This window comes from Cupressus sempervirens, chromosome 9 (genome assembly GCF_028749045.1).
Source record: "Cupressus sempervirens isolate cs-2001-9-10 chromosome 9, ASM2874904v1, whole genome shotgun sequence".
Taxonomy (NCBI): Eukaryota; Viridiplantae; Streptophyta; class Pinopsida; order Cupressales; family Cupressaceae; genus Cupressus; species Cupressus sempervirens.
In genome coordinates, this window is record NC_143126.1 from 641,231,598 (window position 1) to 641,303,686 (window position 72,089).

A 72,089-nucleotide genomic window follows, 5' to 3' on the forward strand; every position below is an offset into this window, starting at 1 on the left:
GGAAATTTTTAATTGGGAAATGTGTCAAAAAGTAATTTTTGGTAAACAGACAGACATAAGAAAGTATGCAGATGGATTCATCATTACTTGAGAAATGGCATACTTCAAGGATTTTGAAGACACAATGTGATGGTACAATCCATTTAGGCTTACCAATCATGGGATCAAAGTTATAATGTGTTGAATAGGGGTATGGATCAATCTGGATACCTTAGTCATAACAAAACAATGTAAACTAGTTTTTTAATCATGTTAGCAAATTGATCAAATTGATTCATCATGATCTCAAAATTGAAACATATGAAGTGTCTAACCCTGGAACACAATGCAAAAATAATTTCTTCATTTGAATCAACTATGTCAAAGATATAATTGGTTGAACAAGGCTTCCTAGAATTGTGAACAACTACACAAATGCACGAAACAGTAAATGACCAACTTTGACGGGTTTGAAACCTAGTCAAATTGATTTGAAATAGGCTAACAATTGGAACACATGTTCTTTGATATGCATACTAAACATCCCCAAAGTAGCGGGTCATGACACATTCCTGGGTAAAAAATATTCAAAGACAAACTGGGCTACTGTATGCATTTTGACACCTGGGTAGAATTGCAAATTTTGACACTAGCTCAAAATGGGACTTCACCAAATGATTCGGGATGACAAAATAACATTGTGGATCACATGAATCTGTCAAATGAAAGGTCTCAAGCTACTCAAACATCAAACACCATCTAGGCCTCAAACTAACAACTGGCTACATATGCATAAAAAGCATCCATAGGGCATTGATTCTTCAAAATTTTCAATATGTGACTAAAAATTGACCATGCAATTTTTAGTCCCAACAGAAGGAAACAAAAAAACATGCAAACTACTTTTTTGCAAAGAAAATCTCATGTGTGGATGCATAGAGTTTACATGTTTCCACAACTTGGACATTAAAGTATGGAAACAATATCTACAATCATAAGATGAAAATTTAGTTTCATGATTATAACGCCCTACTGAAAAGACAAGTATTTATATACAAATTAAAAAGGAGATATCAAAATAAGTGTAGAAATCAACATGGAACATGGGATTAGTAGCACCATATGGAAAATGATGCCTTAGTCTGTACATGCATCTACACATCACATTCAAACCCACATTCACATATATATATATATAGGCGATGGGAAATAGTCAGGCATTTCTTCCTGTAGCATGGAGAAGCTAATATACATATCCAAGAAATAAAACATAGGAACACAAAATCCAACTTGTAGAGGTCAGACATATGGAAATAAAGAAAAAACCAATATGAGACTTGCATCTCAAAACATCTACAGTTGTCATATTTTAAAATAGAAAAAGCTGATAGGAACAAGATGTCATTCGTTCCAGTAGCAAAACTGAAAAAAACATAATGTAGAGGGACATGCTAGTGGCGATAAGAATAGGTCACCCATCCTATGGAAAAATAATCAAAGAATACAAGCCATGTCTTGCATAATGAAGCTGCAACATCATATTGGAAATGATGCCCTAGTTCATGTAATAAATCCATGGGCTATAAACATTAAAAAACCTCCATGATTATCATATTCAAAAAATGCAGCAAGAAAATAATGAAGAACATCCATGGAAATGAAAACAATGGGCAACCAAGTGTAGATTGATCCATAAGAGAAATAAAACATGAAACCCTGCATTTTTTAAGAAGTTTAATCAAATGGAGAGGAAAAAATTAGAGGCATACCTTTATGCATTCAAGGTTTTGTTATTTCCAAAACCAATTCTATAAGAGAACTAGTTCATCTCACTATCACAATGGAAACTTTCCCTCCTTGTTTCCGTCCAAGTTTGAGTTCAAGCTAGGACATCTTTTCTCTTCATATTCCTTTATTTTAATATTAATGTATGAAAATTCATTAATATATTCATAAAAAGGGGTGGCATTTTAATATGCATAGTGAGAAATGTTTTATTTTTCTTAGTGTTAGAAAGGGGGAATGTTTATGTGTACTGGGGGTATTTTTAATAAATCAAAGTCCAAGGTGTTTATAAGGGGATTTTGATTTAATAATGTTTTCATTTGATTACAAATGTAAATATTTGAATGGGTGTTTTTTTTAGAAATCATCCCATTTAGATATATTTTCAAAATGCAAACATTATGGAAATGGTGGGATCTATTTTTGCCAAAATTATGGGTAGGAGGAATTGCATAAAAGGGAAAGTTAGATACACCTACTAGCTAATTTTTTATAAGATGTCAAATTTAGTTTGCAATATGATTCATGAGGATGACAGTTTGTAGTCTTTAGCTGATTTGATGGAAATTATTGATTAGCATCCAATTTTGGGATAATGCAGATTTTGGGTTTGGACCTATTTATACCCCATTCTTGGGAATTATTCGAGTTAGTTCTTTCTTTCTATCTCATTGCAAGAGGCATTGTTCTTTTTCCTTGCAAATACATTCTTGTTTGTAGCTCAAGTCATAGTTTGTGATGTACTTAGCCTTTGCTCCTTCTGAATAATATATTAGTGATCCTCTTTGTCCCTATATCTAATTTTTCATTTGTCTTCTAAGTGTTGTTAGCTTTAAATTAGTGTGATATTTACAAATCCTTGGCTTAAAAGTTAAGTTTTTATGAGGCATATGAGAGATTTTTTCATAAAAATAAATGTAATTTGTGTGTAATCTTAGTTTAAAAGTTGTGAACAAGTTTCCTTCTTGTGTAACCCACACCTTTTTACATTTCATGCACTTAATCTTTGTAGGGTTTTTCTGTGATAAAGATGTTACATTTATTTCAAGTTATGGGTTTCATTCAAAGTTGTATCACCTCACAATTTTGGTGAATTGCCTTCATTTCCAATTTAAGTTTATGTTATGTTTACTCTCTTTCCCATTTTCCTACAAAATTCAAGTTAAGTTTTAAGAGGTGATTCAAGGAAAACCAACCCTTTATACCTAAGGTTGATCCTTAACATGGCATACCCACAGGCCAAGGATCATCCCATCTTTCACTAGATTTCTCAAAGTTAAGCTTCAACACAAGGATGCAATATAAGTGACAACAACTACCTGGACAATGATTACATAGAGGTTCCTAGACCTTTGATAGTTGAACGAAATGAAAGAAAAGTAGGAGCATAACCATATGATGATTGAACTTGCAACAACCCTAAGTTATACTAAATTTGATGATGTGAAGGATTGCACTACTAAAAAGTAAATATGGGAAAAGTTGGAATAAATCCATGGTGGAGACAAAAATGTGTTGAGAGCTAAGGCATAAAGATTGAGCAGAAAATTTGATGACATGTGAATGAAAGAATGTGAGACTTTTGCATAGCATTATGGTTAAATCAAGGAAGTTGTGAATGCTATTAAAGGAGTTAGAGACATTATTTATGATGAGACTATAATAAGTAAGGTTGTGAGGAATTTACTTTCCATCTATGCAATTAGAGTATCTTTAATTCAAGAACTGAGATGTACACTTGGTAATAATCCAACCTTGGATAGTCTAATTGGTAGACTTATTGCATTTGAGTTGTCAAATTTTGATAGTTATTCACATTCTAGTGTTGAATCTAATTTTAAAGCTCAATTAACCCTTGGTGGATCTATGAAATAGAAGAAGAGAAAGTATGTAGTAAGCAACAATGAATTAGATAATGATCTTGATTAGTTTGAAGCATTAATAGCCAGAAGACTGCTAAGAGGAAAAGAAAAATACAAAGGTAAACTTCTAAAAAAAATGAATTGTAACAAATTTGGTAATATTGCAGTAAGGTGTCTTGAAAATGATGACAAGGAGGAAAAGAAATACTTCAAGTATAGAGAAAGGAGAGACCACAGAGATAGCTGAGGTAACAAAGACTATAAGGACATAGGTAATAAATATTGATATATTGCTGAAGATGATGGTTCTTATAGTTATTCTGAAAATCATGATGAAGTTATTTATGTGGCTATGAAAGATGATTCTAGTGAAGATGAAGAAACTACATTGATCTCACATGTGAGTAGGAATGATAGATGGATTATTGATATTGGTTTCTCACAACATATAACTAGTGACAAAAGTAAGTTTGAGAAGCTCGAACTTTATAATGGAAGTATTTTTAAGTTTGGAAAATATACACCATGCTATGTGAAAGGTAAAATATCAATTATATCGAATGATACGATGAGCTTTTACAATGCACATTTGGTTAATGGTTTGAAATATAACTTGTTAAGTGTCACACAATTGATTAGTTTAGGCTATTGAGTTGATTTCTAAAACAAGAAGGCAAAGATCTATGATGCCACTAGTGAACTAATTGGAAGTGGAGAGAAAACAAGAGGTAATTTGTTCTATCTAGACCTATCTAAAGACACTTTTCTATTTTTTCAATATGAAGATATTTGGCTATGGAATAAGAGGCTATGTCATATGAACTTTGACAATTTGGTATGGATTAGTAAGGTGAAAATGGTAAGTGTTGTTATCTCTAACCATTGTTATTTATTAGTGTTAACCAGTTATTCATTTATAAGGAAAGATTAGATGGTCATCACTGCAACCAAGCTACTCTACATAGGTCGAGCTATGTACATAAGCTAGTATGTACTGAGCATTTGTATAAGAGCTAAATAAATGTATGGTCACAAAGTAATTTTTTGTACTTTTCAAGATAATTAGCAACCAAGAAAGTCATCAATGATCAAGTGAATTCCTAGTATGCAAGTACCAAGAAATATAGTAGGTTCTAAGTGCAATATATGTTGAGCATCAGAAGGTTAACAAAAGACAAGAAACAACAATGTAAAGCATTAGAGATAGTAAAGACCGAGCAATGTAGAGTTTACATAAAATTGATAAATAGATCAAAGTTTGAGGTAAAATATTTATCAAGATGACTTTGAAGGATTATTTAAGTTTTGAAGATATTGTTATAGAACATTTATATGACATGGATGACATATTCCTATGTTTTCAACAATCAAGATAAAGAGGCAAAATATGGAATTATCTAGAAAAATCTTTATGAAAATCTTCAAATAGCAATGATCTTAACCTAGATCATATACATGACAAGAGATAAGAAGAAGAGAAGAGTATATGTGTGAACATGAAGCATTGTACTATGAAGGATTGAGAATACTCAAAATCATTCAAGCGCTCCCTTATCATCTAATAGAGAAATTGACCTATTCATAAGAAGTGAAGTGAAAGTGAAAGAAAAGTGTTATTAGATCAGAGGAGAGGATTAGATAGTAAGAAGAAGACTCAAAATCATCTTGTAGAGAAAATTGAGAGTTAGGTACTAATCAATTTTAATAGACTTGAATCAAGGTAAATCTCTTAACAGATTGGTCTTAACAAATCTCTATAAATCTCCTAAAAGAGTAATTACTTAGTTGTAAGTGTTAAACCCTCTAACAAGGTAAGACCTAATAGTATCTTAAGTCTTTAGTAAGGAAAAATTCTCACAAGGTAGATCATATTTTATGGTCAAACATTGTAACCTTAACTAGTTAACTTTATTACTACATTAGTAAAGATATGTGGGTGTCATCCCCACCCTAGTTTTACCTTCACCTTGGAGGGTTTCTAGGTAAAAAAAATTGTGTTGTGTATTTTTACTTTCATGCATGTGATTGAACTAATTTACATGTTACACCAAGTTTACATTAGAATTTTTACATGCACAAGTTATTGATAGATGTCAATGAATATGATAAAAGTTTAGAAAGTATTAAAGATTCTAATTCACCCACCTCTTAGTATCTAGCTTACACCTCCATAAATCAATAATTGGTATCAAAGAGCTAGTTCTCTGAAAGAAACTTAAAGGCTTGGAGATTATATCTTAGAGATAGAGGCTTCCAAACTAGACAAGACCATTGACAATCAGGTGATTCACATCCAACTCACATTGCAGAAACTTGAGAAGGAAAGAAAAGATATGAAGGATTCCCTAAAAAGGAGAAATGAACCATCTAGATAAAGCAATACTCTTATGAAGAAGTTGAGGGTAAAGGACTATTTGAACCAATCAATCCAAATGACAAAGCATTTCCTGATCTACTTGATAGGAACAAACTCCTAAGTGAAGAAATAAGAGCACTCAAAATAAATCTAATCAATGAGACTATGTGAAGTGACTCAGCAAAAAAAGAAACTTGAAGAAGACATGACTATGGCTAAAGAAAACAAAATGGTAATGGCTACCAAACTTGAAAGAAGATAGGACTATGGCTAAAGGAAATAAAAGGGGAATGGCTACCCAACTTGAAGAAATGATATCAGATGTGCAGAAGCTCACAAGTACTCAAATGGATATGATGAATCAACTAATGCTTGCAAATTAGAAACTGAATCATAAGGATATGGAAATTCCAAATGTCAATTCACACAATGACATACTATAGAATGAATAGAATAATGAGAAGGAATATATGGAGAAATTCAACAAACCAAAGGAAGCAATGCAATATTTTGAAGAACTTATGAAGTTGTGAAGTTGTTCTAATGGGTTAGGAAATTCTTACACTGAGAAAGGAGAATCATCTAGGAATAAAGAAATGAGAAATGTAAAGGCAAAGTAAAAACTAACATTCTATCACTATGGAAAACTCGGTCATAGTGCAAATATCTATCAAAGCAAATATGGTATGCAAAATTCTAAACATAAGTTTACTAGTTACTATTCTTATTGCAAGAAACAAGGACATCAAATACATGGGTGTAGGTCAAGACTAAGGAATACAACTACTACACCTAGATTTGAAGGATACTACTATAATTGTCAAAAATAGGGACATAGAGAATTTGAATGCATATCAAAGACAAAAGCCTACTAGCCAAATCAGAGAAAGAAGAATTATGCACCTAACAATGCATGTTCCAAATGTCACAAGTTTGGACATCAAAGCAAGGGGTTACAACAGATTTAGATTATAAGTTTTACATACACAAGTTGTTGATAGGTGTGAATGAATTGGTGAAAATTTAGAAAGTGTTCAAGATCATGATTCATCTAACCCCTCTCAGTATCTTGTTTGTCCTATTTACTCCTCCATAAACCAACAACTTTTTCTCTAGTTACAAGGTTGGAAGGAGTGAGAACTTTTCTTGCATATACTACTTACAAAGGATTCAAAGTGTACAAAATGGATGTCAAATCTGCATTTCTAAAAGGAATCTTGGATGAACAAGTCAAAATCAAACAATATGAAGTATTTGTTGATCCTAGTAAGAATAATATGGTTTGTAAGTTACACAAATTTTTATATGGGTTGAAACAAGCCCCTAGAGCATGGTATGAAAGGTTACACAATTACTTGGTGAAAATTGGTTTTGCAAGAACTAATGACAATAGAAATATGTATCTGAAAAGTGAGTATGAAAGTGTGATATGGGTAGAAGCAAGGAGTTGGGTCTCAATTCTATGGAAATTCGTGGATTGAGATTGTACTCTTTTAGAAACAAGTGCCCATTTTTTAAAAATGGGTACCTGTTTTAGGCCCGAGCACTTGATCCAAAATTTAAAAAATGGGCACCCGTTTTTTTTAAAATCAGGTACCCATTTTTATTTTCAAAAAATAGGTACCCTCTTTTGAAAACACAAAAAATTTATATTTAAAAAATGGGTACCCATTTCTAAAAATTTAAAATTTTGTTTTTTGGGGGAGGGGGGATTTTGTATGCAGATTTGGCTTTTTCAAAACGAGTACCCATTTTTTGAATTTAAATAACGGGTACCCATTTCTTACAATATTGGGTAGGATTTTTTTCTCCTACCTCAAATTTTGGTTCGGGATAGGCTTGGTGAGACCAAGCCTATGCCTTGACCTCTCAAGATTTGGCTAAGGCATTGAACTAACAAATTTATGCCTTGGCATAATTTTTAGAGGGTCTTCCCAATCAAATTTTTTTATGAAACAAAAAAACATTAGAGCTCTCATTGTTTGATTCCAAAAATATAAATTTTATAGGGCTATGATTTTATTCACTATTTTTGCATTATTTTTAAATGAAAGGTGGTACCTAAATATAATATAGTGAAGTTCACTAAAACTTTAATAACTTTTTTATTTTATAATTTTTCTTCAATTAATTTATATTTCATCAATCTACATACAATTATTTTGAGGTTAAAAAAAAGAATTTTCAAAAAAAGTGAAATTTTGATCAAATTATGGTGTCCATACACGAGAGGTTTTAAAATTTACCTTTATCGCCAATTAAAAATTAATAATAATTTAAAAAATTCAATAAAAAATTAAGGAAAAATATTTTCATCAATCTTAGGTGTATTAGGTAGCTTTTTTTAAAAGGATTTATGAAAATTTATTTATTTGTGTCAAATTATGGTGTTTGTACACGAGTGTGGTATGGTCCTAAAACAACCATTTTGAAAAAGTGGCTTTTAAAGATCCATGCCAAAAAAATATATATATCATATGGGTATACAAATAAATTACATATGCAAAAACTAGATTCCGAACACAAAATTTTTTATTTCTAAATTTATTTTATGGTCAATCTCTAAATGCCTCAAATTTTGACATCAATTGACTAGAAATTTCAAAAATAGGAAAAATACTTCCACTTTTTGCCCAAAAGTGAGACCTAACTTCTTGCACTTACCCATATTGCTAGCTGAAATATTTGTTGATGATATCATATTTAGAGGAAAAGATTCATTATGCAACTCTTTTTCTAATGAGATGAAGAAAAAATTTGAGATGTCAATGTTTGGAGAGATAGAATTCTTTGTTGGATTGCAAGTTTATCGAATGAAGATGAGAATTTACATTACTCAATTAAATTTTATCAAGGATATATTGAAGAATTTTGCAATTGAAGACTAAAGACCCATTGGAACACCTATGGTGACTAGACATAAATTGTCAAAAAAATGATGATCATGCTGAAGTGAATCAAACATTATATAGATAAATGATTGGAAAATTATAATATGTTATCCATTGCAGAGTCAAAATTGCATTAGTATTTGGTATTGTAGCTATATTTTCTACTAATCCTAGAGAAAATCTTATGATGGCAGTGAAGAGAATCTTGAGATATCTAAAAGGAACAAAAGACTATTGATTATGGTACAAGAAGATTGACAAGTTTGAACTTAAAGTTTACATAGATGCAAGCTGGGAAGGCAACATTGATGAAAAAAAGAGTACAAGTGGAGGAGCTTAATTTCTTGGAAGAAGAATTATTTCATGGACAAGAAAGAAGTAGAATTATATTTCTTAATCTACAACAGACCCTAAATATGTTTCTATAGTAGTCAATTATTCAAACATAGTTTGGATAAAAAAAAATGTTGAAAGGAATGAAGGAATAGATCATTGAACCTATAATGATATATTGTGATAACCCAAGTACTATAAAAGTATCAAAGATTTCAATGATGCACACAAAGACTAAACATATTGAGATTAAGTATCATTACTTGATACAGTTAGTGCAAGACAAAGAAGTGATATTGGAATATTTGAACACAAAAGAACTAATAGCTAACATATTCATAAAGGCACTACCTAAAGATTCTTTTGAGTAGTTAAGAGGTAAGTGAGGGGTCATTCCCCCACCTAAAGAACTCTAAGAAGATATTCACTATTGCATCAAATATTGTGATCAAAATATCTTAAATATTGATGCAAGAAGCCACACATTAGGAACTTCTAAAGATCATGAAAGGATGAAATAAAGAATGAGAAGATGTGACTACAAGGATTCAAGGTAAAGAGAAGTTGTGTCTTTGGAATTTTTGTCAAACATGAAGAATATATTGCTAATTTACCAAACCATAGAAAGAGGGAGAGTGTATCAGATGAAAGTTAATATCAAGAGAAAGAAGGAGAAGATATGCTTGAGTTGGTATCATAAGTTTAGGAAGAGTATGTGCTAAGATCAACATGGGAGAATTGTTGTGAATAAGATAAAAGATGGAGCATCCAGATATTATTGATTTGAGAATAAAAATAAAATTAAGAAATTAAAGAACACAAAAATAGAGGGAGTTGTCAATACAATATCAGAGGACACATTAAAAAATTTGGATTGCATGGTAACTTGAGGTATTTCCATCAATGCCAAAGAAGGAGATTGTTGGAAACTACGATTGGAATAATTGTTATGTTTCCATTCACATCAAACCTACTAGTAAGACATTTACTAATAGTGTACAATGTCATATCATTTGATTGAGGAAGAGAATTTGAAAAGAGAAGATAGCAAGGAGAGCTAGTAATCTATTGTTGAGTACAGATAAGTTAAGTATCATGGAATTAAAATGGGCACTTGATAAGTTAGTCATTGACAACATAATATGTTGTTTAATAATTATACTAAGTGAAGAAGACAATTGGATGAATCTTAGAGTTGGACCAAGTCAAAAGGTCATGATTGATTGAGTACCTATTTTACTAGGTCAATGAAGCAAATGAAGAAGAACATTAAGGAACTTAGAAGAAATTGAGAACATAGAAGAAGTTGAATGCTAATTATGGCCGTGAAAGTTAATGAAGGAAATGTTAGTCACTACTGAGTGTTAGTATTGACCGAGCAGGATAGTGATTATTGAGCTACACTATCGTGATCGAGCAAAAAAAAAATGATTTTCAATTGATAGAAAAAATTACAGTTTATGAACTAATCTAGTTTGAGGCCAACACAGTTGATTTTCTAGATTAGTCAAAGTGTATGGATGATAAGGATTAATGAATTGGTGTATTTAATGAAAAAAATGAGTTTGTTATGTGATCAAAGGAAAGGATTTAATCAGAAGTTTCTAGAAGTATTGAGAAAGGAGAGGAAGAACAAAATGATTGGAGGATTTGATGAATTTGACCTAACCCTAAGATCTACGATGATGTTTAAGTAGAAAAAGATCAAAGCTACCTATTTAAGGAGGTACATAAGGATTTTTTTTGAAAGTTAGTCATTGTAGATTGGTGAATCTTAAGAATAACCTATGAAGAACAAAGTATCTAAAGAAAAGTGAGTAGATTTGTGAATTATGATTGCTTGAAGGGATGTCAAGAAGATCAATAATGGAGATGATAATGAAGGTCATTTAGTGAACAAACAAATAAGTGAATGGAGATCTGAATTTGAAAAGTAAGTTTTGTTTTATAGATCAAACCTATTGTTTCATTCTAACCATTGTACTAGATCATTTAATCAAGGTTGATCTAACCATCATTTTGTAAGTTCTTTAATTGAGGTGACATTCTAATGGAATAATCCAAATTCCTCTAACAAGGTAGCTTCTACCAAGGTGAATAAGTCCTTTAGCATGATCATACCTAAAAATGTATTTTCTAACATTTAACAGGGTTGTCTCTTAACTATGCTCACTTTAGAAGAGTGAAAATTTTTAGGATTAAACAAAGACATAAATAACAATTACATGCAAATATAACCAATATCAAAAAATAATAAATCACATAGAAGAGAATACAATAGACCAAGATTTAATGTGGTTCACCAAATCTTTGGGCTACATCCACCAAACAATGAATCCAATATTATTACAATCCAATAATTACAACCTGATTACAATTTGTAATCCATTACAGCTCAATACTACCACAAGAAGCAATTTTCGCATCACACCTTATGGAAAAATGCCTAATGCTAAGCCCTTTTATACAAGTATTTTTGTTTCTTTAGGGTTATATTTAATTACAATATTTCAGCCCAAAATTACCAATAAAATATTAATGATAAAATAGGCCCTAAACCCCAAAGAAGTATGGAGTATGTATAGTATTTCTCTGATCAACCACCACAAACTAACAAAAAATTGGTAGCATGTTACTAGTGTTTTTTCCCAATTTGGGTTTCCATGTTAAATCTCGGTGTCATTTACTTGTGTGAATGTTATCTTATGCATGTTATTTTTACAGTTGTTTACTTTACTAATAGTCGACACATATAGGAAACATAGTGTTGAATTATCACATAAAAAGTTGATTTTTTGATGATATGTTATAATGACCAAGTGGGTTTATAAGTTTGTTTGATTTGTTTGAAGTTAGTAAAAATTAAATTGGTTAGAAGGATAATTGACTCATTCCACTTCTCTATTATTCTAAATCATTCTAACAATTGATGATACTTCCTTTGTGAGAGTAGCCACTTTTTGAGAAGAGTTATTGAGAACCCTTACGTATTGCTTAAGTGTGTCTTTTGACAATTGGTGAGTTTTTCAGATTGTATTGGAGATTATTGAAAATAGAGAATTGGCATAATGAAATATTTTTCATTGATGTCAAAGGAGGAGAGCTATCCATGAAAAATATTATTTATTTATAGGGTAGAGTAGCATAAATGGGTGAGTGTATATCATTATTACAGATTGATGCATAAGAGAGTTTTGTATGGTTGGGTAAGTAGATGAGTAAGAAATATATTTGGTATTTTTGGTACTTTGATATTTTTCATCATATGCTTCCATCAATACCAAAGGGGGATATTGTTTGCATGAATCCCTAAGGAATATTGATGAAGAGATTGTTAGTATGAACAAAGAGATGATTGAGTTCTTATGTGTTGTATTCATGACTTGGTTCGTTATTGATGTCAACACATTAGCTTTCTAGATGGTACAAATAGAGTTATAGAGATAATTTGGTTCAATGCATTTCTTGGATGTTGAATTATATTCAGTAGGGTAAGCAGAGTATTCTTGGATATGTTTTCATAACATAATTGTGTGTGTGTGTGTGTGTGTGTGTGTGTGTGTGTGTGTGTGTGTGTGTGTAGAAGGAGTTGTGAGGATTTGAGTGAGTTACAATAATTTTTCAAAAGACTAGTTGCAGGACAATCTACAAGAAACTATATAGTAATATTAGTGTTGTATATTTTTGGTGAGGTTTTAGAAGCTTGTTGAATGGGATGGGACTTTGGTTAGAGACATGTTTTTGGTTGTGTTCGAGGTAGAAGAATTAGGGGATCATTGTAAGGAGGTTGTTGAAGTGTAACATGTCCTATGTTCATTGTTAGACTAACTATGTTATGAAATTGATGTAATATGTATTGTAGCATGTTGAACTTAAATGTAATATCTTATGGTGGTCCTATGTTACTCATTGTAAATTGGTATAGCCTCAAGACCAACTCAATTAGTTGTTTGAGGACATAGTATAAAGGAAAGATATTTTCCTTGGTTGTAAGTGTGATTGTAAGTCATGTGTGTTGTAATTTATAATCACTATTGCATTTGAGATTTGTATGTGAAATTGATGAGATCAAAGACCAAGATGATGTTGAGGATATGTTGAGAAATTCAAAGTCCAACTATACTGGTAAGATGTGTTGTTGTTCTAGACATTTTATTTCTTGGATATATCAATCTTAATAGTTTAGTGAGAACAGTTCCAAAGCAATTTGTATAGTGGGTTTATTTGACTTCTTATAAGCACCTAATAGAGTTAAAATATTTTCACAAAGATTCAAAGTCTCCTAATAGTAAATCATATGTATTGATTGTATTTAAATTGAATCCTAATAGGGTCACACTCTTATCACACAAAATTTTTATATTAGTACATTGTCTTATGGGCATCATTCCCACTGGGGTTTTCCCTTTGATCAAGGGTTTCCCTAGTTAACATATCTTGTGTCAATTTGCATAATTATTATCTTTTAGTTGTTTTATCTATTGAATATATAATTCATAATTGATTTAAAATTTTTAAGGAGAATATATAAGTCACCCACCCTCTCTATTATATTAGTGAACTTTACTTTCTAGCAAACTATTGAATATAATTTTTTGGACTGGTCATGGTTTTCTCTAATAAAATGGCCTTATATTGAAACCTCACCATGGGATTTTCACAACCATTTGAGGTTTGATAGTATGGTCAATGTATAGTGTTTTCCCTTTTTTGGAAGTCATCATATGCCTTTTTCTATTTTTAATCTCTTTCCCTAAGCGAGCTTTGCAATAGCCTAAATAGGAAAAAAGAGAAAAATTACATTGAAACTTGTAGGAGTAGATTATTTTGACCAATCTAATGATGTGGTGATATGAAATTGGTTCAAATGAAGCCTTGGAAAAGTGTTGAGGAGATTTTGAATCCTTTTATTGGCTTTTCAGTTGAAACTTGCAAGTAAGTTTATTTCCTTTGTAAACCATTACAATAGGGTTTGGGCTTTGTATTGATAGTTTGAGACTTGAAACCACCAAAATATTGAAATACTTACAAAATGGTGTTTATAATGGAAGTTAGTTTGTGGGGTTGTTTGGAATTTTTTTGGAACTAGATCTCAAAAATCCAATTGAGACCTAAAAGGCCCAGTAAGCCTAGAAACAAGGAGTTTTGAAATTGGTAAGAAACCAATGCAAAATTCCAACAACAATAAGGATATGGTGATTGAAAAAAATGGTTAAGAATTCCTAGGCTCCTGCATGGTGATTGTGAAAGAGATAGGAGGTTGGTGATTTAGCTTCCCTTGTGAGCTCAAGATAGTAGTTAATGCACATTAAATTGATATTAAATCTCTATAAGAGTAGGAGGTAAGTGAATTGAAATATCCTAAGGAGTTAGGATTTGTGGTAAAGAGAATCCCTAAGGGGTCCTAGAAGTGGAGCTAAGAGTAGCTCATTGGAGAGCCTCCCTATCAAAAAAATTTGTTCTTGTCTTGCTTAATCCTTCTAATATTTTCAAATAGTTATTGTCTTAAGATATCACAATTTAGGTCAAATTATTCTCTTTCAAAAACCTTCTTATATACAATTTGTATGATTCTATTTGAGACTGAATTATGTCTTGTGTTGTGATGGATCTTGTATCTAAGGATCTTAGCTAAAATCCTCACATATTGATGGCTAATGTTTAATAATGTAATGGCTCTCTTATCCAATTTAGTTTTAATGTTGATTTCAACTTCCCATTTTTTTAAATTTTGATAGGTACATGTACTATACCAACATTATCTAGTCTATTCACTAGATGAATTAACATAGTGATCATATTGGCTTTCTTTCCCAACTAAAATAACTTGTTATGAATCCTAGTCAATACTACCCTAATCTACTCTAGCTCCTCAAATTCTTCACAATTCACATACTAGAAGATGTTTAGGTTACCAAAACATGCAATTTTAGGTTTGAGGGACTTGTCATCATTATATATCTTTTATAGGTCTTTCCTTATGTCCTCATCCCCGCAAGACTTGAATTTGCAATGTATATAGGCTCTAATATCCTAAATATACAGGACACCTTTTTAGGTTTGTGAAAATGCACTAGTAGGGTCATCATCTACAGATACAAAAGGTTGTTTCTTGAATTGATGCCTAAGCCTATCCATAAAATTGCATTGTTGAGGAAACTATCCATCTCCAATAACTCAAAAAATAACTATAATTCATAACTTTAAATTATTTTTTTGCAAAGCATAAATACCTCATTATAATCATATTTAAGGCTTTCTATTGTTAAGTAGTATGGATTGTCTCTACAAATGTAATTATATTGCCATTGGTATAGATATGTTCCAAATTTAGAGTTGGATCTCACATAAGTATGAGAGAAGGAGACATGTCTCTTGAAGAGACATGTCTCCAAGGTTTAAACATCATTAGTTAGTATAAAATAATATAAATAACCATATGTATAATATATAAATTATTATATATAATTTAATATAATATAATTGTAATATATATATATATATATATATATATATATATATATATATATATATATATATAAAGGAATATTTATATTATCATCAATAATTAAACACATGATCATATCAATCTAACTGTAACTATAAACTTAACAGTCCCTCTTAGTTAGGAAGGATGAATACAGAAAATATTATGTTCTTTAGTATATGAAGAGATATCATCTCACTATGATATTCCTAGAATGGCATATTTAAGGATATCAACATAAGTCCATCAAAACACACATATATTATATATGGAATTTGCTACAATTCATAATGAGATTAAATTTCTCAACACCTTTTCTTTTAGCAAGGAGGGAAATTAAGAAATTGCTATAACTTTAATACAAGTTTAAATACCACCTTAAGTGTGGTCTATAATAGATTTAAGTTATAGTGTCTAGCAATATTTAGCTTGAAGAACCATAACAACTTTCATGGTGTTCAGCAAAATCCAACCCAAAGAACCATGATAAGTTGGTTATCAAGGTGTTTGGCAAAAGTTGGCTTGAAGAACTAGGAAAATGCTTGCTCCAACACATTTTAAGTGTGGTCTTTAGATTTAAGTTATGGTGTCTGGCAATATCCAGCCCAAAGAACCATAACAACTTTCATCGTGTCCAACAGAATCTGGCTCGAAGAACCATGATAACTTGGTTATCAAGGTGTCTGGAAAAATCCAGCCTAAAGAACCAAGATAACACTTGCTCCAACACATTTTAAGTGTTAAGAGATAGGTCTACTAAGATCATCACGTTACAATAGTTACCTTCTATTCATTATCATAACTTTTGACACACCGGGACAACAACTTAATGTAGTCTGTTATGATAATAGGTCCAATTATTGATATGATCATCACCTTTCAATAACTCCCCTCTAAATATATACATCAATGAAAGATATTCATCTTTCATGACATAATTATAACAACACCATCTAGTAACTCACATGATATCCACCATGAACCAAGTCAGTGGGTGGACCCACCATAGGTGCTACTAGAGGGTGGAACAAAGGGTTTTCACCTTATACTTCTCTCTCATAGAGGAGAGTGCATTATAAATAAATTCTCTTAGAACTTCTCCTCATAGAGAAGATATCATCCACAAGGTATTGCATCTCAAAATTTCTCCATGTGAATATTAGTCCTAGGAAGTCAGGTCCTCTAGTTACTTCCTTAGAAACTCTCTTTACCCAAGGATGCCTATCGAACTCACTTTGAATCTGATATCATTTTTCTGATTTTCTAGTAATAAGTCATCACTTCCTCATGATATATGTAGGAGTAGGCCCATATACATCATACAATCACCCACATGTATTTCTAGACTCCCTCTGAGTATCAATCTTCTAAGCTCATGTGTTGCCTTGGAAGAAGTGTCATACTCCCTCTTAATGTAGAAGACTCTTGTAATCTTAATCATCAAAGATGAGAACCTCATTTTATCTATCTTGATCATTAGAGTCTTTGGAATTACTATCATTAGGTTGAGTCTACACAATATCTGGTAGCATGTTTAAAGTACCAACTTTCTTTTCTTGTAAGAACATCCTCGACCGTAAAGGAAAAAATCAAGGCAAATAAACTTTATAGTATGTATAGAAACTACAAATAAGAGAGAGATAAATTTCAAAAATAAGAATACTTATTTGCACATGAAGATTCAAATTTTTCTTAGATTATTTGAGAATTCAAAATCTCCCCTCTAAAAGTGGGAATGAAACATTGAACTATTATTTCCCCCCACGATGTAAAATTTTTACTTATTCTTATAATGTTGAATAATTTTGTATCAAATATGACAACTCATTTCTAAGTTATAACTTTCTTCTTTTTGAAAGTCCAAACATTCAATTAGCTTAATAGTAGAAGAGAACACAAAATCATCTGCAATACGCCAATATCTTGATTGAATATGATTGTGCCACTTGAATGACTATAACTTATATGTCAAGTTTCATTTATCAAAGAAAGACTCATAAATGATTCAATCGAAGTCACTACTTTCTTATAATGTACACAATGGGTAGGCCCATTCACATAGTTGCATGAGTTACAATCCTCTTGACTATTACAATTTATTGATCATTTAAATCAATATGATCAAGATCACTGAAGGTTGACAAAACCATATCCTCTATTTGCTCCCTCTCTTTCAAGGTTGCAGTTGATGAAATGCCAAATGTTCATCTCCTTCTTAATCTCAATGTCCTTTTTTTATTTCTTGTATAAAGTTTGTGCTTACAAGAACATCCTTGGAGGAAAAGGACAAGGTATATAGCTCAATAGTGTGTATAGAGAAATAAGAATGTTAGTAATTTAATTCATATCTTTTACTAACAATAATATTATAATATCTCTCTTCAAAACGTTTTGGGTCCTTTAAAATGTATTTTTAGTTAATCAAAACATTATAACATCTCTCTTTATTTTCTATAATAGAATTAAGATAACACAATACTTAATTTCTATATATGGCTTCCACTAAGGAGACATATTCTCCTTGAAGTTCAATATTTATAAATATATTTAAATTTCATTTATGTTTCAATAACAATATTAAAAAAATTCACAACAATATGAATAACTTCTATTGATTATTATATTTATATATAACAAAATATAATATTAAGTTATTAAATATCATTCTTCAATTAAGATATTCTCCTTATAACTCCTCATTTATAAACTAGATATAACTAGGTTCTCATTTATAAATTAAGATATGTAACACATAACTAATGATAACTATACTTATCGATGTAATGTGCCAAGTTAGAATGATGTGTTCTATTGCTCAAAAAATTGATCTTCTACCTTTGATGACATCCACATAGTGATCTTAAATTCCATTTACTATTGAAGGCGCCCGCATATAACCGACGATGGCGTAGTCATTATTTCCAATCATCGTAGCAGACACTGTTCTTTGTCCATATTTCTGCAATCATCCTTTCAGACTCGGCGATGTTGATTATAAACTCATGTATTTCATAGGACAAGCACCTAAGATAATAAGGTTAATTTTCATCTTAATTAATAGTGTTTTGAGCAAAGATATCATTTTCCGTTGGCCAATCCATCGGGTTCTACGTTGTCTACACTATTTACCATGTATTTCCTTGCAGAGAAAGCCCACTGTCATGTTCCATATTGAACTTGAAGGTTCTACTTCCTTAGAAGACGCAACATAATTGATGAAAAGAGACTTCTGACAAATGTATTTATTTATACTTTTCTTTTAAAGCCTTCACCAAATTCGTTTTCTCACTTGTCAAAAATGTGAGTTGTGTATATCATAAACATTCAACGCCTCTTCTATTTCTCGAGTGTCACGGGGATCCATCACTGAGATTACAGTAGTTTCTCATTCCTCTTCTCGAGTGTCACAGGGATCCATCTTTTATTATGAATATTTACAGGGGGTGACAAAGGATTTCAACTGTGCGATGCTTCATAAGTTTCCGCAATATACACTGCTTCCCTTCGTCTAGTCCACAAAGTAAATGTTAGAGACTCTTGTAGGGACTATGAAAGTTTTCTCCATGCGATGCAAAATGGAATTGATAGGTATCTATAAATTTATTCCACTAACATGTTTCTTCATCAACACTGGATAAATATAAGGCCCTCGAGCAACTCTAATACACAATTCAACACCCAACCACAATCATTGCGTACTTTTATTTCTCCAAAACTCACGGTATTTATATTTCCTCACATAATCTAGTACTCCTCTATTTCCTTCTTCACAACACTTCCATGCTGCCTGGTACAATAGTCGTGACCCAACCGTGGGACATGTACGATCTTTGATCACTCTTTCTGTCGCTACAACGGCATAGATTATACATTATGTTTTTAAAAAAATAACTTGCACCGCAACCCACCATCATTCTTGTACACGACATCTTTTTCTATTGTCAAATCAGACTTTGTTGGATATATATATATTTTTAAGTTATTCTTTGTTAATCTCGGGCTGAGATTTGACCTTCTGAATTTTGGATGCCCCCACTATCCTTGTTCTTTCACGTTAATGCTTTATCCCTATCTAAGTATTATCAAAAGTTATTTCTATTCACTTATCAAAAGTTATTATCATTGTTCCCAGCCCGCCCCACAATCTCACCGATAAGATACTGTCTTGATGAATAGTTAATAGTTTCTGGCTGAGGCCATGTTGTTTTTCCGACTTCGGCCGTCTGAACTCATTCGTGGGGTGATCCTGTATCCTCCGGCCCCTTTTTTGTGAATTGTAGTAAATTTTATTGAAAAGGACCATTCATCAAAAAAAAAAAAAGTTCTTTCTATCAGCTAGGTCTCCAGGGACTATCAGTTGCGGTTTACCCTCCTTCCAATAGACTGATGTTTGACTGCTCCACTATTGCCAATGATGATTAGTGCCAAATTGTTTTATTAAATTTTAATTTGTGTTCAGTTAACAGCCTTGCTCTGATATCATGTTAAGTAACATGGATCGTGTCTCCAAATGTAATTATATTGTCATTGTTATAGATATGTTCCATATGCAGATTTGGATCTCACATAAATATGAGAGAAGGAGACATGTCTCCAAGATTTAAACATCATTAGTTAGGTTAGAATAATATAACTAACCATATATATATATATATATATATATATATATATATATATATATATATATATATATATATATATATATATATATATATATATATATATATATATATATATATATATATATATATATATATATATAAACTCATCATCATATCAATCTGAGTGTGACTATAAGCTTAACATCTATAACTCCAAAAATACTAGATATCTTTTTAGTTCACTAATTAGAGTTCTTAGATGACTAGATAATTTCTTTAATGATGATAATATAAACTCAAATTTACAAGCACAACCCTTAAATCATTAATGCATTTAGTAAAAGTACAATAAGCCTATAGAATATAACACACCATACTCAAACTCAGAGTGATCTTCCATATCATCGAATTAAAATTTTTGAATAGAGATACAAGATCTATGATGCCTTACATACCTAATATTAACAAATAAATGTGTTCATCTTTTATTAAAAAAACTTCTGTAAATATATTTTGCAAATTTAGATAGAAGAATTATGATGCCTTACAAATCTTGATGCATATAAGAAAGACTTCAAACACATAAGTGTGTTCATCTTTTATTTGAAAGCTTCATAGAATAAATTTAAATTGATTAATTTCTAATATATTTTAAATTAAAATCACAATTTAAAACTTTTCTTTGGGAGTAAAATATTATCATGGTAATGATTTCAACATATATGTCTTGTAGATTTTATTTAAATGACCAAACTTTTATGAAAGGGCACTACTCACACCTTCAAAATAATTAAATCTAAATAAATTTGTATATTTTCTTATATTTATTGATGTAATATTTTTAATCATTATTTTTCCCCTCAAATTCTAACATTAGACCAAAAGATAAAATAAATGTTTAAATATTTCATGATATATGTTATAAATGTGGAGCTTCGATACACAATATAATGACTCTAATCATTGGGCACTACATTAAATGAAATCTTAACATTTCAAAAAAAACATTTTATTGTAACATAAAAATCTTTTTGTTTATGGTCAATTGATTTGTATAAATAATTACTTATGTATTTTATAATTTTATTAAAAATTCTCTTATGTACATAAAATATAATAAATTAGAATAATGCATCTTTTGTGTATATATCAAATTATTCTCTCTAATATATTAAATTATATATAAGTTCCCATCGACATAACACTTGCACCTTCTTTTGATTGAAGCACTCTTATTTATTAATTTCTCTTTAGTTCTATTTGAAACTTTGGTAGTATAATGATGTCAAGAAGACAGTATACTCAAGTGAGAACCTTCTCTCATTGTTGTAGAGAGGTATTTTTATTGATTTGGAAAGATATAGATGTTGGTTTAAGGAGTACCACATTTCTAAGTAGAAGTGAAAAGGTATTAAAAACTAAAGTTTATTTCCTATAATTTTAAAATGTGTTAACTTGGTGATTCTACTATAACCTAGTTTTTGAAACATATGTGTGACCATTTATCATCTATTATATAAATTTATATTATTTATTTGATTTAAAATTAGTTCCTCCATTAATTAACAATAATTATAGAATATTATAATGTAATGTTAATGATTAGGATGTGAAATTAAAATGAAATTTGGAAATAATTTAGAAATTTATACTACCTTTTATTCAAAAATATTATCTTTAAAAACTGGATTGAATTTTCTTTTAAAATTATTTATTATATAAATTTAAAATATATAGAATAAAAGGCAAGAGGCTATATCACAATGGTAATTTGTGAGCCTCTTATAAGAGAGGTCTTAGGTTCACATTTATTTGAGCTTAACATATACTAATAACTAATTTCAACAATTAATACAAATTAATTAAGGCTTCAACCCATTATCTAACAATATATATGTATACAATAAAATAAAATAATAGAATAGAATATTTCAAATGTAAGATAAGTCCATAGATATCCTATAATGAATTTGAGGCCTCCTTGATCTCCTCAAAGCAATGTTCAAAATACTTCGCCAACATATCACAATCTATGTAACCTTTCACACCAATCACATCCAACCTTAATTTTCCCATGTAGCTCACCAGTGTCAAAATAAGTGTCTGTATGAAAACCAACACACCATAATATTACTCTTTGAAATCTATAATTATAGATCAAAATATTATGATAGATACATATTCCTACTCTCATGCAACTCTATTTGGAAAGGAACAAAGAGAAAAAGTGGGAGATTATTTTATATTAAAAAAAATTTTATAGAAATAGAGTAATATTTTCTTCTAGTTGTTAAATAGCTTACCTGAGGAAAACCAGACACTGAGAAAAACATGTTCTTCACAGGAACTTGATTGAAGGCTATCTTCTCCATAGGGCCAATCATTTGTGTTATTGTTAATGTTGTATTTGTCAATACCTCATACAATAATTTAGAAAATGCCTACAATTATGTAGAGAGAGAAATAAAAAAACAAAGACAAATATAGTAAAAATGATAAAATAAATTGATGCAAATTTTAACTTATTTAAATATGGGACATTATATTTCTATATGTCAAGGATTTCATTTAAATATCAAATTTGAAATAGTTATAGTGTTATAGGTGTAAAAGAACTTGGAAGTCCACCACAGAATTAGAAAAACATGGAGAGAAATTTTAATATAAATTTCTAATAGATCTTACAATGTAAGCTACTAGTCTTAACATTCAAAACACTCTAAGGAAAGTTTGTTAGAACAAATTATCTAAGATTATCTCATCAAGACAAAATTAGTGAGTTTAAATTTCACCATCATTTTCGTATTGAGCGCGTCTATGGATAAATCACACATAAAAATTAAATCATCACCATACTAGAGAACAATACAAATTGTTTTTTTTTAAACAAATTATAATGTGAGTTTACTAATACTTTATTCAATTGATCACTTAAAAAGGTGAATTAACTTGACTAAACTATATAATATTTTTTTTCTATTTGCACACTTTACATTAATGCTCAAATACTACATTACCAATTCTATTTCTAACATAAGGCAAGAGCCTACAACACAATGGTACATTGTAAGCCTCTTATCATAGAGGTCTTGGGTTCAAATCTACTCATGTTAAATAAATAAATAATAATAATTAATCATGATACAATAATTAATCTTGGAATCGGCCTCTCACCAATAAATAAATAAATAAGTATTCCTGATATAAATTTCTTATTCAAGATAATCATTTAATAAGATTTATTTTATATCTATCTAAAAAATATTTTTATTTTCTACATATATAGATAAAATAACATCAATAACATAAGGTCTAGCACCTAGACCAAATGTTTCATTATAGTATATTCAATATTATTGTGAAATTTTTATAACTTTGAGCTAATGTTCAACATTAACTTCATCAAAATATAAAGAATCATGGTAGATTAATGAATTTTTTAGTATGAACCAAAATTTTCTTCTCTTTTGAATCATAATTCTCTTGTAAAATTCTCCTTTACTTATTTTTCTATAGACAAGTGAACGATTTGAATCATCACTTACGTTTCAAATACCACTCTTTGTATGACTTGGTGATTCACTTTACACACTTTTTCTGGAAGAGCACGTAGTCCTACTTGACATAATTGATGATCTTTTTCTTCTTTTTGTTCTTTACTATTAGGTATCAATTTTCTATTCTTGAGAATAATATCAACATTTCCATCCCATTTTTCTTTTTCAATCACTATATTTGAAATAAGGTGATACAATTTGTAAGCTTTTGATTTCCCATTATAACTGATAAAGATTCATTTCTCATGTTTATCATCTAATTTTATTCTTCATTTAGATGAAATTAAAGAATACGAAACACATAAAAACAAAATACAATTACATGATGTTTCTTATCATTCCATTCTTCTTAGGAAACTTTGTCTTAAACATTGTTTAAAGGATTTCTCTTCAAAATGTATATTTCACAAACTACTAAATATGTCCAAAACTCCTTAGATATATTTTTCTCCTTTATAATAGTCCTTGTAATTTATATTTTGGTTATGTTCATTACCTCTACAACACTATCCTATTGGGGTGTGTACCTTATTGTAATTTTTTTCATCCAACTCACTCTCCAAAAAAATATAGAATTTTTAGGACTAGATTCACAACTCCTATCCTACCATTCTAGATTTAAAAAGTTAAAAAATGGCTATGCATGTAAGAAAAAAAAATTTTATAGCGAATGGTCTACTGGTGAAGTTGAATGGCTCACAATGAACCCACCAAGGATCAAGTCTTGCTAAGTGCAAGGCTCTGACATCATAAGGGATGAGGCCAAGATCGTGCCCTGAGTGATTTTGATGGCGTGGATACCCTTCAATCCTTGGCTATAAGCCAAAGAGGTTTTAGGCATGAGTGGGTCCATATTGGGTTTCTAAAAAGTCCATGTGGTGGCCTTCATTGGTTGGTAGCTCGTAGGCTTCATGCCTCGCTGGACTGGTCTAAACCCTCCATAAAAAAAAAAAAAAAAATCCAAACTTCCTTTTTTGACAAAACAAAAAATTACAATAATATTAGGCTGCTAGTGAGTGCAAATAAGTCTAAAGTTTTTAGCTCTTCCCCGAAGAAGTTAGGTTACAAAAATGAAGCAAACATCAAAACAAGGGATCCTACGCCATCGACAACACTTACCAAACACCTTAAAATTAAAACCAAAGGTGTAAATAGGGATCAAAAGAACATCCTAGAGCCAAAGTGATAAAATCAAGTGTTTGTCTTTGTCACAACCAGATACGTGAAGGATAATCAGTGGATAAATGGAAGAGATTCTCTACGTCTGTGGCTGCATATCAAACCCATCGTTCTCAATGGAAAGGAAAACTGGAGTTTTCCCATCATAGGAAAAACTGTCTAGAACTTAATAAAAACCCCAAAAAAAGGAATGTTAATAGCTCAGTATGATTAGAAAATCATAGTAAGTAGGAGAGATTGGAAGAGGAAAACAATCTATCAAAATGAAGCACCAAATACTCATCCACTTCCCAGCCAGCCAAAATAGGTATCAACGGTTAATACAATCCCTTTAGGTAAAAAACCTAAATTGAATTTTTTTCCATCTTAGGGCCCATCAAAGCTAGGGCATGACAACATTATATCAAGATCCTATTTTAAATGGACCACTAGAAAATATGATCTTCAATCAAGGGTTACAACAAAAGACCAAAAAACATAACCCAAAAAAAAAATATTAGGGAAAAATCAAGGGGGAGATGAAGATCAAAATGCTAAAATTACAAAGCGGAAGAAATTATGATGAAAAAAATAATAGACTATTAGGGACGGAAACAAAGAAAGACACCAGCCTATAATAAGCAATGGAAAGAAATCATAGATAACTTCAAGCAACAATCGAAGTACGAATGATAATATAATAATGATTAGCAAAACCCATACTGAATTTTTTTGCTTAAATGCAAATCATTTGTCCTCTTCACATATTGGAATGGCCCTAGTGTTAGAATCTAATAAGATTAATAACCCAGAAAACTAGTGCAAAGAGTAAATATCTAAACTATGAATGCAAATGATACAAAATCAAAATAGCATCATAGAGTTAGTCTCCAAGAGAGTAATGCAAATGCTTGGAAGCAAAATAGCATTAAGAGGATGCAAAAACAAGAGATGCAAATACAAGCCAGGTAGCCTGCTTATATAGGCTAGGAAGAGGGAGGAGGTAGCAACACCAATCAATGAGGAGCAACCATCTATCAGACTAAAGATAGCAAAGTATCTTCCCAAGATAGCTAATGGATGCTCACATGTAGGAAGGTGACACCTCACAACCATTCACCTAATAAGACATGCTTTATTAACCTAAGCGAGATTATTAAAAGTGTAGGAAAAACCTAGCAAAATAGGAAAAATATAAAACTACACTAACACCCCCCCATAAGCAAAGCTTAGGTGGATGCTAACCTAGCAAAGCTATGAAAGAAGAAAAATGGGTCCCGACAACAAGGCCTGATCAGGTACCCAATAAAAGAAAAAGAACTAGGTGAAGGAAACTAAGCCTCCAATCTAGGAAATGTCCCAAAGAGAGGGAATAAAAAAGAGCATGAAGCATCTCCGAAGCATGAAGCTGCAAACACTGTCAAAAGAAACTGTTGGAACCCCCACTGAAATAGTGCATGACCAAGTAGAGAAGACAAAGTGTGAAGAGCTGATCAATCGAAGAGGTGACCTCCAAAGGTAGGAATCAGTGAGTGTCTATATAGTAGATGAACCATCTCACCGAAATGCATAGGTGCCTAGCCACTGCATCTGCCTAGTACATAGGAACAAAAACTGAATACGTAGATCACTCAATCGAACCAAGGAAGCAATAGAGCCAATAGGTGAATCCCCCCCCCCCCCCATAATGCTAAATAGGGAGAGGGGTGACAGGAACACTAAAATACAATGCCAAAAAAATCTGCAAGAAGAAGAATCAGGAACACCAATAGTGCAATAGAAGTACAAGCACAAGATAAAGGGCAGTGTCACCGACACACTGCATGGGCTAATGTCGTGGAAGAAAAATTCACTTGACAAAGGTGGATGAGCACAAAATGGAAAAACATCATGACCCCCCATGGCACTTTATAACTGAGTGCGAGTACAAACCAACACAAGGTGTACAAGATCCCAAATATGCAAAAGCAGGCACTTTATCTCAATGTGTTTACAGAAAAAAGAATGCAACAGAATAGAAGCATACAATGCTCAAAAATTAGAAAGAAGAGTGAGCCAAAAGAATAGAAGAAGAGGTTCCAGGACCTGTAGAATCCAAGTAATTCACTAGAGTGCAAAAGTGCAAAACTCGAAGGAGAAAGAACTTGGAGTAGAATCTGGATAAAATACCTCTGCAACTAAATAACTCATAGAACCAGCTTTCCAACAATATCTGGCAAGCCCAGAAAAGAGTCTGAATGAGCAAGATATGGCTCCCGAAAGGCAAAATAGAACATTTAGCTTTAACTGCCAAAACAAGCAACCAGATTGGAGAAAAAATCAAAAAAACCTATACCATCATCTCCATCTCAAAACCAGCTTTTTGACACATTTTTTGGATCAAAAAAATGGGTCCGTATGCTCAAGTTACAAAAGAAAACCGATAGGGCCTCCTCATGAAGAGCATATGCTAAAAGTGAAACATGGGCACAAAAATCAAAGAAACAAATAGCACCACTGCAATCTACTCAAAAAATCATGCACTTTCAAAAAAAGAATCGCCTCGATACGAGGTCGTATGAGAAAGTTATGATCCTCCGAAGTTTCCAAAACGAGAACTGTGCACAGTCACGGCTGAGAATTTGCAATTTTTGAAGAATTCATGCATGAAAATCAAAAAACAACTCCACTAGTGGGTAGAGCGCAAAAAAATAGCCAAGTTCATAACAAGAATCATCAAAATTGAAGTCTGTATGAGCAAGAATGAGACATTTGAAAACTGCATTCAAATCTGCGATTGCCAATGGAGAGGGGTATGGCTGTAGCTTTGCATGCTCAATTCTACAAAATATACAGCTTGCATGCAAAATCTAAAAGATACCCAGATGGTTTTTCAGGGCTACAAACAAAACCCAGAAAGCGTTTTTCTTTTTGATGTACAAAAGATGCTATTGTAGTGTAAATTGGACGCCTTTAATAGTAAAAAATGGCTCCAAAAATCAAAAAATGACCCCAAACACCAAAATATGACATGCAAATGCTAGATCAGCTTCCTAAGTCCATCAATGGTATGCTGAAACCTGCAAAACTGATTGAAAACTCCAAATATGCAAGTTGGTTGTCAGGTTTGAGATTGAAACCCTAGAGAAAAATTGTTTTAACCCAAAAAAATAGTGCAAAGAGTAAATATCTAAACTATGAATGCAAATGATACAAAATCAAAATAGCATCATAGAGTTAGTCTCCAAGAGAGTAATGCAAATGCTGGAAGCAAAATAGCATTAAGAGGATGCAAAAATAAGATATGCAAATACAAGCTAGGTAGCATGCTTATATAGGCTAGGAAGAGGGAGGAGGTGGCAACACCAACCAATGAGGAGCAACCATCTATCGGACTAAAGATAGCAAAGTATCTTTCCAAGATAGCTAATGGATGCTCACATGTAGGAAGGTGACACCTCACAACCATTCACCTAATAAGACATGCTTTGTTAACCTAAGAGAGATTATTAAAAGTTCAGAGAAAACCTAGCAAAATAGAAAAAATAAAAAACTACACTAACACCTAGGACAAAGGAACCAAAAATGATAGAATGGCTAAGTGCAACTTGTTGAAGTCAAGTAAGTATCTCTTTCATATTTGATTGTCTAGTGTATATATAATGCAAAAGCAAAGAAATTACGAATGAATTAATTAAATTTTCTTTATGTTTCTATAAAGGATATAGTTTTAATTTCATAGAGTGGGAATCTAACTTTACAGAAGAAAGTGTGAGTCATTTATTTCTACCAAAATGGATAGCTATAAAAAGTTTCCTAGTTGAATTGCTTCATAACCAATTTCTAAAACAAATAGGAAATTCAATAGGAGAATTTTTTAGGAATTAAATCTAGCTTTAGGGAATCCAATGAAGTCAAAATATTAGTTAAGTTGAGATAAGACATCCAAGAACTTAAAACTATTAAAATCGTCACCAATATATCAATATATAAATTGCAACCTACATAGTTTCTTGGTCACATTTAGAATATATCACTATATGATTCAAAATCGAGAAGTGGTTATGATTTAGACTCTATTACATACATACATAAAACATCAAATCTAAAAATGATATTCCTCATTATTACAAGGCAACATTTAGTTTGGGGGAAGAATTACATCAAAGAGAGCTCAAATTTTTAGAGAACGAATTTTTTTTTTAAATTGAATAAGTTTGAGAGCAGTTTGTTAAAACTCTATCTAGCAAGTGAAATTTATATTACAAGAAGGAATGTGGAAGAAGGGGAGATTGTAGAGGAATACATGGACTAGAGTATAGAAGAACCTATTGGCCTAGTTTTTCACCCTTTATTTTTTGTTACACCTTATATTGAAAAACCATAGTTTAATGTTTAGCATTTGTGAAATTTATTAAAACCTTAGATGAAATCTTTCAAATTTCATCAACCCTTGTTTTGGTGCCCTGGCCCTTAAAATATTGGAAAGTAATATTTTAATAAATTTGTGCGAGAAGTTATTTTCCTAAGCATTTGGCAAAACTTCTTAACTGTGATGGTTTGTTCCTATCGACCATTGATCTTTCAAAAATCAATGGTGGGTGCATGCCTAAAAGATGAATTTACTCGAGGCTTATGTAATGTGGGAAAGCACCTTTGTGCCATGTAGTGTTTCATGACGATAACTCATTTACTGTGCTGCAAAGGCTAGAGAATGTCAAAGCTTGTTAGAACTTTTGCAGAATTGTTAAAGCAAGTACAACTTTCCAGCAATATCATTGGTCGAATCATACAATGGGGTCACTTTTGGGGTTGCATCTATACACCATTGATCTTGAGAAGATTAACAGGTAGCACTTACTTGCAATATAAATAGGCTCAAAGTTTAGATGAAGTGGGGAAGCGAATTCTAGGCTAGTAGCATAGTCAACAAGTTTTGACCTTCAATACAGAGGGAGGAGTTCCATGTGGTGCATTCCAGGAGTCTCATCAATGTTCAAAATATTCAAGACTATGCTAAGTTACTGAGAGGGGGGGGGGAGGGGTGGTGAATCTATAACTTCTAAAACTTTACTAATTTTCAATTCTTAATCCAATAAATCAATTAGCACTTAGTTCATCATATCTAATCTAATTACATGCATGAGAAGCTAAATACATGAAAGCATTCATAACACTTGAACACAAAGATTTGGTGACCCAAAAAACTTCCAAATAGAAAGTAAAACTAGGGTGGGGATGATACCCACAAACTTTAGTATTGTAGTATAAAGTTGGCCTGTTAAGGCTTACATTGATCACTTCTGATGATCTTCTCTATTAGGAGCAAATAGGACTGATACCCACAAACTTTAGTAATGTAGTATAAAGTTGGCCTGTCAAGGCTTACATTGATCACTTCTGAGAGGATTTACAAACACACAATGAAGTATGCACTTAGTAAAGAGATTCATAAAAGACTATTAGGTCTACCTTGTTAGAGGATTTTGACTAGTTCACCTATTAGTATGAAGCAGTAGATCTCTGACATACAACTAAGTTCGTTGATAGAGATTCCTTAGTGTACTAATCACCTTTCTATGATAGATTTGTCTCTGTTGCTACTTATACTGATATGGCCTTTATAATTCTTTATCTGTTGCATTCATAACTTGAACTTTTTGCATCCATATTACAATAAATATGCTCACATATTCACATTTTTTTCATTCTTACTCTTATTCATACACATTGGATATGATACAACACATTATACACACACACACACACACACACATATCAATCCAAATTACAAAATTACAAAGTTGGCCATGACACAAGTTTACACAAATATTATAAAGTCAACCCACATGAAGATACTCGAGTTCTAAAGACTGACTCAGTGAGGTTCTGATACCTAGCATCTACTATCAATACTCGGTATCGTCATGCACTTGGTAGATGTAGAAGCTCAGTCCATACTGATCACTTTCAATTAGTCTTGAACTTGGTTTGCACTAGTGACTTGGTAGATATTGTGCACCTCAAAAAAAACTAAATCACTTGGTTAGCAAGAAGTAGCTAGGTTAACACTAGCTTCACATCACATGAACTACGAACTTAGTAGAGACTGCAATGCTTGGTAACCACTAATAAACTTGTTGAATACTAAAATACTCACTTTGAATTGCTGAACTTCACACTGATTGAATCTACTCAGTAACCACTAGGATTAGTTTGAAAGACTAGGTAGCAACTGTAGAACTCGGTAGCTATTAAATTACATGGAAAACATTGTAGATTGTTCAATGAGCTTGATAGCTATATCAAATCTGAATAAGTGTGTGTGTCACTAATAAAAAATTTGACTGATATGTCAACAATCTCCCCCTTTGGCATTAGTTAACAATCAACAACTCCTAATAATTCCTAATACACAACTAATAATTCCTAAAGCTTGATTCACAAATAGCTTGTACGGAGTGTTTGAAGTTGCAAAATGTAGGATTGAAAAGGTATAGTCACCAAAAGACACAATTTTTGAACAATCTTTGCACCAAAACTAGAAAAGAACAGCACCACTGAAAAGTTCAAGAAATTTTACCCATCATCAAAAAAAATTGCACCTAAATTGGAGTTCGTATGACCAAGTTATGGCCTTGCAAAGTCAGGCCACCAAATCAAAAAGTAATCTGAGGAGGGGTCTGGAAGGGAAATTATGTGCTTAAATTTGATGGTTAGTGGTCATCATAGCAATTATAAAAGGCCTAGTTTTGAAAGTCAAAAGGTTGTCAAATTTATCCTCATGTTCGGCTAACGTCACTAAAAAAAAGCTACCTAGGTGACATGGCAAGGCAGATGGTGACTAGACTGTACGATTGTCAACACATGGCATGGTACAAAATAGTTGGAGCTAGCATGTTATTGATTAACGCTAATGTGGATGTTGATTCAGTGCTAACATGGTTTCTTGGTTGGCATTGATGGTGGATGTGCTGTCACTGACGTGGCAATGTGGGGTATGCAAGGAACTCCATGTGTCTTCTTGCGAGCTGCGGAGTGTTCAACCATGTGAGTGACTACAGTAATGTTGCGTGTTTTTTAAGTTTCTCGTGATAAGCAGGAAGCTCGTCATAGCTAGAAGTTTAAATTTAGTGTCAGAAAGTGTGAGAAGATGCTGCCTTGCAAGCCGAAAAGTCACAGTCGCCAAAATGATTTTGTGGGCCAAGAATCATCGAAGATGCTACTAAAATCTTGTGAATAGTGCCAAAGTCTAGGGTTTATGGTTCCTGGCATGGTGAGGAATAAAGCACCAGAGTTCAAATTATTATCCCACATGGATGGGAATTTAGACTTTTTTGCTTTGTGTATAGAGAATGCCACAAATGTTATGTGACAAAGAGGTTGCCTAGATAGTGTTAAGTCGTCCACCAGTGGCCTTGGCTGTTGGGAGGTTGGGTTGGCCGATCGGACTTATAATGTGATGCCCTCTGAAAAATAAAGAATATTCTTTGTGTAGGGTGTAGGGTTAGGATATGACTACCTGGTACCTATACCAAAAAAAATTTCTCTGCGAGGCAGCCTAGCCTAATTTTTTTTTTTAAGTCCAAAAATAGCCAAAATACTGTAATGGAAATATAGAGAATTTAAAATGTAGATCCAAATTAAATTAAATTACAAATCTAATAGATCATACCCATGTTGCAAATGGGGACCTCCAGGTGCCAATTTGCAAAAAAAAATTTGCCTCGTGATTGACTATGGGCTAGGGTAGCCAAATTTATAGTCGATTTGCACTGAATTGATGTTTCAGACACAATGGCAAGGTTTTTTCTAGCTCAAGATGCTCCCAATTTCTACGGTACTCTAGACTTGGGCCAAGGTGCTGAAGCAATAATGGTCTCGAATGACTATGTGAAGATAAATTCTCCAGGATCTGATACCATGTAAGAATTTTTCTTAGGGAAAAATTCACCAAGAACTAAGAACTCAAACACAAGTACAACTATAGGCTAGAGTATGATCAGAATATCGATATGTATTTGATTCAATGTGCATGAAAGTACACTAGGATTGCCTGTATATAAAGGCCTCTAAGATGCATCTAGAATGCCTAAGAATTAACTACATGATAATTCATATAACTAGGCACATGTCCACCAGATATGGGTTATCCTCCATTAAGAACAAAAGTAAGTGCAATGATGAGAGGATAAGCCTACAAAGGTGTATCACAAATTAATGTTGTAGACAATATGTGCTAAAATAGGAGTGCGAATAACTGTGTTGTCTACATGACAACTCAGTGAATGATGCAAACTCTAGTGTTGTAGACACCATGTGCTGAATTAGAGTTGCGTACTTTTGTGTTGTCAATATGACAACTCAAAAGGGTACACAAACTCTTAAGTGTCTCACAAAATAAAATAATAAAATAATGCATTAACCTAAGTGAACCTAAGTAAGTGTAAATAGTAAATACATATTTACACCAACACAAACATAATGAGAACAACGAAGAAACATGGAATATCTACTTAGATAGGAGATAGTGTACCTGGTGATTATTATAGAGGGAGAAATGACTAAAATACATACATCTACCTAGTAAGAGGGAGATAGTGTCAAGGGAGATAGAGGTAGATAGTGTCAAGGGAGATATGAGAAAAAAATTGTACAAAGATACCTACTATTAGAAAGAGGGAATCATCAAGAGGGAGTCATAAGGATGAGTTGATTGTTTGTTGATCAGAACAGAGTTTTGTAGCTTGTACAAAAGATGAAAGTTGTTGATAGAGGGAGAGATTTCAATACAATGAATTATTTTATTTTTGGTATTGTTGTCGACACTGGTTTACCATCAATACCAAAGAGAGAGATTTTTGAAAACAGATTGGCATAAGTATGAGAATGTGTTTCAATCATTATTTTGGCAATGATGTCAAATCTACTACTTGCTGGTAATACAACTACCAAATTGATTTGAGTACTATCATTTGTTTGATTGATGAGGAGGTTTTGATCAAATGAGATAACAAAAGAACTTGGAGGAAAGGTTGAGTTATGGTAATAAAAAGGAGTACAAATATTAGTTAAGACAATGATATTATTGAGTTATGGAAAACTAAGTTTAATGAATTCTTTTGTTTGTTCTAACCAACTGAAGAGATGAATATTAATTATTGTAAGTTTTATTCAAGACAACTTGATAATGTATATGATAGAAGTATAAGGTCAAGTTGAGGATTGAATATGAGTAAGAATGTGTGGAAGATAAGAAGATGCTTAGAAGAAGTGAATTGGAAGGATAAGAAGAATATCCTTGAGGAGATGCAAAGATATATCTGATCAAGAAGGATCAAGTACCAACACTAGAATTGAGATCTGAAATCAACAAAGATAAGTTTTCATTAGCAATCAAGTCATATCATTGTTACTCTCTAACCATTGTAGTAGTTATTGAAAATAGATTGACATACATATGAGAATGTGTTTTAATCATTATTTTGTCACTGATGTCAAACCTTCTACTTTTTTGTAAGACAACTACCTAGTTGATTTGAGTACTAGCATTTGTTTGATTGATGAGGATGTTTTGATCAAATATGATAACAAAAGCACCTAGAGGAAAGGTTGAGTTATGGTAAGAAAAAGGAGTACAAAGATTAGTTAAGAAATTGATGTTATAGTGCATTGATTATCTACTTAAAGGTGCAAAGTTTGGATGCAATGACTAAGTCTAGAAGAACAAGTAAGAAGAATTGAGTCTGCCAAGCTTGATTGAATGGACAATAGGTGCCAAGCAAAGTTAGTGCAAGCCAAGAAAAGTGAAAGTTTAGTGTATGTCAAGTGATACAGTCTAAGATGAGTAAACTTTAGTTGATTTCGAGCACCAATAAACTCGAGTATTTTCCAAGTTATCTAGTGGATGATGAGTGGAAGAATAGTTTGGAAGTTGAGTGATATTATATTGATTTCAAGTGCCAGTATTCATGTTAAATCAAAGATTTGATGAATCTAAGTTGACTATTTTATTTTCTTAAATTTTGTGAAGTGTGTGGAAGATAACTATGATGAGTTCATGGCACAGAATTCATGGTAAACTATTTTGAGGTGAATTCAAAGAGGATTGAAAAAGAAATTTCTAGAAGGGACTCAAATGAAAAGATGGGTAGATGCATTGAATCCTACCTAATCTTTCCTAACCCTAGAATGGATGATAGAGGTTGAACAAAAAAAATCTTAATTATCTATATATAGTGATTGCTAGTTAGAAGCAAGTTTGGTGATGTTTGAGAACCTAAGTTAGATAAGAGGTCTAAATTATTACTTAATTCAATGACCGAACAGAAGAGACTATTATTAGCAAGTAAAGAAAGAAGGCTTAAAAGTATGAATGCTTAAAGGGTGAACAAGCAACTAGAGTTGAAGTGTGTGAAAGCCAAGCAGAATGGATGACTAAAATAGAGATCTATAATCTACAAAGTGAGTTGTAATTGGTTATTAGCTCAAGCCTTGCTGTTACTTTCTAATCATTATACCAGTCTAGGTTAAATCCTTTGCATTAAGGGTGACCTGACAATCATTTGTAAATCCTTTGACCAGGTGATACTCCAAGTAAATGATCCAAAGTCCTCTAACAAGGCTCACTCCTAAGAAGGTGATTGAAATCCTCTAACCATGTCATATTTAATAGTGTGTATTGTAACCTTTAAGAGGGTTGACCTTTCACAGGGCATCACTTCAGAAGAGTGAGAATGATTAGCATGTTAATGGTGACTTTTCCCAAATTGAGTTTTTCATGTAAAATCTTAATGTCAAATGTGTTATTGAATCTGTTATATTTCATGTTTATATTTTTGCAAAGTTTTTTTGACCTAAGATAGTAATCTACAAGTTTAAGTGATTGTATGATCTAGTGGATGCATGCATGAATATCTTTTATGGATATGGGTTCACTAAGCTATGAAAATTTTTATTTGTACATCTAGACCTTGGATAACTAATACACCCCCCCCTCTCAGTTATTCTAAATAATTCCAACAAGTATCTAATTTGAATGTTACTTAACTCAACTTGAATCTAAGGTCTACATTCTTAGTTTTTAGTTCAAGTTCATTCTTACTACAATCTTTCTTAAGGCTAAACTTAAGTTCAACGATTTTCAATTCATGTTTCAAGATTTTGTTTTCTTTCTTGAGATGTCCTACTTCATCATTGTCACTAGTCTACACAATTTGTTCCTTGCTAGATTTATGGTCATCAATCTTTTCCTTTAGTTTGACAATGTAGACTTTTCATCTTCATACCTATCTTTCAGGTTATCTCCTTCTTCTATAAGAGGTCATTTTGTTTAAGAGCTTCTACAAGATTATTCTTCAACTATTCCATATCTATCAAGATCTTACTCAAGTTATTAAAATTCTTCAGAGTAATTGTGCTCTGATACCAATTGTTAGAAATAGATAATAATGATAGTGGGTGGGGGGGTGAATTGGTATTCTACAAACTTCTGCCCACAACTGAATATTGTTAATTACATTATTACTTGTATATGAAAGTAAACCAACAATGTTGAACAATAAATATAGCCATACACATAGAGAACTCATAACACCATTATTTTTTAACTAGGGAAACCCTGGCCAAGGGAAACCTCCAATGGGGATGATACCCACTAGATGATCCACTAAACAAAAGAATCCTGGTATGGATATTGACCTTGTTTGCAGTCTATAAAGTTACTATAGTTTCTGCAGTCCTTGTCAGAGAACTAGGCCTTCTTAGAAGCATCAACTCTGTTAGGAGTTTCTTTAACCCTATAAGGAGTTGGCAACTCAAATACAATGTATGCAAGAAGAGCCCTAACATGAATTTATACAATGAAGTTCTTTACAAGAATAGACATGCATAAAATAATTCATCACTATTGTAATTCACACTTTCTCTAATCATACATTAAATCTTGCATCACATAGTTTTCATATCATCTCATTGACTTCGCATCTATCAAAAATATCACATAGGTCACATATATTGCACACTAATCTTTGCAAGATAAGATCTTTACTTATACCTTTCCTATTAGAAAATCTCTACTCAATCGGCCTTCATGTCTTCACATGCTTGACTTAATATAAAATAGCTTATGGATTAATAACCATAAAGTAATCTCGTCATGAATTAGTAATTATCTTGTTACCAAAATAATTCCTTAAATCATACAACTCAATTTTCTATTGTGTTCTATTTTTCTCTATCAAATGCCTATTCTAGTATTTCAATCATATCTCGTGGTGTAGTATGCATACACATTTGTGTACTGGCAAAGGTCATCACGACACGATCATGGTATTCCCTCAATTGTCCATAAGCTAGCTCTCAATGATTCATCTGTACTCTTCACATCTGTCTCGATACTACTAAAAATTGTCTAACACTTACAGAAAATTTTCTAACTCTAAATGTATGAATGAAATGTTGAATACATGTTTCCGTAAATGACAACTCTCAAGATATCTATTTGACCATATTGCCAACAAGATGAAATTATGCTAAGTATGAATGGGCGTAAAGTAAGTTTCCAAGAAAGATAATGAAGATTAAGTGAAATGATGTCATGAATGGAGGGTTAAGCCAAGATTAGTTGGATGAAGTATAAAGGAAAGAAACATATAACTAACACGTCATGAATTGGATGGTCCGCACCTAACATCTCAAAGCATAGAAATAGTATTTTCACATCAAGAGGAGGAAATATAATTTAAATTTAAATTCTTTCTAAAAGAACAAGGAAAAAATTCATAGATAATCTATCGATTCTATTTGTGCTTAGTACATTTGACAAGGACAATGTGTGAAAGAGATAGGGATTCAAGCTAGACATACCTAGAGAATTCAAAATATTGAATTCTTAGATTAGGAGTCATACTTGAGTAATCAAGGATCTCCTATAAAAAAAAAATCTTTTGAAAGAACAACTTAGATTGTAGAGTGCAAAAATCAAGGAGCCACTGAGCTCAACTAACTGTAATATCAAGAGGAGAAAGGTGAAGGAGAGGCTAATAGAGTTGAGTGTTAAGAAACTATGTTGGAGTGAGCTAAAAAGTTGAAAAACATTATAAAAAATAGTGTGCAAGCTAGAAGAACTAAGAACCAAACAACATATGTTTGATTTACAAAGCCAAGGAAGAGAAGAGAAAGATACAAATAGGGTCAAGACCATTGAAGTGATCTATATCAAGCTAAACATAGTAGTTATTATGTTTAGATCAAATCTCTATTGTTCTATAGTCATTACAAGAGCAAGTCTCATCAAGGGATACACTTAAACATTTTGTTTTATTAAATCCTATAGTAGGGTGGCACATTTTTTTTTGTTCCAAAGTACTCTAACCAAGATCCTCTCAATAGGGAAAAACTCTGACACGTTACTAAATCCCTTAACTGAGTGACACCTGGCAATGTGTTGGCCCCTAATTTAACAATGATTTTAACTACCAGATAACTTAAAACAAAATACATCTATGGATACACTTGAAATAAAACCTAGGCCAACTATAAGGCTACACTCCTTCTACACTGCAAGCTCTACAAAACCTAGGCATGTAGACCTTAGATTCATCCATATGACTAGTGAAAAAATATACGTCTAAATATAGACAAAGCATATTAACCCTTGAATTTTCTTCACTCATGCAATGAAAAAGGTATGAAATAGAAAATAACATGAGTCATGCATTCGCAAGCTAAGTGAGGGTTCTTCTTTTAGCTCTTCAACATAAAAGGGAAATAGATTTTCATATTTGAAAGATTTTAGAATAACCCAAATGTGAAACAAAAAAGTATGCAATCTCTAATTGAGATTAGTGCTTAAGCCATTGGGTATCATACAAAATACAACATACATCAAGATATTAGTGATCTATTTATTCACTTTGTGAATCAGACATCATTCTTCATAATAAATCTCATACTTATTAGAATCCTTCCATAAAATCTACAACTATGTCAAAATACATTAGGCATTTACTTGATTCTTTGAATCAACAAAAAAATATACTAAGACATAAAACCCTAAACAAGTTACAACTAAGATCTATGTTCTCTGTCCATAAATCATAAAAGATTCCAAACATCTGATATAGGAGACAAGAATTAGAATGAAACTATTTTCATTTGTTCTTCTATATTCATTTCCTTGAGACAAATAGAATCAATACACATGAAAATAACTCATAAAATACCAAATAAACTGGAACTTATTACAGTGACTTCATTATTGTTATTCAAACAAAGAGAAAATATAGAAAAAGGTAGAATCACAGCTAGAGCCTTTCTAAAAAGACTAGAACAAAACCTATAGAAAGAGAAGAGAAGAGAATATGTAGAAGAAAGAAGTTGGGTCAGATCTGATCCTTGGTTGCCACTTTTCATCTTCATTCCTCATCTTCTACTAAAGGAAAACATCTCTCCTCTTTCTTCAACTAAAACCCAAATATGATCTTTACATTGTTGCAACCAACTAGTGAAATATCATCTCAAAATAATGAGAAACCCTCTTGGAGAAAAGATCAAACACGCTATTAAAACAACTACTAAAAGTCCTACCAAACATATTAGAAGGCAAAATAACCCTATTGGAGTAAACTTCACCAAGTTTAGCTCCTACCTAGATGGTAGATTCATAAGAAAGATCTCTAGCTATTATGATTGAAATATGAACAAATAGGAGTGAAAGGAATTTGGAGAAGACCTTGTTGGACAAATCCTTGAATAACTTTTTACTCCAGACAATTGTGTGCATTTGGACTACAAAAATGGAAACTTCACTCCAAGACTTTTCCAAAAATATATGATATGCATAGGTTTGGCTAAGATTTGATGCAAAAATCCTTTGTTGAAAACCAAGTAGGGGAGAAAATGGATGTGCAGGGTTGTTTTAAAAAAAATGAAAAAATTACAAAGTCCAAACTTTATAATATTTGAGCAGTCCATTTAAAAATGTGTGGGACTCACTTTAGATTTAAAATTCCTTTAATTATTTCTTTATAAGCCTCACATTTAGAACAAAAACTTCAAAATTCATTTGAAACTTTTACCTTTGAAAATCCCTCCATTTTCTCACCTAGTTGACTAGTCAAACTAGCAAGTGACATGTGTGACCTTGTGATTGGTTGCTCCTATCTTGGTCAATGTTACATCACTACCCAATCAGCACTCCCTAGTTGATTTGCTATGTTAGTGCCATGTGGCATCCTGTGATTGGTCCTTAGATCCCTGCCCAGTAGCCCACCTCATCTAGCTCCACTGAGGCATCCTTGCCATGGATTGCAATCATGCTTCATCATGATGATGTCATCATTATGTGCAAGATTGTGAGATCTTACTACATGTCATCCATTGACATCACTATCTCTATCCTTGACTGCCACATGTCACTCTTTGATTCACCAATGTCACCACATTGTCAGTAAACTGAGTGCCATATTATAAACCTTCTTGTTGGTCACTCGGGCTCACCATGCCATGTGGCACTATCTTACATTATTTCAACTCTAACACACTGGGATTGTGGGTGCACACACATGTGCCACCTCCTATATAGTCATATCGATAAATCATGCTGCCTCATGTCACCATTACACTTCATCGTATGCCTCGAAAAATTCTCTTGCAAAGATGTACGCACTCAATGCCTATTCATCTACTCTAGTTGGTTGCCTCAAAAAATTGCTACAACATGAGGTAACACTTTGGGTCCCACTACACACATGAGCCTCTGTATCTTCAAACCTAATCTAAGACATTTAGCTTGTGAACACTAGTTTTTAAAAACATCGTGGCACCCCACTTTGTGAGCAATGTGGGATAAACTTATCACACTTATTTACACAAAAATTTGTGTGTCCTTGATCACCGTAGCCATTTCACACTAATGACATTGATCTCCAATAGCCCTTTTTGAATCTTGGCTTCTCCTAAGTCATAAACATGAGTTGTAAATCTACCATTTTTGTCGCTTGCCAAAATGGCCTTATGGTGCTCGAGTTATAGTTTTTCTTTGTGCCTCTCTACGCATTGAGAAGTCAATGTACATCATAATTTTGCAAAAATTTACATGGTGCCTTGATATGGTGCTGGACAATCATAAATAACTCATCTATTTTTGTGTTTTTGATAGCCAATTAGGAAATTAATTGAAAAATGGAGGTCCCTCACCCTATTAGCAATCATGTTGCATCTCCATGTTAATGCTTTCCAATTTGCAAGGGACTGAGTGTGCAAACTAATTGGGAAAGTCCTATTAATGTGTGGTGGGAAGCCTATGAAACAATCCATTTAATATTCTTTGTGCTTGTTGCAAGCTGGATTAGACAAAGAATCTAAAACTAGTGGTGTTGGGCCAATGGTTCTTGTCATGATAAGATTCAATGCACAATTGCCTCTTGTGCAACCTGCACTCCAGCTTCCTCCATTGGCCTTCAAACCTGCACTTATTAAGAAATCCAAAAAAATATCTTCAACATATTGATTTCTAGATCAAGATTCAAAAGATACAGCTCATCAAAGTTTCTCCTTTTAATTTATCCTACAAATTGCATGTTAGAAAGTGACAAAAGACGTTTGGATTTGGCTTTGAAAATAGGTCAAATAGACACTTGGAGAAACAATATTCAGGGTATTGATTCATTCACATATGGATAATATATAAGTGCATTTTTAGCTCATGAAAATAATTTGGGCAAATTTGGCAAGTGTGCAAGGTTAGCTTATGGGAATTGTAGAACTAGATACCAATAAAATAATTTTTTTTGCAAACAAAATGGACCTGGTAGAGTGTGTGCAAATGGATTGGTGAAAACTTGAAAATTAGCACAAGTGAAGTATTTTTAATGTAGTACACAATGGTACAAATGATTTGGGTTCACCAATCATAGCTTCAAAGTTATAACATCTCGAACGGGCCTTCCTATCATTCTGCGCATTTTAGTTACCAGTAAAACTTAATAAGTTGCACATTTGGATTTGCATTTAAAAACTAGTCAAATAGATTTGTCATAAGCTCAAATTTGAAATATAAAATGTCACTGATTACCCAAAAGGCAATGTTAAAAAAAATTTCTCAATAGGGTAAACTAGTCAAAGTTATGACTGGTCAAATAGGGCTACTTGTAAATTATCATAAAAGGAAATAGTTTTTTGCCAATGGAATCAGCTTGAGGAACTCATCAAACAGATTCATCAGACTTGGAAATTGAAAAAATAGGATATTATTTATGACTACAACATATTGGTATGATAGTTTCTCCAAAATAATCAATGGGTCATAAAATATTCACTGTCAAAAAGGGCTCCCCATAATTATGAACAATGTGCATCAACATGACAACAACAAATAACCAACTTTGGAGAACTCAAAATCCTATCAAAACATATTGAAATGACTCAAAATATGAAAAATAGATTCTTTGATATGCATATTAGGCACTCCCAAAGTGGGGGGTAATGAAACTTTACCAGGTGTAAGATATTCAAATATAAACTAGCCTTCTAAATTCTTCTCGACACTTGGGCAAAAATGCAGATTTGACAAGTGCTCAAAATGGCCCTTCACAAAATGACTTGGAATTGCAACTTATCATCATGAAACACATGTCTATATTAAATTAAAGGTGAGAAACATTTGAAACACATCTTATGACTCAAAATGACAATTAGACACACACATGATAAACATTTTTAGGGATTCATTTTAGCAAAAATTTCAAATAGTTATTGAAAATGTGCTTGTGATTTTGAGTCCCAACACATTGTCAATGTAATCTTTTAACAGAGATAAGATCTTCATTGGGTCACTTCAAGTGAAATATTTGTGAGGAACATCTCATATATTGTGGTTTTTTGACGTAGTTAGGTTTCCATGAGATAAATCTATGTTGTGTGATATTATTATATTTGTTTAATATTAATTAAATGAGTTATAGAGTCATCAGTAACAACATGCCAGTGTGAAAAGAAAGAAAGGTGAAACTATTTGAAGTTATCTATAATATAATTATTAACACTCGCTCCCCCACATTATATTCACCTATGAGTAGACCAACAATTTCTTTCATATTTTAGGTCCTCATAAGAAAAGAGTCTAGTAACTTGAGGCTAAAAATAAATATGATCAAGATAGAAGCACCAAATTTTTCAAAATAAATCTACAACCTATGGTGTAGAAAGATGATAATGCATCTAAGAACTCTTGTAGAAGGGTACTAAAATCAAATTGAGACCAAATATGTTGAAACTACAGCTCCACTCAATGTTAACCATGTAAAGGACAAAACTATTTACCTAGCTACCATGGATACTCAAGTTGGCACATTGTCATTTGTTGAGTATGAAAATGTAGAGGATCTTGAGACCTATCATGACATATGAGAAAATATCAAGATCTTCTCTGGTGAAGACAATCATGTCTAGAAGGCTAAAGATGACAATTTAAGAGAAAAGTATGACAAGATGGGGATACATAAAGGATAAGACATCAAATAATATGGCAAAAGGGTGAAAGATGTGATGCTAGCCATCTGAGCTATTTGATGGAAGATGATGCAGTGACTAGGATACTGAGAAACTTTCTACCCAAGTATCCCATAAGAGTCTCAACCATTCAGTAATTGACATCGACAAAGAAGGTCAAGATATCTCTAAATGTTTTGATAGGGAATTTTAGTGCATTTCAGATAAGAAACTTTGACTGAGTGATGTATATACCATATTTCATCTTACGTACTTGCAAACCCACAAATAACTTGATCTCTTCAAACATAGACATCTCAAATTCTTACTTCATTTCATTTGTAAAAGCCTTATATAAAGTATCTTCATGTCTATGATATCATCAACAAAAATTTCAAATAACAAAATACCTTTTCCTTTCTCTATCCTCAAGTACATATTATTGTTATCATCAGTCCTCTCAAATCCATTCTTCACAAGATAATTATGAATTCTCTCATACCATGCTCTTGGTTCTTGCTTCAAACCATATAAAGATTTGTGTAGTCTACATACCATGTTTTTGTTGTTAGCATCAAAAAATCCTGCTGGTTGTTCTATTAAACCTCTTCCTCTAATATACCATTTAGAAATGCAGACTTAACATCCATTTGATAAACTTTGAAACCTTTGTATGCATAGTAAGAAAGTAACATTCTTACTCATGCAAACCTTGCAATAGGAGTGAATGTCTCTCAATAATCTATCTCTTCTTCTTATGCATCCTTTTTCCTTGTGACTTCACCATTTTCCTCTAACTTGTTTCTATATATCCACTTGGTGTCAATCACATTTTTGTAATTTGGTCTAGGAAGTAGAGTCCATGTCTTATTTTTCTTAATTTGTTAAATCTCTTCTTTCATGGCTTTACTCTAGTCCACATCTTCAAAAGCATCTTTCATTGTTTTGGGTTCTTACATGCTCAAAAAACATGTATCATTTCTCAACTTGTTTCTTTTCATTGGTCTAGCATCTCTATCTCCAACTATTTGTGTAGTAGGGTGATGTTCCTTGACATACTTAGACAATCTTGCTTTAGCTCTAGCTTCTATGTTTGGTCTCTCAACTTTTAAATCACTGTGTACCTCTCTGTTAGCTAGTTCAATATCTATTTCATGTACACTAATCTCAAAAATAGAATGTACCTCAACTTCATTCTGTAATTTAGCACCTAAATGTAGCTTGGTTCCTGAATGCAACGCAACATTCATAGTATGTGACTCAGCAGTCACTAAAACTTGATGTGGATTTGCAACTTGATTTACAACATCTTCTTCATCAAACATACCTTTAGAAAAGTATACAAATGATTTGTATTCTTCTAGTTCCTTCATAGGTTCAGCCTTATATACTTCTATATATTCATCAAATTTCACATTTTCACTTTCCACAACTTTGTTAGTGTTAGTATTTAAACACTTATAAGCTTTACTTCTTGTTAAATAACCAAGAAATATACCTTCTTCACTTTTTGCATCTAGTTTACCATTCTTTAAATCTTTGAGAATATAACACTTACTTCCAAATACCTTAAAATATTTTACCTTGGCTGAGTATCCATACCATATTTTAAAAAGTTTTGAATGAGTAACTTTATTGACTTCTACATGGTTCAAGGTATAGACAAGTGTACTTGAAGCTTCTCTCTAGTATTTCAAAGCAACATTTTTCTCCATCATGAGTGTCCTAGCATAGTCTATTATAGATATGTTCCTTCTTTTAGCAATTTCATTTTGTGGGGGGGTTCTAGTAGAAAATGTCTATCTTTTGATTCCTCGATCATTACAAAACATATCAAACTAATTTGATGTAAATTATCCTCTTCTTTCAAATCTCAAACCTTTCAGACTTTTACCTATTTCCTTCTCAACTCTTGCTAAGTACCACTTAAACATTTGGAAAGCATCAGATTTCTCTTTCAAAAACACAACTGTCATCATTCTAGAATAATCATTAACAAGTAGCATAATGTACTTATATACTTTGTAGCTTTGCAATTTAATTGGTCCACACAAGTTAGTATTAACAATCTCTAATATTCCTTTAGAGATATGAGTCTTACTCTTAAAACTTGACTTTGTCATTTTGCCTAATTTACATTATTTGTAAATTATATTATTTGGCTTTCTCAACTTAGGCAAACCTCTAACTCTTCTCATGTTACCAATACTAACCAAGTTATCAAAATTAACATGACATAACCTCTTGTGCCATATTCACACATCATCAAATTCTACAACTAAACAAGTAGCATCCTATATATCAAGGTAGAATATATTACCTCTAGTTTGATCACCTTTTCCAATCAAATTTTCATCAATATCATATATCTTAGCAATTTTGTTCTCAAACTCAACCTTAAACCCAAATTATTTAGTTGTAACACTCTCAACAAGTTATAGTGAAATCCTTCGACATAATAAGAATTGTCACATAAAATATTTTCTATAAGCTTTATAGAACCTTTTTCTTCTATCAGACATGGTGCATCATTACCAAACCTTACACTATTTCTATCATAATATATTTCAAGATAATGAACTTACTTTTATATCTAGTCATGTGATGTGAACACCCACTGTCAATGATCCATATAGTAGTGCAATTGCCCAATCCTTGTCAGATTCATCCTTCATTGCAACATTCACCATTTCATCATCATGATTGTCAAATTCATCTTTTGCTTCCTCTTCAACAATGTAGCAAGAATTCTTTCCTTTGTCTTTGTATTCTTTGTTGTCTTCATCTCTTCTAATTTTTTACTTGTCACCACCTCTATAATTCTTCTTCTTTGGACATCTAGTAGCAATATGACTAACCTCATTGCAATTGAAACACATGACAGGTAACTTACATTTAAACTTTTCTTTACCTCTATAAAATTTCCTTGCTAATAGTGCTCCGTTGATGTACATCTTCCTTATTTGTATCTCTGTCACTAGACACGTATTTTATCTTTCTCTTCTCCTTCTTCTCATTAGTTTCCTTTAATGATATTTTAACCTTGAAAATAGATTCAATATCATCAGGTCTATAATTATCAATGTTAGATAGCTCAAAAATAGTTAGCCTACCTAGCAAACCTTCAAGAGTTAGATCATTCCTTGGGATACATCTCAGTTCTTGTATTGTAGAAACTCTAATAGCATAAATAGGTAAAAATGTTCTCAAAACTTTACGTAGTATAGTATCATCATCTATTTTACCAGTAGCTCCTCTTATTACATTAACAAAACCTTTTATCCTAGAGTAATATTGAGCAATATTCTCACCTTCTTGCATTCTCATATCATCAAACTTACCTCTGAGACTTTCAGCTTTGGCTCTTAGAACATTCATGTCACCTCCATAGATAGTGTGTAGAGAATCCCACATTTTCTTGACTCTATCACAACCTTTGATATCATCAAGCTTGGCATAGCTTAGGGCAGAGGCAATCTCCAACATTGCCTGGTTGTGTTCTTTCTTCCTTTTTAGATCTTCAGTAGTTAGGGATCTAGTAGGATTGACATGCTCAGTAGCAATGGTAGTTTGTGCATGATCTTCAAGACCTCATAGGTGTAGCTTCATCAGACTTTTTCATGCAAGAAAGTTATCTCTATTAAGCTTGGGTTCCTCTCTTTTTGACATCTTGATTTTTGTGCTTCTAATACCTTCAAACTAGTCCTCTTAAGCAGATGGCTCTGATACCAATTGTTGGAATTCTTTAGAATAACTGAGAGGGGGGTGAATGAGTTATCCAAGGTCCATATGTATAAATAAAACTTTTCATAGCTTAGTGAACCCATATCCATAAAACATTTTCATCATGCATGCATCTATTAGATTATGCAATCACTTAAACTTGTAGGTTACAGTCAAATCAATTTTTAGAAATGTAAACATGAAACATAACATATTCAATAACACATTTGACACAATGATTTAATGTGGAAAACCAATTTGGGAAAAACCACTAGTAACATGCTACTCATTCTCACTCTTATGAAGTGATGCCCTGTGAAAGGCCAACCATGTTAAAGGTTACAATGCACACTGTTAAATGTGACCTGATTAAAGGATTTCAATCACCCTATTAGGAGTTAGCCTTGTTAGAGGACTTCAGATCATTCACTTGGAATGTCACCTAGTTAAAAGATTTACAAATGGTTGTTAGGTCAATTTTAATCCAAAGGATTTACCGTAGACTAATACAATGATTAGAGAGTAACAATTAGGCTCGATCTAATAACAACTTAGAATTCCATTTGTACATTACAAATCTCTATTTTAGTCCCCCATTCTACTTGGCTTTCACACTCTTTAGCTTTGGTAGTTTTTTCATCATTCAAGCATCCATACCCTTAAGCCTTCTTTCTTTTCTTGCCAATGCAATCTCTTCTCTTAGGTCACTAAATGAAGCAAATACCCTAGACTCCTTGTCTTCCTTAGGTTCAAGAATACATCATCTTCTATGTATCTTTGAATTTGAGCCTTCATAGCATTTTGCTCCTCATTTTCTATTTTGGGTGTTTATATGCAATGATTCTAGGGAGATGTGGAGTTGAAATTTTATCAACTTCAACAATTTCCAACTTCATTGGTGTAGTAAACTTCTTTCTTAGAAAAAAACTTTTCTTCTTCTTTGCCATAACACATTCCTTGCATATCACTTTAGCAAGCTTCACTATTTTAGGCTAATCTCTAATAGCAAGTGTAGTACTCACTATTATCAAGTTTACCAAATAAGCATGTCATCTCTGTAGGAATCAACTGAAAAATATTACCTAATTGATCTTGTCCAAGTATCAATCAACTTACCATCTTTATCCTTGATAATACATGTTTCTCTCATTATCACTTTTTCTCAACAATATTTCCACACTAGATTTTATATCTTCATCATTTGCATAAACACATTCTCTAGGCCTCCTAGGCTTGAAATTCCTTTTACGCTTCTTTACTCTCTTACGACATTTGGATGTATAATGATCAAATTCATTACAAGTCCAACATTTAAAGATTTTCTTACCTTCAAGCTCTCTTCTTACAAGTAGGGCAATTCCTTCTTGAATCTTTCTATCTTCCTCTTATATGTTGTTTCCAGTATAATCTCCACTAGTACCCATAGTCCTATTCAATGAAGGTTTCACACTCAATGCATTGAATGTAGTCTCAATTCTAGGCAAATCTCCACTTTGTCTAAAACTTATCTCCCCTAATTTTAATCTTCCAAGAAGAGTCTCTCTTGTGAAATTAATTTTGAATGGTATAACTTGGTCAATCATCCATGCTATCTTGTTATATATAGGTGTCAAAGTTTTCAAGATCTTCCATAAAAATCTATCTTCATAATTTTTCCCATCACACACCTTAATTTCTATAGTAATTCATGATATTCTACCAAAATAACGTCTTATATAGATTCATCTTCCATCATTTTAGCTTCTTGAAATAGACATATTCAATTCTAGAATCTAACCTTCTTAGCATGCTTATCACCTTCATAAGTAGATTCTAAAGCTTTCAAAATTTAATGAGATAATCTTAAATATTTTACTTGACTATGCTCATTTTCACGAAGGGCTGTCAAAAGTGCTTCCCTAACAAGCATGTTACACATGAATAATTTTCTCTTTGTTTCAGTACAATCTTCAAAATTTTCTTCTCTTATCACTTCTTTTTGACTTTTAGTGATTAACCAATATGGTTGACCCATACATAGAAATGTGTCTTCATCTTTTCTTTCCAATTCTACTAGTTGATTCCATCAAACTTTAGAGTATCCTTTCTGAAATGACCCACTATAGATCTTGTTAAGCTATTAAACTTTTCCTTCAAGGACTTGATTCTTTAATACCGATTGTTAGAAAGTAATGTCCACCAAGATAAATAAGAGGGGGGTCAAATCAATTATCCAATTAAAAAAACTCTTATTAACCTTATTAAAAATGAAACATGTAATCAACAAGTGCAATAACCGTACAAAATTATCTAACAAATATGTTAACTAGGCAAATCCTTGATCAGAGGGAAAACCTTGATGGGGAGTTACCCACAAAATGATGTACTAATATATATAAGTTCCTCACAAAAGGATGAACCCTATTAGGAGTCAGTGAAATACATTCAGTATATATCAATCCTTGGTAGGAGACTTTGAATACTTGTGAGGATATTCTAATCCTAATTGGAGTTGTGCCAACCCTATTAAGAGTTGTGGAAGGAAGAAGGAGGCACTATCCAAACAACTTCAAAGGAAAGACAACTGAACTCATTGTCCAACTAGCCTTTGTATTATTCCTTTTAAAACAATACCAAATGATTAACTATTCACCAACACTTTCTGCCAAATATAACTTTTCTCTTTCACTGTGCCTCTGTTGCACAAAAAATCTTCTCTGGTCTCAATACTAGATCTGCATACTTGCATCACACAAATATCTTAGATCTCTCACTTGCATGTAATTCATACTTACAATTCACTTATATTCACTCACACTATCGTTAACCACAAGGAAAACAACTTTCCTTTATACCAAATCTTCAAATTAATTTATTGAGTCAACCTTGATGCTTCCTCAATTTATAATTACAATATAACCTCATCAAGATAAAATAGTACACATTGTATTACATCTTTTCATAATTACATAACACTTTGAGCACACAATCTTTATAAATCTTCACACATACAACCTCAAATTTCACATGCTCAAACATGTCATCAACATGATGTCTTCTACCTCTGTTGCATTGCACTTAATTAGATTATACCCCTATTAGGAGATGTAATCTAATTACCAAAAACCACTTCTTAGGAACTCTGTCTTTATACTACCTTCAGTAAATCTCAAATAATGGTCACCGCTCTTCAACTATCTACATGCATACTTAATCAAATCATAAGAACAATCTATAGAACATATCCTCAACTACTCTTAACCTCGTCTTTAATTCTTAGACCTCGTGATCTAAATCTCTCTTTTTTTCTCTATTAGTCTACACAAAATAACCTAGATGTTGATATCAATGACAAATAAAACCATGAATGCAACATATAGTCATACTAACAATCTCCCAAATGATGCAGCAATGCTAGGATACTCCCCCATAGGAATATCATCAACATTAATGCTAACAACTCCAATGATTATTGATTGTAAACTATCAAAGGAAGATGAGAGTTTAGAAGTAAATAATACTCTTTACTAATCCATGATTCGTAAGTTGCAATACATAGTGTACAATAGACCAAAAATTGCACAAGTTCTTGGGATAGTGGCTAGATTCCCAACTAATCCAAAGGAATCATACATGGTCATTGTGAAGAGGATCTTCATGTATCTTAAGGGTACTAATGAGTATGGTTAATGGTATCCTCACAAAAGGATCTTTGACCTCAGTATCTTGACTAATGGTGACTAGACAAGGAATATAGATGGTAGAAAGAAAACAATTGGTGGTGCATTCTTTCTTGAAGGACAAATGGTGGCATGGGCCAACAAAAGGAAGAATTTCATATCTTATTCGATAGAAAAAGTTAAGCATGTTGCACAAGTAGTAAACTGCATTCAAGTTGAACTTGGATCAAATAATTGCTTAAACGAATTCAAGAGAAGATAGAGGAACTAGTAGTTATCAACTTGATTTCAAAAGTAATATTAACAAATCAAAGAACTCAATTATATACTCAAAGAGTAAGCACATATAAATTAAATAATATTTTCTCATAGAGCATGTGCAAGCAAAAGAGGTAAGGTTGGAATATGTACCAACCAAAAAATAACTAGTAGATATATTCATAAAACCTCTTCAAAAGGATCTACTATTGAGTATCTCAAACAGAAATTAGGGTTACTACCCCTACCAAACCCTAAGTAAATAAGAAAACATGTACATCAACCCATGGTCTTGAATGACTTAGTTGTATTGGGCATTGGTGAGGTGGTGGACTATTCCAAAGGGGAGATGTCATAGAAATATTAGGTGCACATTTGACATTGTTGTCAAAGGGGAAAAAGTTAGAAAAGAGATATTAAAAGGAGATAAATTGAAGAGAAGACTAAAAATAATTGTGAGAAAGAAGTTAGAAACAAGAGCAATGCAACACAGTAAAAAAGCCATGATCAAGAACTAGAAGAGATAATGCACTAGGAAGAAGAATCAAGTCTGCAACACGTGGCGAGATTCCAAGGGGAGGTGATGAGCACAATCAGAACAAGGTAAAATCATGATAATTTTTTTATATGTATGAAGTAATTTATTGAAGACATCATGTAAGTTGTAATGACCAAAAGAGATGCGTAAGTGCTTCCATTAATGCAAAAGGGGTATATTATTGACATAACTATCAAAAGTATAAAGGAATCACTTGTAAGAGTATCAATGTGGCTATTTATGATTTAGTTGTCACTGATGTCAAAAATGAAGACAAAATATTGACCAGTATGGAGGCATGATTGGTGAAGCAAAGAAAGCACACATGTGTGACTCTAGTCCACAGTGGTGACCAATGAACTAAGAATCTATCAAGCCAAGTAAATATAGTAGAAAGAGAAACTATACTTAGATGAAATCAAGCTAAGTATCAATGCACATGAAGTAAGGTGTCAAGAAGTCTAATGAAGATTAAGTTACAAGCTAGCACAAAGAAAGGATTACGCCATGATAAGTGGATCAAGTACATACTAGGTAAGAAACATGAGACTGACATGTCATGAAGTAGGTTCCACACTTGATGTCTTGAAGCATGGAAATGGTATTGTGACATCTAGAAGAAGCCAAATTTGGATTCTTTCCAATGAAACAAGGCAATAAATTCATAGATCTTTCATGAATTTTGTTCATATAGAGAACATTTCACAAGAATGACATGTGACATAGATAGAGTTGAGTGATCAAGGATCATAGAAGAATTTCATTTTGAAAGAACAACTTAGATTGCAAAGTGTAAAAAGAAATAAGCCACTAAGATAAACTAATTGCAATCTCAATAGGAGAAAGGTGAAGGAGAAGGTAAAAGAGTTGAGTGTTAAGGAATTGTATTGGAGTTAGTAAGTAGGTTGAACAACATTATGAACAAGATTTATGAAGAAAGAAGAGCTAAGCAATAAAGGAACCGTGTCTATGTTGTAGAGCTAAAGGAGAGTAGAGAAAGGTACAAATAGGTTCAGGGGAATTCATGTGATCTATATCAAGCTATATATAGTAGATGTTATGTTTAGATAAAATCTTTGTTATTTTATTGTCACTACAACACAAAGTCCCATCGAGGGTAAACTTTAAGAAGTTCTTTGTAGTAAATCGCCTAACAAGGTGGCACATTTGGTTGTGTTCCAAATTACTCTAGGTAGGATGCTCCTAATAGGGCCCAAGACTCTCACAAGTCTTTACTAAATATCTTAGCTGGATGATTCCCTACCATCTCCTTATAATCATTTAACAGAGATAAGCTCTTGATCGGTTGCACTTTAGGAGAGTGCAAACTTTGTGAGGATCGTCTCACATTCCATGGCTTTCACCCTACTCGAGTTTCCATGATATAAATCTATGTTATGTGATGTTATTTTTATCTTCATTATTTTTTCTTAATCTCAATTGGTTGAGTTATATTCATCAGCAATAACAAACTTATTGTGAAAGGAAAGAGAGGTGAAAGAATTTGAAGTTATCTACAATATACTAATTCACCCCCCTCTTAATATATTCACTTGTAAGTAGACCAACATAACTTTGGTAGGCCTCTACAACTATAGACCCAACATATTTCTTGGTGATGTGTGCAAAAATTCATGAAGTGTATCTTGCAGACATTTCAATAGGGTTTTAAAAAGTTTGTAAGATTAATTTTCACATTCTCTAATACTTAGATCAATTATTTTAGTCTCATTTTTTTTTCTCACATATGTCATATTCGATATTTTCATTTTTCAATACCTTGGACCTTTATAGTATGGATTTTTATATCTTACTCATGCATGGTACATGTGTGGAATCCTTGCCTTTAAAATTGTTGTAGTAGTTCTTGACATGCATATCCTAGACAAAGAGCCAACAAAGGTCTTAGTTTGTCTTGGTTGTGTTCTCTTTAATTTATTTAATCTAAATATTTTTATCATTTTATTTCAATTCATTAAGTTGAGATTTATATAGATTTTTAATCTAGTTAATCTAATTTCTATTTAACTTTAACTGAATCTAACAAGCTCACTAGAGTTCTAGTATGACCAAGGTGGAATTGTTAACAAGTTGGCAAATATGAAAGCGTAGATGTTGTCATTTATGGAAACATTAAATAAATATAAGGTCATATGGAATTTAGTTGATATGAAAATTGTTGAAGTATAAATTAGAAATATATATGGAAAACAGTATATTTAGCAAGCTTCACTAGAGCAATATATATTGCCAGGATTTTATATTATGGTAGAATAGAGTCTATAGATGATGTACTTATGTTTTTTGGTAGTTAGTTTATAGTTGGAATATGTTTTGGATTGAAAATATGAAGCTTGTCCTACATCCTAGAGTACATAGCATAAGGTAGAGATTGGGTAATTTAGTTAAGGAATTGAATTATCCCATTACTTGCAATGTAGGGACAACATCCTAGATGTTCACACTCAGTTAGCATATTTTAGTGATATGTTTGGGATTAGTGTTTATATGTTATATCACGAAGTCTGAATGGATAGAATAATTATATGGGCATATAAGAAGACATTTTGGATATGCAAAGAGATACTATTCTATGTTTATGGTATGTGAGATTAACATATGATGTTATATCAATGTATTGATGGTTAGATGCAATTAGATGTTGCATGAAAATGATCAAATGCAAGATGCACAAAGTACTAATAGGATATTGAAGATATCAATATACTTTATTTTTATATCCTCTTAATATTCCTCATTTCTAATAGGATTTCATTTGATTCATGCCTTTAGGTTTCATCAATCTCAAGAGTTGTAAGTTCCTTTGTGCATACCTTTAATGTTATGAATTTATAGGGCAAATATCTAGTTCCTACTGATCTCACCCTTAGATTTAACTTGACACTAGGAATTCTATCCAAATTTGTGCACGCATAATTTATAGAAAAAGTTTTATCTTCTTAAATTTATTGCTCAACACTCATTAGGTCATTGATTGAATCTAGTTGTAAAATAAACAATCAAGAATACACATCTTTTTATTCATTTCTAGTTAAAATATTTATAGTACATTTCCCTATTGTAAATAAAATACAACACTTTTTCAAATTTTACTTTTAATTTTAGAAAATCATCTACATTAGAAAATAACTTTCTATTTTCTATCATATAATTGCTACAATCATTATATGAAAACAATACATTTTTAAAACTTTGGTAAAAAATATATTACAATATATTTGTGAACTTCCATAATTATTATTAGATACATCCACATAATTTGCACTTGTTTATCAATCTCTTCTTTTTTCTTCGAACTTTCATTGGTAAAATGACGATATTTGTAAATGAATTGATATTCTCATACCTCGTGCCCGATGTAGTTGATCAGTCGACAAGTGAAATGCACTTCAAGTGACATCTTCTTCTTATCCATGATTTTTTTGGCTCCTCGTACGAAATCTAATGGGCTCTCCCCACTCGCGGTGAGCATGGGTACATGTAAAAACCCAGCGTGGTTTCCCCACGGTACTCGACTTTCAGGTTTCATCATGTCTTTTGTATCCTGCGTAAAAATATGATATTTTCCACTATGAATGGTTTGTGAGAGATAATATTTCTTAAATTTAAAGATACATGTTCACAAAGAGAGGCTGAGAATACAAAATCATCCCACAAGTTTAAACCACACAAAACAGATTGCACACGACCTTAAATCCTGATAATGCTCTTGTATTAATGGTAACAAGCCCTGTTACTCTTGACTTTCTCATTTCTTTACCGTTTCCTCCTGCAAACATTATGCCATTAGTTTAGTATTCACAAATTACAATCAAATATATGAATATATCCATAGTTGCAATTCTCACCATGAAAATGGGTAAGCTGTAGATATCGGTGAAAGCCATAGAATATCACACCCATTATCACATCATTTACTGTCTGCAATATATATACCAATTCTGATTATTCAACACCTATACATAAGGTTATTGGGAATAGGAATGGCTATTCCAATAACAGTTCTTTTCAGAATGGGTATAAGCTAATTTTAGCGGTGAAATGAGGATATGTATTCCTATTCCCTATTCCAATTAATGAACCAAACACAAAAATAGAAAATTTATTCTAAATTTTCTATTTCTACTCCAACAACCAAACAGACCCTAAAAAAGAAAAACAACACCTACCCAAATAAACCAAACAATATGAACGAATTAGAAATTATAGATATAGAATGCGAATAAGATGAGAAATGTTACCCCGCCTAAAGAATTCTTTATCTTTTTGATATCTTCCATTTGGAAGGTGACATGGCTCATAACTTTAGGCAGCATCTCTAGTACCCCAGGAGGTCCTCGAATGGGTAGTTTACTATCGTTTAACAACATTGATGTTCTCAGCAATGTGCGAGTGAAATCACAAACAGTGTACCATAAAACAAGCACAAGCACAAATAGCCTCTGGAACATGGAATACATAAACTTGATCGAAAGCAATGGTGGAGGAACATTGGTGGGTAGAGATTTGGAAGAAGGAAAGGTGAGGGGAAGATTTGGATCATCTGCTCTCGTGGCACAACATAAGCATAAAGACATGAGAGAAGTACCATCGCCTAAAGAATGATGTATGTTTAAAATCAATGTGGCTCTCGCCTTGCTTGTATTGTAGTTGAGCAAATGGAACTGCCACAGTGGCCGATTCACAGGAAGAGGAGTAAGGTGTATGTTACAGATATAATCCTTCACAAAATCATCATATTCGGTCTTGTCTGGAGGAAATTCTGGAATAATCAAATGATCATCCACATTCACTTTAGTTTTTATCCAACGCAGTACTCCATGTCGGTCTTTGCTCTGTCATAAGAAAAGCTGCCACTTCAATATTGAACTGTTTAAACGTTTCATTTTAATACTAAAAATGTTAAATTATCAAAGTTGATTTATTTTTTTCAAACTTAATTTTTTCTTAATGTCCTTAAATATCACATCTTGTAAAAGTAAGTTAGCTTTGATTATTTAATATTTAGGCTTAAAATCAATCGTGCTAGTGATGTTTACAACAGAAATAAACAATTAATGATATTTTTAAGAAGGCTAAAGAACTAGTACATTGCTATTAGAATTTAACTCTATAATATTTGAGTCAAACTCATTGACCCATGTTTTATGAGTAGGGATTCATACATGAATCCATCTTTCATCAGAATAAACTGAAAACTTATTACTCATTGAATCTAGGTGATGCTCAGAGGTGAAGCAGCAGGACATCCAAGAGAACACCCACCCATCCTTTGTGAGCATCACCTAGATCCAATGAGTGCTAAGGTTTCGGTTTATTCTGATGAGAGATGTATCGATCCAATGAATGCGAAGTGTTCCATTTATTAGATTCATGTGTGAATCACTACTCATGAAACATAGGTCAATGAATTTGACTCATACTAAACAGTTAAATTCTGATAGCATTATCACAATCTGACTTGTTATACAAAATATTTGCCCATTCTGAAAATTTAATATGTATTTCTAATTAATAATTTAAAAGAATCCCCTAATTCACACTCTAATTTTATTTTATTTTGTTTGAATAATTATTAGATATCAACTTACAATAAAAAAAATATTTTAAGAACCAGCTATTATTACAATTATAAAATAACCAGAGAGAAAGCAGATAACCCACACAAAGATTCACATTACACCATCAACACAACAATAAGTCATATTAGCCTAAGCCAGCTCAAAATCAAAATAAATAAATAAATATTTCAGCTAAACATTCCCCACTAGAAAGAGAAACGCCATACCATTATGCTACAAAAGCGGTCGTTGGCTGCAGGCAGAAAAATAGTTTTTATGAAATTCTTAGCGGTAAGGACATCCATGTTTTGCTCCAACTCGAAGATAGCTTGGACACATAAAGAAAGAAATGGAGTACTCAAAACCTGGCCAATGGGGCTTACCGCCTCGCCTACGTTAGCATCCTCGTCCAACTTTACTTCCATTGTTTATACAACAACAAAACCTCGTAATACCAGGTGTGCTTCTGAAATGCTGAAACAAATGCCGACATTTAGGTATCAACCTTGTGATTCTATTTTTTATATGTACTAAAGTAGGGGAAACTATTGGATGGAATTTATTAAAATCAAACAGAAAGAGTACATAGGAGCAGATGATACATTGAATAGCTGCAGGAAGCTGTCCTTACTTCTTAAAGGCACAGCTATGGTGCAACTTATTTGCACAAGCTGGAATGTATGCCATACCAATTGGATATGGATGTCATGTGTATATCAATCTCTCAGGTACTGTTCCATATATATTGGTATTATTTGATGTTTCTGTCCGTAACTAAAAAAAATCAAATGACTTTCTAAGTTTTAGTTTTTAAGTTTTCTTGATCATATGAGACTTTTGTTGGAATAGGCTGAGTCCACGTCTTTATTTCTCTCTCCTATTGCAACTGAAACTGCAGTCTACCTTGTATATATCCATAATAAAGTTGCACAGCTTAGTCTGGTTGGATCTTCAACCATGTCTCCCTTCGTGTCTTTCTCCATCAATAATAAGTCCATCCAATACCTAACTGGGGGCATGTCCTCGACCTAGTTCTAGAACTGGATCTTGACACGCCATGTCTCAAAAGAGTACGAAAAAGAATTTTATTTTAACAATCTTCAGAGAAACAAACAACAATCGAGCGATACTCATCATTGGACTCCAACTATTAACTCATAACTTGTAATTCTCAATCACATTGTTACCCATATCAAAACTTTAACTTATCCATAAATCTAAACAACGAGAAAAACACGATAAGAGGATCATTGGAAATATATCTGTGCATCTGGTGATAGTTTTTTATTGATTATTGGAGTAAATACATTCATCAATTTGATTTCATTGTTATTATGCTCTTGTGCTATTCCAAGATGTCTCACTAGTAAAAGTTAATCGCTCCCATTTATCACTGTGACTAGAATAGCTAGGATGGAACAACATAACTTTTATTTGTTTGTTGTTTGTGGGGTGTTTTCTATTGTACTCACTAAACTTTTATTTTGGGGTATCTATGCCTAAAGGTCTTTTGGAGTATCTATGCCTAATGACCTTTATGCATCTATTGAGGATTCCATGTTGACAACTTTGATTGTTATACTATTATGTCGATCATGAAGAGTCACACATATCTTTACCTCAAATATTTGTTCATATGATGCATTGGAAAATATGAACCTTGTTTGTTGATTACACAAATGAAACCTAGGTCATCTTGGTTCAATTATACCTAGATGCTTGTCAAGTTTACAATATTAAAATCCATATAAGGAATGCTCTGGTCATCCTAGTTTAATTATACCGTGATGCTTGTGTTCCCTTATGAAAATAAAGAGCCTAATGATGATAAAAATTCATGATACCTTCAAAATCAAGATGTTACAATGCAAAGGAGAATGTGAACTTTTGTGTTGCATTTATAGTTTTCATTTACCTATCCATATTAATTTTCCATTCCATCCAAATTCTTTTCATTTTGAGTATGTGAGGTTACTTTTATAGATTACTAGTCAATTCTTATAGATCTTTTATTTTCTTTCATTAGGTATTTTAGGGTGAGAATTTTTTATTATCCGGATTGAAGCTATTGGAACATTAACCAAAACCTTTCCATTTCATATAGAATTTCATCATTAGATGATTCATTCACTCTGTATATTTTGTGTGTATCTAGTTACCATTATAGGCTAAGTCATCATTATCCTTCATTTTTTACTCATTTTCCATTAACATTTCTCATTTTAGGCATCCATACATGGTAAGGAAAATGCATGCATAAACTAAATAAAATTTATCATAAACCATTTGGAAATATTGCATAACATAAAATGCATATATATCACATTTTCATCTCATCAAAACAAACCATCTAGAACATAAGAAAATTAGATTGCATCACATCATAAGAAGATCGTGAAGCATGTATATAAATGAAAATAACATTATGTCAAATGATTTCATACCATATATTACATAATAATGTATCAATATCCATCATAAATAGTCATCATAGAAAATCCATATAGTCAAAAAAATTATAAGTGTGTAATGTCCATAGTCCTAAATCTAGGCATGATTAAAAATCATGTACAATGTCCAATAGCTGATGATATACCATGATAATAAAAAAATATGTATTACACAGTCCATCAAAGTACAAAAAGCTTGTCCAAAGTGTATACAAATAATCTAACTAGTGCTACCGTCAGGCTCTATATGTCGATCTCAGTGTCCAAAGATTGAAGGTCATGCACCCTCTGTTGCATTGCTCTGTCCAATTGTCTTTGGTTTGGGATGTATGGATGCCACATCACCACTCTCCTTGCATGACCTGCCAAACATTCAACCATAATAAAAGCTCTCTCTAAAGCTCCCCATTTTCTGATCCCCAGGGACAACCCTCTTGTAAGCCTCCCTCTATTAAGTAATCTCTCTGCCCACTTGTAACATCAACCTCATGCTCTCCATGTTCAAAATTAGTGTCTGAGATCTCTCCATCTACTTCAACAAACACTCAAATGCCCCTAATCTCTCCAATGCTCTATCTCGCTCTCTAAGCATGACTATCAGTTGACCCTCCAATCATTCTATCTTTTTCTATAGTTGGGGTACCTTGGTTGCCCACCTCTCTACCTCAATGAGCTCCTCAGCAACCCACTCTAACTCCTCCTTGTCCTCCTCACCACGTTGGACATACATATCATCCTCCCCCATCACCAGTGATAACTTTAAGAAACCCCTCCTAAAATAAAAAGCCTAAAATGCTGGCAAATCCAACATTTTGTGGGTAGGAAAATTTTAATGTCAAGGGCAATTTTTTTGTTCCATATAAGGAAATTAAATATTATATGTTGGCAATTTTTTTCTTGCCCTAGCAAAAATGATTTTAAATGTGGCAAATTAATGTTTTTTCTTGCTGACATATAAATAAATGAAGGTTATTTTTTCCCTTTCCAAAAATGAATTAATAATGTAATAGGTGAATTACTTGTTTTGTAGGAAAATGAATAATGATGGTCTTGGCTAATCTTTTAGTGGTAAACTGAAAAATTGTTTAATGTGAAAGAAAATTTGCATGTGTATTGGCTATTAACTATACTGACTACTGAGTAGTCACTTCAATTTTTAACTTGTGTACTATCTTAGGTCTATTATTAATAATGTTGTAACGTCATTACGTTAGTATCACTATTACCAAGTCAGCTACCGTCACTTTCATATTATTAATAGTAAATACAATAGTTTTATTGATCGTTGATTAATTAGAGATCAATGACAGAAGATGCATTTCAAGGCCACTCACTTGAAAAGATATGGAGTCACATGAACTTCTCTGGAATAGAGACACATGAAAAATTTTGCATAGTAATCTTTGACTAAAATTTACTTAATGTTAGGCACTTTTGATTATTTGACATTAATGCCAGTACATTTCAACATTTCACACACTTGAAAATTAATATGAATACAAAAAAAAGATATGAAAGATCGCGAATGCCAAAGAATTTAATGCAACTGCTATTAAATAGCCTCTTCAATTCCTCTTTCATTATCATTTCTCAAATTCTTCAATCTGAATTTGGTTTGCAAAGTTTCTTGAATCTTAGTCATGGATATGCCAATTTGCCTAAAATGCACTACAATGGCTCTGCAAAAGCCCTTTTTGGGCAGGATTCCTAACAATGTCTTTGTCATGGTTTGCAAACTAGATGCCCAACGTCCTTTTATCCACCATGCTATATTCATGGTCCTTGACCATGAATTCTTAAGAAATGATAAGAGGTACCGTGTGTCCATGGATATTACCTCCTGCTTCCTCACATCTCTTCTTAACCTTGGAGGCAGTGAAATAGACATTCTAATGCTTCTGCATAACGTTTTTAAGGAAACATTTTTAGAAGATGATGTCAAAATTCTTGTATTGGTCGAGAAAGTACCAGGGTCAAGCATTGGCATCCCTTTTGTAGACGTAGCAGACAAGTGTTGGGAGGAAGGCATAGGGTGCATTATATATAACCATCATTTCCTGCTTAGCATGAACGAATGATAATTGACTCACCATCGGAAGTGGGTGCAACTTGGAAGTGATTTTCTACATAAGTGGTTGTTGTTGAATGACATCAGCAAGACTGACTTCACGTGGCTAGACGAGTTCAGCGACATCATCTTCTCAAACAGATTCTCATCGAGGGACTTGAAGACCTTTCTGATTAAAGGCTTCAAGCCCTCAGCCCCTCAGCCCGCTGATGCTTTCAGCCTCCCTATTCCCTAGTTTCCTATTTCCTGAAACCTTAGTCTTGTATCCTTAACTATTGTAGCATTGCCTTAGAGAAAAAAAAAAAAAAAAATTAAGATGTTTGTTTTTTCTTTGGATTGGGCCTTGCCCTTTAATGTAAATTATGAAATAGTAAAACCAAGTTGATTTAATCAGTGATTTTGAATATCTATGCTTTGTAAAAACTACAATGTACATTCTAAAATATTATCAATGACAACAATAGTTTTTGGCTTCTCAAATCATTGTTCCAACTTTCTGTTAGTCTATGACTTTGTTTTTGGCATCTCAATTCTCAATGCACTATTGAAATGTTAGTCTACAACTTTTTCTAAAATAATTAACTATTAATAGTTATAAAGTTAGAACTCATAAAAAAAAAAAAGAGTTTCAACAATTCCTTTATGGTTTCATATAATATATTCAATTAACAATTTATAGTAAAAAATTATTCAATTGAAAATAATCCAATTAAAAGTTTTGTAAATTCTAAAACTATTTTTCTTTAATCTAATTAGTTAAAACAAATGAAGTGATAAAAGTGAATTGCAAGGAAACTAAATATTATAACCTTAACAAAGTTAAATAAAATTTTGATAATTTATCTCTCAATTTTTTATTTCATACCTATCTTGTCACCTAACTTTTTTTCACTATGAAATATTTTAAATGATGATTCATGAGGAATAGTTTATAAATAGTTACCACAATTTTCAATATATGTTAATAATTTATAGATAAGTAAACTATATTACATTTTACTTTTGAAACTAAATAATAAATATGAATAAAAATATAGCATTTTTAATTATATTTTTAAATTTTAATTATTTTATTTACATTAAATTATTGTCATTATTATTTCATATCTTACACCAATTTATTTTATAAAATTCAATATATCTTCATTGAATTTTTCATATCATCTTTACAATACAAAGTTTAAACTTTGTGATAGAAAAGAAAATCATTTCTATAATAGAAAAGAAAATCCTTTATTTATATTATATCATAACTATTATAATAATTACTATAAATTATGTATATATATATATATGTGTGTGTGTGTGTGTGTGTGTGTGTGTGTGTGTGTGTGTGTGTATGTATATATATGTATGTATATATGTATGCATGTATATATATATGTATGTATGTATGTATGTATGTAATTAATATTTTATGTAAATAATTAAATTAAAATCATGATTTTGACATGGTAAAATTAAAAATATTATAATAATAATAATAATTAATAACAATTTCTTTAACAATATTTATTTCAATATTTTTATCTAGATTAATTAATATGCTATTTAAATTATTTTCAATGACCATGGCACTATTTTGGGCCAAATTTTAAAGGATTGAAGTTAAATTCTATTTCTAATTTTCTACTCGAAATTGAGACACGTGTACTTGAAGATTCTACCCAAAATCTCAATTGTTGACTAAAAGAAAGATTGACAACCCGAGATGAATTTTGGGCCAATTTGGGAAATATTTTCCTATGTGCCTAGATTCATCTGGAATCATGACATGTATCTGGTCCTTGCAAATCTCAATTAAGTGTCAGGACTCAATTAATATTATTAATAATTATGTTTATAAACAATTATTACAGTTATCAATATATGTTAATAATTTATAGATAATTAAACTATATTACATTTTAATTTTGAAAATAAATAATAAATATGAATAAAATTATAGCATTTGTAATTATATTTTTAAATTTTAATTATTTTATTCGAATTAAACTATTTTCATTATAATTATTATTAGTACTTGTCGGTAGGCTTAGGGTTAAGTACTATTGTGATACATTTTGGATTTTAGACTTTAACTAGTAACTAATTTTGTTTCATGTTTTTATGAGTAAGAATCATTATAATTTCTTTTATCAAACTGAAACTAGTATATTACATAGTATAGATGCAAAAAAATTAACTTTAAAAATTTTATAAAATATTTTTCTAAGTTATGATTGGATGAATTCATTAATTTTATTTAGCAAATTAGCTCTTATATTGGCCGGATTTGATAGATTTCATTTAGCTCTTATGTTGGCCGAATATAAGAGCTAAATATTTCATTTTCAATGTAATTCATTAACTTTAATATTTTTATTTTTTTTAATGTAAGTACATTGGTTTATATTTTAGATTTTAATAATATTTTTTTTTATAAATTATAATATAATATTACGTATATTATATAATTATTTAAGATTTATTATTATTATAAAAATAATATTATTTTTATATTATAATTATTTATTATATAATAGAACATATAATATAATTATTTATAATATAATTATAACCATATGATATATATGTAATAGAACATATATATATATATATATCAATGATTATATTTGTGAATAAAATTTAAATTTAAATTAACATCATTATAGAAAAATATAATTAAATAACATTTTTATTAATTAAAATATTTTATATATTATAATAAATTTATTAAATTTAAATTAGAGTTAATAAAAACTAAAGGTGAATACTAAGCCACTATGTGGCACTTGTTTCATATCTTGCACCAATTTTATTTTATAAAATTTAATATATCTTCATTGAATTTTTCGTGTCATCTTTACAATAAAAAAATTTATGATCGAAAAGAAAATCATTTCTATAATAGAAAAGAAAATCCTTTATTTATATTATATTATAACAATTATAATTATTATTATAAATTATATTATATATATATATATAATATCTTATATATATAATTAACATGAAATCAAGACACATGTACTCGAAATCCCAACCATTGACTAAAAGAAAGATCAACAACCCGAGATGAATTTTGAGACGATTTGGGGAATGTTTTCCCATGTTCCTAGATTCACTCGAAATCGTGGCACGTGTCCAATAATTGCAAAGCTTAATTAAGTGTCAGGACTCAGTTAATATTATTAATAATTGTGTTTAGTCTTTTGACAAAATTATTACTTAATCCTAACTCAGTGATGCCGTGATTGTTAAGTTACAACAATGGCTCAAGATGAATTTTGGGTAAATTTTGGGTTTGTCGTCGTTATTGTCAAGAAACATCTAGAATTGTGACACGTGTCCTTGACATGTATCATTATTCTGGATATTTCTTGACAACAATAATGGCGAACTCACAATTTACCTAAAAATCATATCAATAATTAAGTTCAATTTTTATTAATTAATTTATTTAAAATGAACATTGAACAAATTTCAAATTTTAAATGTATATTAATGTAATCAATTTTTACTTTTTATTATTATAGTTATGTATAGAACTACATTATTGAGTCTTTATGTTGTTTACATGTACATTATACATACTATTAGTAAAGTACCTATAACCATTAATTACTTAATACTTTCATTTCAACTTTTAACTATCAACCTTCTATGTTCTTAGAGTATGAAGTTGAAAGTTGTGCAAGTCAAGAGTCTAATATGATAAGGTTTTCAAATTTCAACTTTTCAAAGACGACAAAATTCTATTATGTGTTCTGAAGATAGAATTCTGAAAATGTGAAACTTGAGTATCAAAGAACAACACAAATTATCAAATCTCAATTCCGGATTTTTTTATTTTTATTTTTTAAAAATTATTGCAATTTATAGAAATAGAAATATTGATTTTAATTGTCTTAGGTTTAGGCTTTACTTTATTTTAAATAGGGCTTAAAGAAGAATTTTGTGTAATAACCAGTAGCAGGCATGGGCAAAAAAAAGTCAAAAATCTCCCCTATGAGTGCAAGCATAAAGGAAAATCAAAAGAAAGACAATAAAGAACTCATGAAAGTGCTACAAACTCTAGTTTTCAGTGATGAATGTCATGATATTTTTGATCTTGTTATCCATGAAGATTTTGGAATCATGGGAATTAGACATTCATTGTTTAATAAGTGAAAAGATCCATAGAAGAGGAGAAATAATTACAAATATGACAACAGTATTTGTGCACATACAAGTAAATTAGCTTCTTCAGTTACTAGATTAGCAAAACTCACTATACCCGAAGTATTCCCTTGCCCTAAAATTGTAATGCTATGCCTCAGAATTATGATAAAAATAGAAAGACAATTGTAAACCAAAACACTCAGGAGGAAATTTTATCCATAACCAATAGTGAATTTTCCGCTCTGTTAGACCTAAGGCTAGGGTTTAAACTAGAAAGCTTTAACAAGTGCATTAACTTAGATAAACTAGCACATACTTATAACAAACCAGAAAGTGTTTTTCAAGATTCATATATTAAGGGTTTAATAAAATCAGGGTCCTCCACTAGTGTTACACTAGACATAGACCATAAGCCTCCTTATCAGTATGATATTTTTGTGCCATATGTTCATAATACTATTTATTTCTTATCATTTTGTCTGAGATTGAATAGTAACAAGGAAGTGGGGGCTAGTGTTCTTGAAATGATTTATAATATCCATTATAGAGGTCAATCAGTTGAGAAGGTAGATGTAAGATATAATTTTTTTAAGAACATTGTTGAATCTATGCAACAAAAATTACTAATGATTAAACAAAGTACAACTATAGGCAAGATGAAGACATTTAAGTTCACAAGTTACTTGTGCTACCTTCTTTTAGCAAAGCATCACCTAATATTTGAGATAGAGAACAACAAGCTTGATATTGAGGTCTATAAGTTTGATGAGAAAACCCAGAAGAAATCAGAGACTCCAAGTCCAGTATATGAGTGGACGCATAAGATGAGGATGACTGCTAATAATAAAAACTACAACTATTTTGTAGACTTCTTTTTGGCACCTATTTACCAAAAAATCATAGGCACTATGATGCATAGATTGCTTGTGTCTTGTAAAGGTTGCATTCAACTAAGAAGTTAGATTCAGTTGGCTGACTGGTTCTTCATGGAAGAGTACATTGTCTTAAGATTTTATGATTTAGTGGTTGAACCCTACAAACTTCCAATGCATATTATAGAAAGGGTTTTTGCACTAGAATATGTATGACAGATGGAGAGTGCATATGAACTTTGCACTAGACAACAAAAGAAAACAATATTTCCTTCCTTGCCTTTCGCAATTAGATGCCTCACATTTGAGAGAAAGGCTTTCAAAGTGACAAATGAATTGGTAACTTTTTTGGCTTTGATTTTGTCAGTCACTGAAATTATGATCCACTAAACATAATAAAACTAAGACTTATTGCCAATGGGAACTCTACGAGCAAATATCAACATCAGGTGATTTCATTGATAGAAAAGTTTAAAAACAAGGATTCATGGGATGAGGTTAAGAAAGAGATAGAGAAACATGCAATAGAGAATAATATTTCAATGCAAGAATTCTCATCTCAAATTATGACATTGCACATATCAGAGTCACACAAATTAGAGCCTCTAACATACTTAAATTTCTACAAGAAAATATCTCAACCTTCTAAGAGGTCTATGCCGAAAGAAATTAAAGAGGCATGTGTAGCTGAATTGTGGTGTCCAACCAAGATGACTAATTTTTGGAAAATGAGGCAAAATTTGGGTGAACCAATGACATTAGCAAGTTTTGGGGAAATTGAGGAGGATGGACCTTTCAACGATTATTGGAATAAAGAGCATCCAACTATACTATATGATTTTGGTAGTTCCAATGATAGTGATATTGAAAGACAGAAGGACCTCGAGTCTGATGCTGACACTCAAGGTATTCAGGATTTCGGGTCAACCAAGGGCAAAGATATTGTTAATCTTCAAATGAGTGATTCTACTAAACAAACGTATGGTAAAGGGGCAACTATGATAAAAAAAAAATGGGTTAAATAGGTATAGGGCTCATTGGTGCAAGTGGTGAAGGGATTTGGAATCTAGTTCCAATACTAGACCCACCCAAAAGATGAATTAAACCAATCATTGGACTCTCTGATGAGATTGAAGATAATTCATCTAGAAAGGGCAAAAAACATTATACTTCTTCTTTTGAAGGTCATCCCAACACATTATTTGTTAAATCTTTAAATCTAGTTGTAGTTGATCCCACTGGCATTGGCACTAGCATGGATGAACCTTGTGCAAAAAAGAAAAAAGTTATGACAATTACATTGCAAAAAATGTTAGTGATTACTTCACCAATGTATGCACTAGTGGCTTCTGTACAAAACCCTAAAAATAGTCCTAAAATGCCAAGATTTGGAATGGGCCATCTTCAGTATGTTGGAAATCCTCAAAATACAATTATAGGTGGAGTATGTTTAATAGGAGCTGGAGGAGCATACAACAATACAACTGATAATTCACCTTTCAAACACTCAATTGTGTCAACAAACCCAGATTTTACTTTGAATGAGTTTGCATCAAAGTTTGAACAAACAAGCGAAAGAAATAGGTAAATTATGAAGACTTTGAAAACTGATGCAGTTGCTAAATGTCAGGGATCTACTAATAGAATATTTCCAACATATGATCCAAACAATGAAATGATGAACCTCATGATTGTTATGCCCCTAGGTAGAGATAATAATCCACTAGAAAATGTGATAAATCATAATGATGTACAAGTTACCAGTCTTCAAATGGATTTGTCAAAAGTGAAAAATATTGAAAAAATTTATATATCAAAAAAGAGCAAAAAAATGGTCTACTCTACACTTATGAAAGCAAAGAGGGAAAACAAAAAGCTTACAAAGTAATTAGAAAATTTATAGGCAAACCTTGATAATGTGAAGGCCAAGGAGAAAGTAGCAGACAATAGGTTGAAAGAATTACAAAAGAGGATAAAGAATTCATAGAGGCAATTGTCTAGTTAGAAAAGATGAATGACCAAGTGAAAATTTTGACTAAAGAATTGGATGAGTGCCAAAAAAGAATTCAGCATGAAAAAGCCTCTACTACATAGTTGTTCAAGTCTATAGAGAGTAGTGCATAGGTCAATAATAAATTGAAAACTAACCTAGACTCTACTGTCAAGGAAAATATGATTTGAAGATTTAATTGGAGAATGAAAAGAAAAAATAGGAGTCTAAAGCAAGAATAATTTATAATTTGCAGAAGGAACTGGGAAATGAGAAGAAAAAAGAAGATTCTGGTGCAAACACAATCCATAATTTGAACAAGCAATTAGAGAATATGAAAAAAAAAAGGAGTCAACTACAAAAACAATCATTGATTTGAAGAAGGAATTGGAGAATGTGAAGAAAATGGAGTCTAGTGCTACTACAAGCAGTAACACAATCCACCAAATAAGGAGGGAATTGGAGAATGCAAAGAAAAAAGAGAAGTTAGCTGCAAAGAAAATTTTGGATTTGAAGAAGGAATTGGAGAATGCGAAGAAAGAGGAGTCTACTCAAACACTCCATGATTTGAAGAAGGAATTAAACAATGTGAAGAAAAAGGAGGAGTCCACTACAAAGGCAATCCATTATTTGAAAAGAGAACTCGAGGATGAGAAGAAAAAAGAGGTAACTACTGCAAATACAATCCAAGATTTGAAGAAGAAATTGGAGGATGAGAGAAAGAGAGCAACTAATTGGCAAGGGAAACTAGAGGAAATATAGAAAAAGAGGGAAAAAGAGATGTCAAAAATGAAGAAAAAGATGGAGAATGTAATTGCATGAAATAGAATGACATCTTCTAAAGACGATCATGTGAAGGATACTATAATAAACACGGTTAAGCTTATCAAACAAGAAAATTAGGACAAAATAATGAAGAACAATTGTAGTTTGTTTTAATGGCTTGATTTAATAGCAATCTCAGACTTCTCTTTGAAAATGCAAAAAAAGATGTTCAGGCTAAAAGAGGAATCTTCAACAATTTCTTAAAAAATCATGCTAAACAAAATTTGAATAAAGTACGGAGATCTAGTGATAGGGATTTTGCAAACCATGGAATAAACAACCGCTTGGATGCCTTTGTAATGTCCTTTGCCATCTGTCACAATTGTGAACAACTAATGGAAATAGATCAAGCTCTCAAATCTTCTTCGAAAGACTTGATGAAGATGAATCGCAACATATTGAACTTGCTAAATGTTGAATTACCAAATCCAACTAAATTAGAGGGCAGATTCATTGGAAAAGAAGATTACATGAAAATGTTGTAGAATACCATGAATTCTGATTTAGGCAACTTGCCTGAGGAAACCACTCCAGAAGGAATTATAAGTTGCATGAAACCACTATCAACAATAAATGTAATTATAGATAAATTTCTCAATTCATGTAAAACTATCTCTGTGAAGTATTCATTGTTGATGAGGTTACAACTATTTAGCTACAACCTAAAAGTAATGGAGCTTCCAAATGATGTAGAATGGAATGTCCTAAAGAACTTCATCAGATCTGGGTCATCTTCTCAAACTGTTAATGTTGCTATCAGTGGTAGACATAGCTGATAGCACTAAGAAGTAACAACTTAGTATGTGATAGTACTATAATCATTTTGTTACTTGTTGCTATTTAATTTTAAATTTCGGATTTAATTTCAACTTTGTTTAATGTTAATTGTTACAGGTATCAAGAGCTAGTATATCAAGATAGTTAGACACCTAGTCATTGGCATACTATTACTACATAGAGTAGATGGAAAAAATTTCCCTACTACTACTTGAAAAAATTATACAATTGGCAATGTGGCAAATTAGCAATGTGATTGTACAAACATAATGTATTATGTATTAATAATTTGATTATATATACAATTACAAACTGACCTACAACTATTGTTCCTCCCTTGTATCTACAAAAGGGAATTTAGGGTCATTTCAATTTGATATTGAGTCATTTGCAAAGGGTTGTAATTGTTAAATGTATTATGTCACAGGCTGATTTATAATTTATAATTATAATTCAATTTTCTTTTAAATAGAGCTTATTATGTTAAATGCATTATGTTAAAATTTCATAAAGAAACTAGAATCAATGAAAATCTCAACATGTTTAAAAAATACAATCAATAAAAATCTCAACATGTGTTTACTCTAAAAGTAATAACTAGTTTCAATGAACATCTCAACATGTAAGTTTGTAACATCAACATGTTCAAAAAAAAATTTAAGCATCTATAAAAGGATAGTGAATGAAGGCTATAAATTAACTTCTACAAATATAATTAATTAGTAGATAGAGTCTTACATCACAACTACTAGCCTACTACTTGACTCACACAGAAGTTAGAGCTTGAAGTTGAGAAGCTACTATAGTTGCCACTCTACCTGGACCAACTCAGCATCACTATCATCATAATCCTCCTCATTTATTGCATATAACATTTCATTTTTCATTTTGCTTTCTTCAGATTCACTATTAGCATCAGTATGCATGCCAAAGTCAACATCATCTTCATTGCTTCCAATATCAAGACATGAACCACTACCACCGCCACTGCCACAACCACTACCACTTGGGTTTGAAATGTTGGCAACCCCTCTTCTTTGAAATTGGTTTCTCCAAATGCTGAGAGCCCTACCATAAAGAAAACTATCTACCTCATACCTAGAATTATAGAGCCTCAAACAATTATCCAATTTTTTGTCTAATTTATTTCTAACCTTTGACTTCAGGAAGCCTAAAGTACTAAAAACTCTCTCATCCTCCACTGAACCCAATATCATTGTCAAACATAAATCAGTAAGTAGAAATATTCTAGTATTAACTCTCAACTAATTGTTCTCACCAAGATTTTTCCAAAGCTTTGTTACCACTCCCTTTTCTTTTGGGTTCTCCATAAGATCATATTGTTCCCTTCTTATGTTTGCAAAAGAATATGATTGATCTCTTAGTCAAGATTCATCTAAAATTCCATTTATAGTTACTCCACTGATTACTCTATGTTTGCAAAAATGCTAAATCAAAGTCATCATCCTTTTTCAAAAATTAGTCGGATAGTGTAAAGACCAATATTGTGGGAAAAAAATTGACATTGCTTCGAGCAGTTCCTCTGGAGGGAATCTAAATCTAATTTTTGATGAAAGATTGTAGTAAACTCGCTTAACAAAGTCAAGCATAGAGTCTTTGATCTTTCTGAAGTCTTCACTTGTAACACGTGAAAGTGCCTTCTCTAGTTTTGATTCAACTTTGCTTCCTGCTTCGTTGGGGTTGGAGTTGAGGTTGACATAGGC

General features: G+C 31.8%; 1 protein-coding gene across 1 annotated transcript; it reads right to left on the reverse strand.

Annotated features, from left to right (window-relative positions):
• Window positions 1-22,253: 22,253 nt before the first annotated feature.
• LOC149540367 (wax ester synthase/diacylglycerol acyltransferase 11-like) lies at window positions 22,254-57,694 on the reverse strand. The gene is made up of 7 exons (XM_089799571.1): window positions 57,468-57,694; window positions 55,921-56,514; window positions 55,528-55,600; window positions 55,369-55,448; window positions 55,026-55,223; window positions 22,598-22,735; window positions 22,254-22,397 (listed from the first exon to the last, which is right to left on the reverse strand). Exons 1-7 carry the CDS (start codon window positions 57,663-57,665, stop codon window positions 22,254-22,256), a joined length of 1,425 nt encoding a protein of 474 aa, XP_089655697.1. The 5' UTR covers window positions 57,666-57,694.
• Window positions 57,695-72,089: the final 14,395 nt, after the last annotated feature.

Bases quoted from the DNA above. Each gene is read 5' to 3' on its own strand.
- LOC149540367 (XM_089799571.1), bottom strand. From the start codon at position 57,665: ATGGAAGTAAAGTTGGACGAGGATGCTAACGTAGGCGAGGCGGTAAGC. The intron at 56,515-57,467 runs GTATGGCGTTTC...TTCTTATGACAG, and splicing joins ACCGCTTTTGTAGCATAATG to AGCAAAGACCGACATGGAGT. The intron at 55,224-55,368 runs GTCGTGTGCAAT...ATTTTTACGCAG, and splicing joins GAGCATTATCAGGATTTAAG to GATACAAAAGACATGATGAA.